This window comes from Arachis ipaensis, chromosome B6 (assembly GCF_059453495.1).
Source record: "Arachis ipaensis isolate K30076 ecotype BB chromosome B6, ASM5945349v1, whole genome shotgun sequence".
NCBI lineage: Eukaryota > Viridiplantae > Streptophyta > Magnoliopsida > Fabales > Fabaceae > Arachis > Arachis ipaensis.
The window spans coordinates 30,608,551-30,680,639 of record NC_142441.1 but is presented as its reverse complement, the minus strand read 5'-3'; the positions used below and the strand labels follow the sequence as shown (position 1 = coordinate 30,680,639).

The window sequence follows — 72,089 nt, the reverse complement described above, 5'->3', positions numbered from 1 at the left end:
GGTGCCTATGGTACAAGGTATGAAGAACTTTCCGGGATCCGCTTTCTTCTGAGGCAATGTCTGCCTTATCAATGCACTGAGTTCATTGGTGAACAAGGGGGGTTCATCCTCCCAAGTATCATTACCAAATAAACTGGCATTCAACTTCATGATGGCTCCTAGATATTTAGCAACCTGCTCTTCACTGATGTCTTCATCCTCTTCAGAGGAAGAATAGTCATCAGAGCTCATGAATGATAAAAGGAGGTTCAATGAAATCTCTATGATCTCTAGATGACCCTCAGATTCCTTTGGTTACTCAAAGGGAAACTCCTTATTGGTCAGTGAACGTCCCAGGAGGTCTTACTCACTAGGATTCACGTCCTTTTCCTCCTTTCTGGGTTCGGCCACACCAAGTAAGGTAATGGCCTTGCACTCTTTTTTTGGATTCTCTTCTGTATTGCTTGGGAGAGTACTAGGAGGAGTTTCAATGACTCTTTTACTCAGCTGGCCCACTTGGGCCTCCAAATTTCTAATGGAGGACCTTGTTTCATTCATGAAACTTAGAGTGGCCTTAGATAGATCAGAGACTGTATTTGCTAAGCTAGATGGATTCTGCCCAGAATTCTCTGTCTGTTGCTGAGTGTATGATGGAAAAGGCTTGCTATTGCTAAACCTGTTTCTTCCACCATTATTAAAGCCTTGTTGAGGCTTTTGTTGATCCTTCCATGAGAAATTTGGATGATTTCTCTATGAGGGATTATATGTGTTTCCATAGGCTTCACCCATGTAATTCACCTCTGCTATTGCAGGGTTCTCAGGATCATAAGCTTCTTCTTCAGAAGATGCTTCTTTAGTACTGTTGGATGCAGCTTGCAATCCATTCAGACTCTGAAAAATCATATTGACTTGCTGAGTCAATATTTTATTCTGAGCCAATATGGCATTCAGAGTATCAATTTCAAGAACTCCCTTCCTCTGAGGCGTCTCATTACTCACAGGATTCCTTTCAGAAGTGTACATGAACTGGTTATTTACAACAATGTCAATGAGTTTCTGAGCTTCTGCAGGCGTTTTCTTTAGGTGAATGGATCCACCTGCAGAATGGTCCAATAACATCTTAGATAATTCAGACAGACCATCATAGAATATATCCAGGATGGTCCATTCTGAAAGCATGTCAGAAGGACACTTTTTGGTCAGTTGCTTGTATCTCTCCCAAGCTTCATAGAGGGATTCACCTTCTTTCTATTTGAAGGTTTGAACATCCACTCTAAGCTTGCTAAGCTTTTGAGGAGGAAAGAACTTGGCTAAGAAAGCCGTGACCAGCTTATCCCAAGAGTTTAGGCTATCTTTAGGTTGAGAGTCCAACCATATTCTAGCTCTGTCTCTTACAGCAAATGGAAAAAGCATAAGCCTGTAGACCTGGGGATCGACCCCATTGGTCTTAACAGTATCACAGATCTGCAAGAATTCAGTTAAAAACTGAAAAGGATCTTCTGATGGAAGTCCATGAAACTTGTAATTCTGTTGCATCAGAGAAACTAATTGAGGCTTTAGCTCAAAATTGTTTGCTCCAATGGCAGGGATTGAGATGCTTCTTCCATGCAAGTTGGAATTTGGTGCAGTAAAGTCACCAAGCATCTTCCTTGCATCTCCACCATTGTTATTATTTTCGGCCATGTCTCCTTCTTTTTCGAAAATTTTTGTCAGATTTTCTCCAGAGAGTTGTGCTTTAGCTTCCCTTAGCTTCCTCTTTAGAGTCCTTTCAGGTTCAGGATCAGCTTCAACAAGAATATTCTTATCCTTGTTCCTGCTCATATAAAAAAGAAGAGAACAGAAAAGAAAATATGGAATCCTCTATGTCACAGTATAGAGATTCCTTATATGAGTATAAGAAGAGAAGGATGGAAGAAAGAAAAGATAAGAATTCGAACACAGAGGAGAAGAGTTGGTTCGAATTTTTGAGTAGAAGAGAAGTGTTAGTAAATAAATAAATAATTAGAAGGAGATGAGAGATGGAAGAATTCGAAAATAAAATAAAAGAAAAATATTTTTGTTTTTAATTTAAAATTAAAGTTAAAATTCGAAAATTTTAAAAAGACAAATGAAATTAAAAAAATTAAAATAATTAGTTAATTAAAAAAGAATTTTGAAAAAGAGGTTAGTTATTTTCGAAAATTAGAGAGAGAGAATTAGTTAGGTAGTTTTGAAAAAAATAAGAATCAAACAAGATAAGATTAATTGAAGAAGATTTGAAAATCAATTTTGAAAAGATAAGAAGTTGGAAAAGATTTTGAAATTGCTTTTGAAAAAGATGTGATTGAAATTTATTTTGAAAAAAATTTGAAAAAGAAATTTAAAAAGATTTGATTTTGAAAATTAAAGTTGATTACTTGACTAACAAGAAACAAAAAGATATGATTTTAAAATTTTAAAGATTGAACCTTTCTTACTAGGCAAGTAACAAACTTAAAATTTTTGAATCAATCACATTAATTGTTAGCATTAATTTTGGAAATATGAAATAAAAATAAGAAAAAGATTTTGAAATTCAATTTTTTTAAAAAAAATTCGAAAATATGTAAAAATAAATGAAAAAGATTTGATTTTTGAAAAAGATTTGAAAAAGATAGAATTTTTAAATTGAAAATTTGACTTGACTCATAAGAAACAATTAAATTTAAAAACTTTTTGACTAAATCAAACCAAATTTTTGAAAATTTATGAGAGAATAAGGGAAAGATATTTTTTATTTTTAAATTTTTAATGAAGAAAGAGAAAAACACAAAAATGACACAAAACATGAAAATTATGAATCAAAACAACTAATGCGTGCAAGAACACTTTGAATGTCAAGATGAACACCAAGAACACTTTGAATGTCAAGATGAACATCAAGAACATATTTTTGAAAAGTTTTAAGAAAAGAAAAACATGCAAGATACCAAACTTAAAAAAATTTTATTCTCTAGACACTAATAATTCAAGAATGCATATGAAAAACAAGATAAGACACAAAACATGAAAATGTAAAGATCAAACAAGGAAAATCATCAAGAACAACTTGAAGATTATGAAGAACAAATGCATGAGTTTTCGAAAATTTTAATGAAATTAAAAAGATGGAATTGACACCAAACTTAAAAATTGACACAAGATTCAAACAAGAAACATCAAATTTTTTTGGTTTTTATGATTTTATTAAAAATTTTTTGTAATTTTTCAAAAATTAATTGGAAAAAGAAAAATAAGGATTTCAAAATTTCTAATGAGAATTCCAAGAATCATGCAATGTTAGTCTAAAGCTCCAGTCCAGGAATTAGACATGGCTTACTAGCCAGCCAAGCTTTTAGTGAAAGCTCCGGTCCAAAACACTAGACATGGCCAATGGCCAGCCAAGCTTCAGCATATATAGTTCAAGCATGTGAAGAGGAAGCCTCAGTCCAAAAGAATTTAGACATGACTTTACAGCCAGCCAGGCTTCAACATGTTACCTTGAAACTCTAGAATTCATTCTTAAAAATTCTAAAGCCATAGAATAATTTATTTTATATATATATTTTTTTTTGAAAATTTTTTTTCGAAAATAAAAATAAAAATAATAAAAATAAAAAGCTTAAAATTAAAATAAAATTTACCTAATCTGAGTAACAAGATGAACCGTCAGTTGTCCCAACTCGAACAATCCCTGGCAACGGCGCCAAAAACTTGGTGCACGAAATCGTGATTGTTCATTCCTTGGTAATGGTGGCAAAAACTTAATACGCACATTCATATTCTTAGTTCTTTTTCACAACTTCGCACAACTAACCAGCAAGTGCACTGGGTCGTCCAAGTAATAAACCTTACGTGAGTAAGGGTCGATCCCACGGAGATTGTCGGCTTGAAGCAAGCTATGGTCACCTTGTAAATCTCAGCCAGGCGGATTCAATTGGTTATGAAGATTTGATAATTAAAATATAATTAAAATATAAAATAGGATAGAAATACTTATGTAATTCATTGGTGAGAATTTCATATAAGCGTATGGAGATGCTTTTATTCCTTCTGAACCTCTGCTTTCCTACTGCTTTCATCCAATCATTCATACTCCTTTTCATGGCAAGCTGTATGTTGGGCATCACCGTTGTCAATGGCTACATCCCGTCCTCTCAGTGAAAATGGTCCAAATGCGCTGTCACCGCACGGCTAATCATCTGTCGATTCTCGATCATGCTAGAATAGGATTCAGTAATCCTTTTGCGTCTGTCACTACGCCCAGCACTCGCGAGTTTGAAGCTCGTCACAGCCATCTCTTCCCAGATCCTACTCGGAATACCACAGACAAGGTTTAGACTTTCCGGATCTCAAGAATAGCCGCCAATAATTCTAGCCTATACCACGAAGACTCTTATCGTAGATCAAGAGGCTAAGAGATATGCATTCAAGCTTGTTTGCATGTAGAACGGAAGTGTTCATCAGGCACGCGTTCATAAGTGAGAATGATGATGAGCATCACATAATCATCACATTCATCATGTTCTTGTGTGTGAATGAATATCTTAGAGAAGAAATAGGCTTGAGTTGAATAGAAAAACAATAGTATTTTGTATTAATTCATGAGGAACAGCAGAGCTCCACACCTTAATCTATGGGGTGTAGAAACTCCACCGTTGAAAATACATAAGAACAAGGTCTAGGCATGGCTGAATGGCCAGCCTCCCCAAATGCATATGAATTCAAAAATTAGGGAAAAAGACCCCTAGTACAATAGTAGAAAGTTCTATTTATACTAAACTAGTTACTAGGGTTACAGAATTAAGTAAATGATGCAGAAATCTACTTCCGGGCCCACTTGGTGTGTGCTTGGGCTGAGCATTGAAGCTTTCACGTGTAGAGGTCTTTCTTGGAGTTGAACACCAGTTTGTAACTTGTTTCTGACGTTTAACTCTGCTTTGCAACTTGTTTCTGGCGTTTAACGTCAGAATATGGCATAAAGTTAGCGTTAAACGCCAGTTTGCGTCATCTAAACTTGGGCAAAGTATGGACTATTATATATTTCTGGAAAGCCCTGGATGTCTAGTTTCCAACGCAATTGAGAGCGCGCCATTTATGTTTCTGTAGCTCCAGAAAATCCACTTTGAGTGCAGGGAGGTCAGAATCCAACAACATCTGCAGTCCTTCTTCAGCCTCTGAATCAGATTTTTGCTCAAGTCCCCATATTTCAGCCAGAAATTACTTGAAATCACAGAAAAACACACAAACTCATAGTAAAGTCCAGAAATGTAATTTTTATTTAAAAACTAATAAAATTATATCAAAAACTAACTAAATCATACTAAAAACTATGTAAAAACAATGCCAAAAAGCGTATAAATTATCCGCTCATCAGTACGCATGACAAGCATTACAGGAGCCACGTCAGAGTTTTTCGTTGGGTCTGACGGAGGCATTTGGACGAAGGGACTGATACGTCCAAGTTTTGTGAAAGTCAAGGACTTAAAAATATTTTTCAATGGTTAGGGATGAAAATGTGACCTATTTGTCCTTTTCTAAAACTTATAACTTTTTTAACAAGAACAAACAACACATATTTACATACTTAATATTAATAATACATTGTAGTATTACATACAAAAGCAATTACAGAACCTATCCCTCTGAATGAAACTTTAACTAACGAGGCGAAGGGAAAACAAATACTAACAACTCAACTCGTAAACATATTCCTCTGTGCTCTCACCGCTTCGCAATAAGCCTTCACACCTGTAGCTAAAAGGGGTGGAAATAGGGGGTAAGAACTGGAGAGTTCTTAGTAAGGTCGGGGTTAGAAGTTTAGTTCATTTTATATTGGTCAGCAATAACAGTCAACAAGGTACCATGTAATTCAATAATTAAAGAACACAGAATTCAAACAGTCATTTAGCACACCCACAACCACAATTACAAAAAATTACACTCACAAACAAATTTACGCAAAAAAGTATCATGCATGTCTATCCCTAGTGCAGGTAATGAGCTCATCTGTCGGTTTCGACCCGCTCCCGATGTAACTCAGCAACCTTTGTCTGAGTTTGGTTTCCAGTGTCATAACCTCTGTAAGCAACTTCTGTCTTACAAGTGCGACTCTCTTGAGCCGATGTATGCAAACATAATCTCTGTAAGCAACCTCTGTCTTACAGGTGAGGCTCTCTCTAGCCAATGCATGTAGCGATAACCTCTGTAAGCAACCTTTGTCTTACAGGTGCGACCATCCCCTGGATTGGCTGATGTATCTCTGGAAAGCAAATATCGGTGGACTCACCGCCATATCTCTGCTCGTTTTCAGCAGGTAAAACAATCATCTCTACTTATCTCCTTTTCTTTTCGTTCTTTCTTTCATTTCTTTTCTATTCTCTGCTCTCCTGTGGCAGAGGTTCTTTAGATTCTTTTAATCTTTTGCTCTCTGCTCTCCTGTGGCAGAGATCCCTTTAACTAATATATTCTTTTCTTTTCTTTTCTTTTATCATCATTCTTTTAATTCCTTACTTTTAACATAAAAAACATTCTTCAAACTCTTCCCTCATCTTTCTCTAAATGTTTTATGAAAAGGGGATCATGAGATCCTAACTTAGATTTGTCTTTCTAAAGCCTTTAGAAAAACTTGTTTGTTTACCCCTTCTCTGTTTTATTTTTCATAATACATACAATAATATTCTTGATAAATAATAATTTGTAATAATAATATACTCTAATATAAATGAGTAATTTTGAACAAATATTTAAAATAATATTTATAATACTCTTAAAACTTATTTTATAAAACCTTATTTTCAAATTTTTATTAATTACTTTCTAAACCACGAATTCTTTAATATTTTATTTTTGACTTCAATATTTTATAAAATTATATTTAAACCTTCATTTCGTTTCATATTTATATAAATAACCCTGAACTTTTATAAAATATCCATTTTACCCCTAAACTTTATTTATTACCCAAAATACCCGAAACACTTATATAATTATAATATTAAACTCAATCTTTTCATAAAAATACAAGTATATTTCCTCAAAAATAATTCTTCTTGGCTGATTCTTTTCTTCACCAAGAACCAAAACCCTCCTTATTTTCTTCTTAAAATATACATTTAAATCTTAATCCGTTTTTGAGTTTTACGGTTACCAATTTTTCACAGCTTTTAATTTAATTCCTCGGCCATTAAACCTCACCCATTTTATTCAAAAATTAACACAATGACAGCCCCAAATAAGCCTCATTATCATAGTTTGGGCAGCACAAACATGACCAAATCACAAGCTTAATCACATATAACAATATATTAATAAAATTCAATATAAAGTCAATCAAACTCCATCAATAATCAATCACAACAACCATTCACTTATCCAACACAAATTTAATTGGTGAGAATTTACCGAAACCCTACCTCCGTACAAAATCAAAATACTCGAGGCAACGGAGAAGTTTTCTGACTGAGCTGCCAAAGAAGAAAATGTTAGAAATTGTCTGTGCCTCCTAGAACTCCAGTTGGCTGAACTCAAGGGGTAGGGGAGCCACTACAAAAAAATATGATTAAAATGGCAATAATATTACGGCAATGTTACTTAACTGCCGTATTGTTGGTTCATTTTAACATTTCTCTCTTATGCCATAATATCCTTGCTAAAAGCGCTACATTTTGGCGTTTATACCCGCCACTGTAATTGTTTTAATGGTTCTTTTTTTGTATTTTTTATAAAACTAAAAGAGAATATGAGAGTGAAAGAAAGTGATGCTTTTCAACATATGAGTGAGAGTATACGAAACCCTAACAATTGCCGTTGTTCATCTCCACACGACGAAGCTATTGTTGTTGATCTAGTTTTCTAGTTCTGATCTGAAGGTTTGTAGTCACGATTCATCTTCACACTGCTGCAAGTGACGTTGTTATTGCTGCCTACAATTGAGCTTCTGTGATCTGGTTCTTCAACTTCGATCTGAAGTTTGCCACCACCACAAGCGGCGTCGTTGTTGCTGGCCTTCAATTGTGCTTCTGCGATTTGGTTTTGCTATTTTGTGAATTATTAATTACTAATTTAATCTACTTTATCTTTTGATTTTTCTTTCTTCTTCATACTTTTAGATCTAGTTCATGCTCTAATAGGAAGAAACAGAGAATACCTGTTCTTTTTTCTTGTTGTGTATTTTTATTTTGATTGATCTTCTGCGTTGTTGTTCGTGTTGACGAGGGTGCCAAATGTGGTGGAATTTTACCACACGTTTATGAGGAGAGAATTGTCTCAACGCGAATGCAGCTCCAACGGAATCATGGAGGCAGTGCCACCTCTAGCAAATGCGCGTGACATGATCGATGAGATCGAGAACCGCTCATCTCACTTGCTCGCGGTAAGTGCTCTCTGTTTTTTTTCCGCTAAATTTACAGTTAAGCCCCATGATACTGTGGAAATCAACTAGTTACGTCAAGTTTTGATTTCGCAGTAAGGTATTAGGGTTTTGATTCTTTGGTGCGTGAGTATGAGGCTGATGGATGAGGTTGAGAAGGAGTGTTATGTTATATTAAAACTTATATGTTATGTTAGAGTTGAATCTGGAAATAAAATACGAAAGAAGTTTGTTCTGTGAATTAAGTTTCTAGTTTCAACTTAGTTCTTCTTGCTGTTTTCTGTAATCAAGACAAGATGTTCAAGTCATCCAATTAACCTAGAGATACAAATCTTAGTGTTTTTTTGTAGTTTGTGATAAATTAAGTGTGAAATCAAAGTCTTCCACTACATATTAAACTCTTTATGATTGATTATGCAGGTCTTAAAATCTGACCAGCTAAGTCTAGGTGGAATAATGGTGGTTCAAACTGCCGTAATAATAACCTTAAAAAATCGTCGTAATTACCAGTTTTTTTATAGTGAGCTACATCACTGTCAATTTCTACTGGATAAAAATAACGCCAACGTGTAAAAGAGAAGGATACGAACACTTTTATCGAATTAGACTTTTTATTAGAGTTACGAATCACAAAAAATCAAAGCCGAAATATCAAAAGGAGTCACGGTTTCTTCCTCACCCACGATCTTTCTTTCTTATTTCCTTTCTTCTAGGTTCCATGGTGGTAAGAAAAGGAAATGAAGCATAATGATAAGGGATTAAATGAATAAAGGGGCGATAGGTGTCATATATATATAGTAAGCCACGTTACCAATTTCTTTCTTTTCTTTTTCTTAATGGCTTCGGCCATTCTTTCTTTCTTTTTCTTTTTTTTTTTAAATTTTATTAATAACAAGTATAATTACTCGTGCCATGCACACAAGTGATAAAATTGAAATTATAATTTTAAATTTTTTTAAAATTAATTTGAATTATAATAATTTGATTAAAACAGTAACATGTTAATTATGTATTTTTTTAAAATTTAGTGTTAATTGAATTAACTCTAAAATAGTTATTAATCAATTTTAATAATTTACTTTTTTCAATAAATCAGACATATATACTGAATGTGATCATAAATAATATAGTAATAGTTAAATCTACCAATAAAATATTAGTTATTATAAATCTATAAAATCGCACTGTCTTTGTTTGCGTGCAAATGTTTACTTATCAAATAAACTTAAAATATGAACCAAAAATATTTATAAATTAGACCTAGCATCACTTGAAAGAATAATGGAAAATAATCAACTTACCTTATCATCCATGAGAACCATTTCTATGTAAGTCATCTTGTTCTTGTCAAATTTGGATGAGACTTTCTATAACCTTATATATTAATTTTGTTATATATATATATATATATATATTATGGTAGTTTTTCTTAATATATATACGTATACATAATACATAAATAATTCTATACATATACATAAATAAAAAAATATATGAATTATATTTTATTAAACTCTATATTACCAGTTATTAAAAATATTAAAATATATGAACCAAAAATATTTATAAAATGGACCTAACATCACTTGAAAGAATCATGAAAAATAATCAACTTACCTTACTATCCATGAGAACCATTTCTATGTAAGTCGTTTTATTCTTGTCAAACTTGGATAGAACTTTCCATAACCTTATATATTAATTTTGTTAAATAATATATATATATATATATATATATATATATATATATATATATATATATATATATACACACACGGCAGTTTTTCTTAATATATATACATATACATAAATAATTCTATACATATACATAAATAAAAAAATATGTGAATTATATTTTGTTAAACTCTATATTACCGGTTATTAAAAATATGTAAATCACATATATTAATTATTTTTTTGTTATAATTATTTTGTTATATATATATATATGATTATTTTTTATTCTATAATCGTGCAATAATTTTTTATTTTTTATATCTATATATATTTCTCAATTCCGACTCCATTCATACGCATATTAACATTTTTTTCTAATAGTGATGTTTTAATTTTTTGGTTTCCTTTTTTCACGTATCTTTTTTTTTTTAAATAGTGATGTTTTAATATTTTTTTAAATACATTTTTCTTAATAATTACATTATTAATCTGAAATATAAAATGACAAAGAAAATAAACTTAAAAATCAGAAAAAAAAATGAAATTTTATATTAAAAAATATAAAAATAATATATTCAAAAAGAATAGTCGTAATATATAAATTGAGTCAACAATTTAAATATCTCTAAAACTAATTTAATCAAATACCAATATTAGAAATAAATTACTTAAATAATATTTAATCTATTCTAATCCTTAGACACGTATAGATTAGAGTCATTCTCGTAACAACAACGAACTGAAACAACGTCGTAAGTTCGAACATTTAGAATTCGTGCAAATTCAGACCATTCCTTTATTCTTTGAAAACCTTCTGTATCCCTGATAGAGTTGAATCGAAATTTCTTTTATGGAAAAAGAGTTACGGAGATGGCTTTGATGTGTTGGAGATCAAAATCTGGAAGTCATTATTTATATTTGAGTGTCACACCCATTAAATCCGAAAGACCAAATAAAATAGTATCTCTGGTTTTATTCTCATTTAATTCAGCATTTATGATAATAAATGAGATGACCATTATATAAGTCATTTAATGTAAAATAGCTTAATTTACGATTATAATTAATATATGTATTGCTTATAAATAAATTAGGAAATAATAATTTCGTAACAAAATAATGATTCAATTTGAATTACAATTAATTGATTGATAGAAATTATAATAAATTGTATGATATTTAAAAAATTAACCAAATCAATTAGTTGATATAATTAATTTATTAAAATAAAATGAATTTAATGAGTTAAAAGAAATAAATCAAAAAACACCATCAGAAATATGTTACGACAGTTTTATCATTAAGTGCAGAAATTTAATTTTTACGTAATAGAATAGATATTTACAAATTATTATATTAAACACAAACTAAAAAAATACACTAAACAAAATAAAAGCATCAATAGTAAAATATAACCTAAAAATCATTTAAACTAAAAAAGAACCTGTGATGAATTATAATAAATCTATATATGAGAAGTAAAAGTAAAATAAATAATTAAAAAAAGTAAAAGATAGAAAAGATAATGTGTGGAGTAGATAAAAAATGTATTACAATAGAAGATTAATATAATTAATTAATACAAAGGATGAAGGAGAAAAATCAAAATACGATCTTATTAAAAATATTTCAAAAAATATTTTAAAAAAGAACCTATTAATCAACTTTTATAAAAAATATTACAAAAAATTTAAATTATCTTTAAATAAAATAATAATACCCTTAAGAATTATTAATCAAAATAAATAAAAAATTAATATAAAACAAAATCATAGAAAAATATTAGTAAAATTAAGATAAAAAAATAAAAATAAAAAATTACAAATATTTTACCTGAAGTACAAAATAGAAAAGGAGAAAAGAGATATATAAAATAATAAGATAATAATTTGAATTAATTAAGTTCATTTATTTCATTGTTTTATATATTATTTATTAAATAATTTAATATTTATCTCGATCATATTAAATAATAAATTAGTTATAATTAATTTGGTTTAATGAATCAAAAAAAATTTAAAATAATTTAATATTTACTCTAATTAAATTAAATATTTGAAGTTATGATTAATGTAATTTAATGAATCAAATAAAATATTAAATAATGAAATATTTATCCTAATCAAATAAAATTACATAATTGATTAGTTATAATTAATACATTTAAATGAATCAAACACATTAAATTGAAAAATAATTTAGTTAATTTGTGTCTTAAGGACATATTTTAAAAATATTTATTTTGCAATAACTTTTATAAAATATTTTTATAATATTTTTAATTTATGGTTTAAAGGCACAGTTATAATATATAACCATTAAAAAGTACTTAATTAGTTAATATAAATAATTAATATAATTGATTTAGTTCAATAAATTAAAAGAAATAAATGTGAAATGAAGAGATAAAGAGAAAGTAAAATTATAAAAATGTATATAAATTAAAAAAAATAAAAAAGTACTTTTTATTTTTTTATTTATTAATTATTAATTTATTATAATTAATTTCACAATATTTATTACACATTATTCATCTTATAAATTAATACAATTAATTTATTGATATTAATTATCGATAATTATTATAATTGATATAACTCATTTCGCTATACTTTCTAAATAAATAATTAAAAATGCACGTCTCAATTTTTTGTTAAAGTAAAATAAAATAAAATATATAAATTGAGTAGATATAAATCTAAAAATTATAAATTTTATTAACAACTCAAATAAATTAGTACCATAAAATTAAATTTAATATCTATTTTAAAAATAATTACTGACCTTTTATTATTTTAATTATTAATAATTTAAATAAAATAATACTCTATAACTTATTTTGTTATTTATTTTAAGTAATTACTAACATAGTTGTTAGTAATACCCAAGTGTATATTATCAACATAATTTTATCACGGGTATTTCAATCTTATCGTCATTGCAATTTTGTACCGTCTTACTTTTTTTAATTGTTATTATTAGAATTGTTAGATAATATTAAAAAAAAAACTTTAAAAATAAAAATAGCGATGACACCTTGAATAATTAATTCAATAGAATTAAATTTAAACAAATTGGATGATTCAATCAATTATGCAAATAATAGCATATTTAAAAATAATAATATTGAAAATAGTTTCACTAATGTAAATGATCAATACAATAATTATATAAAAAAATAACTAATTACATAATTGCATAATTTTTAAGATCCTATATAGTTAAATCTAACGGACAAATAAAAAAATATTTATATGATAATGTCCTAATATTTTAGCATACTATAAATCATATTATAAATTTATATATCATATTATAATTTTAAGTCAACTCCTTAAACACATTATAACATAAACCATCTAAAAATATATACCAAATTAACGAATATCACATGGGTCACAACATATAATCTAAATTGTCACAATATTTCAAATAAAAAGAGCATCAATACAGAAAAATCAATGAATATATATAACTAAAATAAAAAGCAACAAAGAGACACACAAAAAAATAAAATAAAATAAAGAGAATTAAAAAAACATTAACATATAAACCACATACACGAACAATGTATATATTAATTGTGAATCACAAAAAAAAGACAATATATATATATATATATATGAATTGAAGTACACATGAGAAAATAGAATATGACAAAACAAAATTATAGTAAGATTATTTAAAAACAATATAAAAATCACACATTTTTTTTGTTAATCAGAAGCTAAAATAAAAAAAAGTGTGCGCCTAATAATAAGCAATTAAAATAAACAAAAATTTTAAAAAATATAAAAAAATAAAATGTATAAATAATTATAAAAATTGTACCTAAACACGAGAGAGGGGGAGGGAGGGAGGGAGAGAGAAAAAAGAAAGTGAATGAGTAAAAAATATTTGATCTTGTATAAATAGAGGTATTGAGAAAAATAAACTATTTAAATTAATTCATATATTTCGTTATCATATTTATTATTTATTAAATAATTTGATATTTACTCCAATCAAATCAAATAATTAATATAATTAACTAAATTAATTAATTGATATAATTAATTATAATAAATGATAAAATTTGAATGTCTAATCAAATTAATTAATTGATATAATTAATTATAATTGATTTGCTTTAACGAATTGAATGAAATAAATTAGGAAACAACTTAAGAGCATGTCGCATCAGTTTTGTTATTAAGTGCAAAAATCTGATTTTTATATAATAGAATAGATAGATAATAAAGATATTTTATTAAATTAGTATATATAATTGTTCATTATTCATTAAATATTAATTATAATATTGTAATACAATTATAATAAAGATGATTAAAAGTATTATTATTATTATTATTATTATTATTATTATTATTATTATTATTATTATTATTATTAAAAATGATTAAAAATATTTTTAATTGACAATTGATAAGTAGTTTAATAATGCATTAAATATTGATTTGATATAATTATAATGAAGATATGTTCCTAAATTAGTATAATTATGTATTATTTATTAAATATTAATTATAATATAATTATAATAAAGATATTTTATATAAAATAATTTAGAATAGAGAAATGTGTATTCATTTTGGAGAGAAAACGAAGTCACGAGGGATCGACACCTCACCTTCATTAATTGAAAAAAAACCCAGTTTTAATATAATAATAATAATAATAATAATAATAATAATAATAATAATAATAATAATAATAATAAACATTAATTTAAATTTGTGTCTATCAAAATAATTTTTAATAAATAATTCGAATTAATAGAATAAATTATAATTAAATTAAATTTTATTAATCATAATTTTTTATTTAATTATTTTTAATAAAATAATTTTATTAAAAATAAAATTTCAATAAACATAATAATTCATAATAATTAATTATTTAATTTTTAAAAATTTAAGATCTTACAGAAATAATACGTGAGTATAAGAAAAATATTTTTAGATGATAAATTCTCAATAATCGACATGGAAGTTTATATATATACACATGTAATTTTTGAATTAGAATATTAGATGACAAGTTATGTAAATTCCTTTATAATACATATACACATGCCAAATAAATATTTTTTTATGTGAGATGTTTGGTTAATTTATAAATATAAAAGAGTTTGTTATTAAAATAAACATACAAATATGTGAATTTTGTTTCATCTCAGTTTAGCTAGCGACACGCCACATGGTAGTTTAATTTCACGTCATTTTTTTATAGACAGATTAACTGATAAAACTAGACTGAATTGACTGAAAGTATAAAATGAGAGAATCATCGCGTAAAAATTCAAAAACTAGTTTGATTGTTATCTCAATAAAATTTGTGCAAAGCTCAAATCGTATTGGCGGATGCCAAATAGAAAACAACTCAATCAACACATTTAATCAGTATTGCGTATTTATTTACATATATTTATAATTATTATTTTATAAAATTTTTTAACAAAATCGATCATCAATTAAACAAAATTTTCATATTAAAATACTTAATGTTTTTATGAACATATAAATTAGTTACTACTATTTTTTATTTTTAATTATATTTTTATTATAAAAATAAATTATGTATGATTATATTATCTATAGAATTTATTACTTTAATTATAAATATGAATAGAACAAGAAGAGAAAAATCTTGATTCAAGGAGCATGTCCTGTTTTAGAATTTTGATGTTCTGCTAGCTTGAGTTTGGATGCTCTATTTAGAATTCGAGTGGTTGTTAGAGATTTTTTTCTCCAAATCTAAATATTGTCTTGTATTCATTACCTTGGTCTTTTTTTTTTTTTTTTTTACTGCATTGTGTCATCAATATGCTGTCTAGACGAGATAATTGGTACTAAGAGAACACAGATAGTTGAGAAAAGAATGAGAGACCGACCTGTTTGGAAGAATGAGATATTTCTAAAGGAGTCAATGTCTATTCTAAGAGTTTTGTTAGAAGGTTTTTCATCGACAAAAATTTTTCAATAGGCACATTAGACAGTGCCCTTAGAGTCATATGGGGAGCTAGATTTCGGGTGGCTGATATAGGAAATCATTAATTCCAATTCTTCTTTGACCATGAAGGAGAAGTAGCAAGAATTAAAAGGGGATTTTCATGGTTATTTAAGGATTATATTCTGCACCTGAAAAAATTGGATTGATTGGGAGAGTGATAAAGAGAGTAGAATTAGCCTCATTCTGTTGTGGGTATAATTTTGGAGATTGTCAGAAAAATATAAAACATTAGAAGTAGGCAAACATTTAAGAAAAAAGATTAAAAAGATCCTAGATAAAGCCAGGGGAAAAGAATCAAGAATCGTCAAGGCCAAGGTAGAAGTTAATGGCGACAAAAAATTCAATGACAGCTTACAAATAATGGGTCCAGATAAAAAAAATAGTAGAAATTGATTATGCACTTATTGCGCTCATATAGGCCATGAGGCAAAAACCTATAGCAAGTTGTTTGGAGACTCAACAGTTGAATGTGTGCAACAGGATCATATTGGGTAGTGGTTGAGGGCAGACCAGATCGAAAGAAGGGTAGAACTGATTGAAACTTATGAAGGTGATATCCCTACTAATCCAGATCGAAAGCAGTGGTTGACAAGAAGAAACCAACCCCCACATAGCTAATTAATAGCTTTTTCAGCCTTAGCATGAAAGACAAAGGTGGGAAAAGAAAAAATAAAAGAGAAGATGGGAGAAAGAGGATAAAAGATACTGGCAACAAATCATACTTAAAGAGGTGTGAAAATTTATGGAGTATGATGGTTCCTCTGTTGTTCTAGGAGATTTGAACACTCACATAAATTATTGACAGTCAGGAAATGCAGATGCAGGATTGGTAAAGACCTTCATGAGAGGGTCATGGCTAAAGAGCATGGCTAGGAAGGGGAGTGAGAGTTAAACTCCAGTCAGTGAAATTAAGAGAAGGTTTGAAGGAAAGGAGAATGAAAAAAGTCAAAAGAAAATATGTCCAGCTCAGATGCAAAACTAAGTTGCTGAGGTGGAGGGTGCCGGCTGTCAATTAGCACCTAAAAGCCCATGAAAATTCTTATATAGAGTCAATTTGGGGACTTTAATGCCATCACTAACCAATCTGAAAAAGTTGATGGTGGACTTAAATCTGCCCAATCAATTTCAACTTTCAATTGTTTTATTGGTGATAATGGTTTAACAGATTTGGGCATGCAAGGCAGACAGTTTACATGGAGTAATAAAAGAAGGGTCGAAGAGTTGGTGATGGAGTGATTAGACAGATTTATTGGCAACGAACAGTGGCTAACCATGTTCTCGCATGCAATTACTTTGAGATTATCAAAAACAGGATCAAACCATGCACCCATCATTCTTAAAACTAACCTTCATAAAGAACAATTGAAAAGAAGATTTAAATTTCAAGAAAGATGGCGTGCAGTGAAAGATGTCCGGAAGATAGTACATGAAGCTTGGAGGATTGAAGTTGAAGGTTCTCCCATGTACAAACTAGTCTAGAAAATTAAAAAATGTAGACATGAAATTGTGGCATGGCAAAAATTAAGTAAATCAAATTCCAAAAAAAATGGAAGAAATTAAAGGTCAACTGGAGGACGGCGGGGAGGAGATCTCCAAACTAGAGAATCGATTAAAAGAGGCTTATCTGCAAGAAGAACGCTATTAGAAGGAGAAATCTAAAGTTGGTGGTTGAAGGAGGGTGATAAGAGAACTCATTTTTTCCATCAAAAATTCAAAACAAGAATCTAGAGAAATAAGATTTAAAGGCTAGCTAGAAGAAACGTTGAGATGGAAATGACTAATTCGACTATAGCATTAGTGGCTGAGGAGTACTACAGATAGATTTTCTCCTCTTCCTTTCAAGCGGATCTGAAATACTTCATAACTGATTTTGAACTAAAGGTTACAGCTTCCATAAATTGGAGGCTTAAAAAATCAAATTCTATGAAAAAAGTTAAGAGAGCGACTTTTAACATCTACCCCTAGAGCACTCTAGGGGAGGATGGAATGACAGTAAAATTTTACTAATTTTTCTGGAGAACAATAGGAGGGGATGTGTTCAGAGCAGTTAACAACTTCTTTGGTAGAGGGCGCATATTGAAAGGTTTCAGCCACATAGATATATGTTTCATCCCTAAAAAACCATATGCGAACAACATGACTCAGGTTAGGCCTATTCAAAGCACCTTTCTAATTAGTCTAACTCAAAGCGCCTTTCTAAAAGGAAGGCTTATTTTTTATAATATTTTAATTACACATGAATGCATGCACTATCTAAAAAATAAAAAGACAGCCCCCAAACTGAAATGGCAATCAAATTAGACATGAATAAGACTTATGATCGAGTAAAGAGCAATTTTTTGTGGTTCATTTTAGAGAAGGTTGGTTTGGGACTAGATGGATAAACTAGATCTGAAAACTAGTCATAAATATTTTTTATTACGTTGTTGTGGAAGGTCAACTCTATGATTTCTTTAAGTCAACTAGAGTTATTCAACAAGGAGCCCTTCTATTCTTATATCTATTCTTTTTTCATGCAGAAGGTCTTTTCTTCTTGCTATACAAGGTAGAACAAAATAGGGATATTTAAAGATTATAAATTAGCAGATGATGCTTGGTGCACGAAATTGTGATGTCAATATTCACATTACTCTCTTACAATTTCGCACAACTAACCAGCAAGTGCACTGAGTCGTCCAAGTAATACCTTACGTGAGTAAGGGTCGATCCCACGGAGATTGTTGGCTTGAAGCAAGCTATGGCTATCTCGTAACTCTTAGTCAGGATATAATATCAATAATAATTCTTAATTTGAATTGTGAAAAGTAAGAAGGGCAGAACACAAATTATACTTGTATGCAATGATGGAGAATATATTGGAGTTTTGGAGATGTTTTGTCTTCTGAAATTCTGCTTTCCTCTGTTTCTGATTCACGCACGCACGTCCTCCTATGGTAAGTTGTGTGTTGGTGGATCACCGTTGTCAATGGCTACCATCCATCCTTCCAGTGAAAAGGGTCCAAGTGCGCTGTCACCGCACGGCTAATCATCTGCAGGTTCTCGATCGTACCGGAATAGGATTTACTATCCTTTTGCGTCTGTCACTACGCCCAACACTCGCGAGTTTGAAGCTTGTCACAGTCATTCAATCCCTGAATCCTACTCGGAATACCACAGACAAGGTTTAGACTTTCTGGATTCTCTTGAATGCTGCCATTAATCTAGCTTATACCACGAAGATTCTGATTAAGAGATCCAAGAGATATTCATTCATTCTACGGTGAACGGAAGTGGTTGTCAGGCACGCGTTCGTGGGGGGAATGATGATGATTGTCACGTTCATCACATTCATGTTGAAGTGCGAATGGATATCTTAGAGAGGAACACACATGTTTAAATAGAAAACAGAAATACTTGCATTAATTCATCAGGACACAGCAGAGCTCCTCACCCCCAACAATGGAGTTTAGAGACTCATGCCGTCAGAAATTACAAAGTTCAGATCTAAAATGTCATGAGATACAAAATAAATCTCTAAAAGTTGTTTAAATACTAAACTAGTAACCTAGGTTTACAGAAAATGAGTAAACTATGATAGATAGTGCAGAAATCCACTTCTGGGGCCCACTTGGTGTGTGCTGGGGCTGAGACTAAAGCTTCTCACGTGCCTGGGCTGTTTTGGGCGTTCAACGCCAGGTTGTAACGTAATTCTAGCGTTGAACTCCAACTTGTAACGTGTTTCTGGCGCTGGACGCCAGACAGCAACATGGAACTGGCGTTTTAAATACTTAAATATAAATAGAAAAGAAATAGTTATTGCCATTATATGACTCCTAAGGTGAAACTCAAATAATAGAAAATAAAGTTATCACAGGGTTAAGGTTAAGATCAGAACTCAACAACCTTGACTTTGGGAAGCGGATGCCTCTTTAGTCTGTGGGGTGCTTGGCCCTTCAAGAGATAGTTTCTGACGCTTTAGTTCTCTTAATTCACGCCCTTGCACCTCTTGTTCTCTGAGCAGTTTGCAAAGCATGCTATTTTGATTTTGCTGTTCTTCCTTCAATTGATCCATGGTTTCTTGCAACTTAGTGACAGATGCCTCAAGATGCTCCCAGTATTCAAATTGAGGGAGTTCTGGTAGGAATTCTTGCGCCCTCCTCTTGATGGGGTCATCCTGCATTTGTTGTTTTTCCATTGTGATTTTTGTGATTGGTTGCTCCACTGAGATATACTCTGTTATTCCCATCTTTATTCCAGCATCTTTGCAGAGCATAGAGATTAGGCTTGGATAAGCCAACCTGGCATCCTTGGAGTTCTTGTTGGCAAGTATGTAGAATTCAGATGGGATCAGTTGATGAACTTCTACTTCTTTTCCCAACATAATGCAATGGATCATCACTGCTCTTCTTATATTGACTTCAGAACGGTTGCTGGTGGGCAATATAGAACGCCCAATGAAGTCCAGCCATCCTCTGGCAACTGGTTTGAGATCTTCTCTCTTGAGTTGACTTGGGGCACCCTTCGTGGTGGTGGTCCACCTGGCTCCAGGGATGCATGTATCCTCTAGAATCTTATCCAGGCCCTTGTTTGTTCTCATCATTCTCTTATTGAAGGAGTATGGGTCATCTTTCAGCTGAGGTAGCTTAAAGATCTCCCTGATTTTGTCAGGGTGGATGTGAACAATCTTTCCTCTGACCACAGTCCTGTAGTCATAGAGGGCAGCTCCAGATATTCTCTGCATGTCTGTTTGCCACATATTAGCATAGAATTCTTGAACCATATTCCTTCCCACTTTCGTTTCAGGATTAGCTAGGACTTCCCAGTTCCTGTTTCGAATCTACTCTTGGATCTCCGGATATTCATCTTCTTTCAGATCGAACTTGACTTCTGGGATCATAGATCTTAGACCCATTATTTTGTAGTAATGGTCTGAATGTTCTTTGGTTAAGAACCTCCCTTGATTCCAAAGTGGTTTTGGAATACTCTCTTTCTTGCCTCTTGGAGTGGGTTGTTTTCCTTTAGGAGCCATGATCTTTAGTGGGTATAGTTTAGTGATCACGGATAAACATACCAAACTTAGAGGTTTGCTTGTCCTCAAGCAAAAGAAAAGAAAGGAGAGGGATAGAAGGAGAGCTAGTGTAGAATGGTGGATGAGAAGAAGGAGGCCGAATGGATTTTTAAAAGGGAGGGGGTTTTCGAAAATAGGGAGAAAGATAAGATAGAAGATATGATTTAAAAAGATAAGTATGATAAGAAGAGATATGATTTAAAATTGAAAAGATATGAAAGATATTTGAAAAAGATAAAATTGGATTTTTGAAAAAGATAATATGGAGATTTGAAAAAGATATTGATTAGTTGAAAAGATTTTTGAATGAAAAGAGATAGATTTGTTTTGAAAAATTTGAAAAAGAGTTGAATTGGATTGAAAAAAGGATTTGTGCTTATGGATTAAGATACATTTAATATTTTTAAAGAAGGGTTTTTAGAAATTAGGGATTTTAGAAATCAGGGTTTGTAACATGTTTATGCAAGAAATCATGAATTGAAACATGAAAATTAAGATTAAAATGAAAAATATGAAGAGAAAACGATTTTACCTCCTCCCCACCATCCTGGCGTTTGAACGCCCAAACGCTGCATGTTTTAGGCGTTCAACGCCCAACTGCTGCTTCTCCTGGGCGTTCAACGCCCAGCTGTTGCTTCTTTCTGGCGTTGAACGCCAGGAACTCCTTTGTCACTGGGCGTTTCTCTGAACGCCCAGGACGCTGTAAATCTGGCGTTAAACGCCCAGAAGGAGCTTCTTTCTGGCGTTCAACGCCCAGATGGCTATCCTTACTGGCGTTTTCTTGCCAGTGAGCTCTTTTTCTCTGTTTTGTGTGCAGAATCCTTCTGTAACCCTGTAAACTTATACAATTGACTCTTTACCTTAGTATCAATGAACTTTGTATAAACAAATAAAATCAAGAATAGCGCAAAATGCTTAGAGGAAGTGATGCCCCATGGCTGGGTTGCCTCCCAGCAAGCGCTTCTTTATTGTCTTTAGCTGGACCTTGCTGAGTTCTTAATCTAGCCTCAGCCTTGAGCACTCTTGCTCAACATTGCCTTCAAGATAGTGCTTGATTCTCTGTCCATTAACAATGAACTTCTTATCAGAATCAATATCTTGAAGCTCCACATAACCATATGGTGATACACTTGTAATCACATATGGTCCTCTCCACCGGGACTTCAGTTTCCCGGGAAATAGCCTGAGCCTAGAGTTAAACAACAGAACCTTTTGTCCTGGTTCAAAGATTCTAGATGACAGCTTTCTGTCATGCCACCTTTTGGATTTCTCTTTGTAAAGCTTGGCATTTTCGAAAGCAGTGAATCTGAATTCCTCTAGCTCATTCAGCTGGAGCAATCTTTTCTCTCCAGCTAATTTGGCATCAAAGTTAAGGAATCTGGTTGCCCAGTAGGCCTTATGTTCCAGTTCCACGGGCAGGTGACAAGCCTTACCATACACAAGTTGGTATGGAGAGGTCCCAATAGGAGTCTTGAATGCTGTTCTGTAAGCCCACAGAGCATCATCCAAGCTTTGTGCCCAATCTTTTCTACGGGTATTCACAGTCCGTTCCAGGATTCTTTTTAGTTCTCTGTTAGAGACTTCAGCTTGTCCATTTGTCTGCGGATGATATGGAGTTGCCACCTTATGGCGAATCCCATACCAGACCATGGCAGAGTAAAGCTGTTTGTTGCAGAAGTGAGTGCCCCCATCACTGATTAGTACCCTAGGGACACCAAACCTGCTGAATATATGTTTCTGGAGGAACTTTAGTACTGTTTTAGTATCATTGGTGGGTGTGGCAATGGCTTCTACCCATTTTGATACATAGTCAACTGCCACCAGAATATAAGTGTTTGATTATGATGGTGGGAAAGGCCCCATGAAATCAATTCTCCATACATCAAACAACTCAATCTCCAAGATTCCTTGTTGAGGCATGGCATAACTATGAGGCAAATTACCAGCTCTCTGGCAACTGTCACAGTTACGTACAAACTCTCGGGAATCTCTATAGAGTGTAGGCCAGTAGAATCCACATTGGAGGACTTTGGTGGCTGTTCGCTCACCTCCGAAATGGCCTCCATATTGTGATCCATGGCAATGCCATAGGATCCTCTGCGCTTCTTCTCTAGGCACACACCTACGGATTATTCCGTCTGCACATCTCTTAAAGAGATAGGGTTCATCCCACAAGTAGTACTTTGCATCAGTAATTAATTTTTTCTTTTGTTGCCTGCTGTACTCCTTGGGAATGAACCTTGCAGCTTTGTAGTTTGCAATGTCTGCAAACCATGGTAATTCCTGAATGGCGAACAAATGCTCATCTGGAAAGGTTTCAGATATCTCAATAGAGGGGGGACGCCCCTTCCACTGGTTCTATCCGGGACAGATGGTCAGCCACTTGGTTTTCTGTCCCTTTTCTGTCTCTTATTTCTATATCAAACTCTTGCAGAAGTAACACCCATCTTATGAGTCTGGGTTTTGAATCCTGCTTTGTGAGTAGATATTTAAGAGCAGCATGATCTGTGTACACACTCACTTTTGATCCTACTAAGTATGATCTAAACTTGTCAATGGCATAAACCACTGCAAGCAATTCTTTTTCTGTGGTTGTATAATTTTTCTGGGTATCATTTAAAATACGACTAGCATAATAAATGACATACAGAAGCTTGTCATGCCTCTGCCCCAGTACTGCACCAATGGCGTGATCACTGGCATCACACATTAATTCGAACGGTAATGTCCAGTCTGGTGCAGAGTTAATTGGTGCTGTGACCAGCTTAGCTTTCAGAGTTTCAAACGCCTGCAGACACTTTGTATCAAACACAAATGGCGTGTCAGCAGCTAGCAGGTTGCTTAGAGATTTTGCAATTTTTAAAAAATCTTTTATAAACCTCCTATAGAATCCTGCATGCCCCAGAAAGCTTCTGATTGCCTTAACATTGGCAGGTGGTGGTAATTTTTCAATTACCTCTATTTTAGCTTGATCCACCTCTATTCCCTTGTTTGAAATTTTATGCCCAAGGACAATCCCTTCAGTCACCATAAAGTGACATTTTTCCCAGTTTAAAACCAGGTTGGTCTCTTGGCATCTTTTCAAAACCAGTGTCAAGTGATCAAGACAGGAGCTGAATGAGTCTCCATATACTGAGAAGTCATCCATGAAGACTTCTAGAAAATTTTCTACCATATCAGAGAAAATAGAGAGCATGCATCTCTGAAAGGTTGCAGGCGCATTACACAGCCCAAAAGGCATCCTTCTGTAAGCAAATACTCCAGATGGACATGTGAATGCTATTTTCTCTTGATCATGGAGATCTACTGCAATTTGGTTGTAGCCTGAATAGCAATCCAAAAAGTAGTAATAATTATGACCTGCTAGTCTTTCTAGCATCTGGTCTATGAATGGTAAAGGAAAATGATCCTTTCTGGTGGCTGTATTGAGCCTTCTATAGTCAATACACATGTGCCACCCTGTAACTGTTCTGGTAGGAACCAGTTCATTTTTTTCATTATGAACCACTGTCATGCCTCCCTTTTTAGGGACAACTTGAACAGGACTCACCCAGGGGCTATCTGAAATAGGATAAATAATCCCAGCCTCCAGTAATTTAGTGACCTCTTTCTGCACCACTTCTTTCATGGTTGGATTTAGCCGCCTCTGTGGTTGAACCACTGGCTTAGCATTGTCCTCCAATAAGATCTTGTGCATGCATCTAGCTGGGCTTATGCCCTTAAGGTCACTTATGGACCACCCAAGAGCTGTCTTGTGTGTCCTTAGCACTTGAATTAGTGCTTCCTCTTCCTGTGGATTTAAAGCAGAGCTTATGATCACTGAAAAAGTATCACCTTCTCCCATAAATGCATATTTTAGGGATGGTGGTAATGGTTTGAGCTCGGGTTTAGGAGGTTTTTCCTCTTCCTGAGGAATTTTTAGAGACTCTTTCAATTCCTCTGAATCCTCTAGATCAGGTGGAATATCTTTAAAGATGTTTTCCAACTCTGATTTGAGACTCTCAACCATGTTGATCTCTTCTACCAAAGAGTCAATAAGATTAACTTTCATGCAGTCTTTTGGTGTGTCTGGATGCTGCATGGCTTTGACAGCATTCAACTTAAACTCATCTTCATTGACTCTCAGGGTGACTTCCCCCTTTTGGACATCTATGAGAGTCCGTCCAGTTGCCAGGAAAGGTCTTCCTAGAATGAGAGTAGCACTCTTGTGCTCCTCCATCTCCAGCACTACGAAGTCAGTGGGAAAGGCGAATGGCCCAACCCTGACAATCATGTCCTCAATCACGCCTGATGGGTATTTAATAGAGCCATCAGCAAGTTGGAGACATATCCGGGTTGGTTTAACTTCTTCAGTTAAGCCAAGCTTTCTTATAGTGGATGCAGGTATTAGATTGATGCTTGCTCTAAGATCGCATAAAGCTGTCCTGGTGCAATTTCCCTCTAATGTGCATGGTATTAGAAAGCTTCCGGGATCTTTAAGCTTTTCAAAATGACTGCACTGCATTCTTCAGTGAGGAAAACTCTTTCAGTTTCTCTCCAATCCTTCTTATGACTCAAAATCTCTTTCATGAACTTGGCATAAGAAGGTATTTGCTCAAGTGCCTCTGCAAACGGAATCTTAATTTCAAGAGTCCTGAGATAATCTGCAAAGCGAGCGAATTGCTTATCCTGCTCCTCTTGGCGGAGTTTTTGAGGATAAGGTATCTTGGCTTTATATTCCTCAACCTTGGTTGCTGTAGGTTTATTTCCTATAGAAATAGTTGAAGAAGCCTTTTTAGAGGGGTTGTCATCAACACTTGTGTGTGTCTGATCCCTCTCTGGCATTTGAGTGCCAGAGTTAGAAGCTGGAGTGACGTTAGACGCCAATTCCTCATCTGTTCCTGGCGTCTGAACGCCAGAACTGTGCTTCCTTTGGGCATTCAACGCCAGTTCCTTGCTTGTTTCTGGCGTTGAACGCCAGTTCTGAGCGTGGTCTGGGCGTTCAGCGCCAGCCTTCCACCCAATTTCTGGCGTTTTAACGCCAGACTTATTTTTTCCTGGGCTCTTACTGTCCTCAGATGGATTTTGGGTGGTTTTCTCATTCCTTGGCTTCCTGCTGCCTTGAGGTGGGGTATTTAATGTTTTCCCACTTCTTAATTGAACTGCTTGGCATTCTTCTGTTATTTGTTTTGACAGCTGTTGTTTTGTCTGCTTCAATTGTTCTTCCATATTTATATTAGCCATCCTTGTCTCTTGTAGTCTATCTTTGAATTTGGCTAACTGTTGTGTTAGAAAGTCCAATTGCTGATTGAATTTAGCAGCTTGTTCTACAGGACTGAGTTCAACAGTTACTGTTTTAACCTCTTCTTTCATGGAAGGGTCACTGCTTAGGTACAGATGTTGATTTCTGGCAACTGTATCAATGAGCTCTTGAGCCTCTTCAATTTTTTTTCTCATGTGGATAGATCCACCAGCTGAGTAATCTAGAGAGATCTGAGCTCTTTCTGTAAGCCCATAATAGAAGATGTCTAACTGAACCCACTCTGAAAACATTTCAGAGGGGCTTTTTCGTAGCATCTCTCTGTATCTCTCCCAGGCATCATAAAGAGATTCATCATCTCCTTGTTTAAAGCCTTGGATGTCCAGCCTTAGCTGTGTCATCCGTTTTGGAGGAAAGTATTGATTCAGGAATTTTTCTGTCAGCTGTTTCCATGTCCTTATGCTACCCTTAGGTTGGTTATTTAACCACCTCTTGCCTTGGTCTTTTACAGCAAATGGAAACAGTAATAATCTGTAGACATCCTGATCTACTTCCTTATCATGTACTATGTCAGCAATTTGTAAAAACTGTGCCAGAAACTCTGTAGGTTCTTCCTGTGGAAGACCGGAATACTGGCAGCTTTGCTGCAACATGAAAATGAGCTGAGGATTCAACTCAAAGCTACTGACTCCAATGGAGGGTATGCAGATACTACTCCCATATGAAGCAGTAGAGGGGTTAGCATATTGGTGCACGAAATTGTGTTCCATGTTCTTTGTACTTGTGTGAGATTAACAATATATAATTGTATTGAATCCTCATTGTGGCTCTATGTGTGGACACAACTCCGTACAACTAACCAGCAAGTGCACTGGGTCGTCCAAGTAATACCTTACGTGAGTAAGGGTCGAATCCCACGGAGATTGTTGGTATGAAGCAAGCTATGGTCACCTTGTAAATCTCAGTCAGGCAGATATAAAATAGTTATGTGGTTTTCGAATATTAATTAATAAAATAGGGATAGAGATACTTATGCAGATTCATTGGCAGGGATTTCAGATAAGCGAATGGAGATGCTTTTCGTTCCTCTAAACCTCTGCTTTCCTGCTATCTTCATCCAATCAGTCTTACTCCTTTCCATGGCTGGCTGTATGTGATACATCACCACTGTCAATGGCTACTTTCGGTCATCTCTCGGGAAAATGATCCAATGCCCTGTCACGGCACGGCTAATCGTCTGGAGGCATCACCCTTGCCAATGGCTTCATCTTATCCTCTCAGTGAATAATATGCTCACGCACCCTGTCACGGCACGGCTATTCATCTGTCGGTTCTCGATCATGCTGGAATAGGATTTACTATCCTTTTACGTCTGTCACTAACGCCCTGCAATCGCGAGTTAGGAGCTCGTCACAGTCATTCAATCATTGAATCCTACTCGGAATACCACGGACAAGGTTTAGACTTTCCGGATTCTCTTGAATGCCGCCATCATTCTAGCTTACGCCACGAAGATTCTGGTTAGGAGATCTAAGAGAAACTCATTCTAGCTTTATTTCATGTAGAACGGAAGTGTTTGTCAGGCACGCATTCATAAAGGAGAAGGATGATGAGCGTCACACATAATCATCACCTTCATCACGTTCTTGGGTGCGAATGGATATCTTAGAAGAGAAATAAGAAGAATTGAATAGAAAACAGTAGTACTTTGCATTAATCTTTGAGGAACAGCAGAGCTCCACACCTTAATCTATGGAGTGTAGAAACTCTACCGTTGAAAATACATAAGTGAAGGTCCAGGCATGGCCGAGATGGCCAGCCCCCTAAACGAGATCAATAGTCTCCTAAGATGAATAATGGAATAAAACTGAGACCAAAGATGCCTAATACAATAGTAAAAGGTCCTATTTATAATAAACTAGTCACTAGGGTTTACATGAGTAAGTAATTGATGCATAAATCCCCTTCCGGGGCCCACTTGGTGTGTGCTTGGGCTTGGGCTTGAGTGTTACACGTGCAGAGGCCATTTGTGGAGTTGAACGCCAGTTTCTGTGCCAGTTTGGGCGTTCAACTCTGGTTTTGGATCCTTTTCTGGCGCTGGACGCCAGATTTGGGCAGAAGGCTGGCGTTGAACGCCAGTTTACGTCGTCAATTCTTGGCCAAAGTATGGACTATTATATATTGCTGGAAAGCCCTGGATGTCTACTTTCCAACACAATTAGAAGCGCGCCATTTCCAGTTCTGTAGCTCCAGAAAATCCACTTTGAGTGCAGGGAGGTCAGAATCCAACAGCATCAGCAGTCCTTTTTCAACCTCTGAATCTGATTTCTGCTCAAGTCCTTCAATTTCAGCCAGAAAATACCTGAAATCACAGAAAAACACACAAACTCATAGTAAAGTCCAGAAATGTGAATTTATCATAAAAACTAATGAAAACATCCCCAAAAGTAACTAGATCCTACTAAAAACATACTAAAAACAATGCCAAAAAGCGTATAAATTATCCGCTCATCACATATGACCCCAGAGTCCTTCTGGACTGTTCATTTCCACTTAGATCCATGATGGAGAAAGGGAGATGATGTAAAAAAAAATATTTTTATTTATTTATTTTAATTTATTTTATTTTTGAAATAAATAAATTAAAATAAAATAAATAAAAATGGATGAAGATTTTCAAAAAAATGAGGAGAGAGAAAGTGGTTAGGATGTTTTGAAAAGGATATGATGATTTTTGAAAAAGGTTTTAAATTTTGAAATAAAAATTTGAATTTTAAAGGTAAATTTCGAAAATTTGCTTTAAAATAAAGAGAAAAGATATTTTTGAATTTAAAGAGGAGAGAGAAAAACAATAAGATAGCACAAGATTTAAAATTTTTAGATCTAATGCTCCTTGTTTTTTAAAATTTTGGAGGAAAAACACCAAGGAACACCAAACTTAAAAATTTTAAGATCAAGACATAAGGAAAACTCAAGAACACTTTGAAGATTCACAAGAACACAAGAACATGAAGAAAGAACACCAAACTTAAAGTTTTTAGAGAACCAAAATAAGATTTTCGAAAACCAAAGAAAAATCAACAAGAAAACACCAAACTTAAAGTTTGGCACAAGATTTAATGTAAAAATTATTTTTGAAAAAGAATTTAAAAAAAAAGGTACCCAATTACCAAGAACACAGACCAACGCTCTAGCCAAATGGGCAGTAAATGTAACACTTGTTTTGAAAAATATTTTTAATAACTAAAAAAAATTATTTTTATTTATTTTTTTTTTGAAAAGAATATAAAAGACTCTGACCCAAAAGACAAAATTTCCTAATCTAAGCAACAGGATTCACCGTTAGTTGTTCAAACTCAAATAATCCCCGGCAACGGCGCCAAAAACTTGGTGCACGAAATTGTGATGTCAATGTTCACATTACTCTCTTACAATTTCGCACAACTAACCAGCAAGTGCACTGGGTCGTCCAAGTAATACCTTACGTGAGTAAGGGTCGATCCCACGGAGATTGTTGGCTTGAAGCAAGCTATGGCTATCTCGTAACTCTTAGTCAAGATATAATATCAATAATAATTCTTAATTTGAATTGTGAAAAGTAAGAAGAGCAGAACACAAATTATACTTGTATGCAATGATGGAGAATATGTTGGAGTTTTGGAGATGCTTTGTCTTCTGAAATTCTGCTTTCCTCTGTTTCTGATTCACGCACGCACGTCCTCCTATGGCAAGCTGTGTGTTGGTGGATCACCGTTGTCAATGGCTACCATCTATCCTTCCAGTGAAAAGGGTCCAGGTGCGCTGTCACCGCATGGCTAATCATCTGCAGGTTCTCGATCGTACCGGAATAGGATTTACTATCCTTTTGCGTCTGTCACTACGCCCAGCACTCGCGAGTTTGAAGCTTGTCACAGTCATTCAATCCCTGAATCCTACTCGGAATACCACAGACAAGGTTTAGACTTTCTGGATTCTCTTGAATGCTGCCATCAATCTAGCTTATACCATGAAGATTCTGATTAAGAGATCCAAGAGATATTCATTCATTCTACGGTGAACGAAAGTGGTTGTCAGGCACGCGTTCGTGGGGGAATGATGATGATTGTCACGTTCATCACATTCATGTTGAAGTGCGAATGGATATCTTAGAGAGGAACACACATGTTTGAATAGAAAATAGAAATACTTGCATTAATTCATCAGGACACAGCAGAGTTCCTCACCCCCAACAATGGAGTTTAGAGACTCATGCCGTCAGAGATTACAAAGTTCAGATCTAAAATGTCATGAGATACAAAATAAATCTCTAAAAGTTGTTTAAATACTAAACTAGTAACCTAGGTTTACAGAAAATGAGTAAACTATGATAGATAGTGCAGAAATCCACTTCTGGGGCCCACTTGGTGTGTGCTGGGGCTGAGACTAAAGCTTCTCACGTGCCTGGGCTGTTTTGGGCGTTCAACGCCAGGTTGTAACGTAATTCTGGCGTTGAACTCCAACTTGTAACGTGTTTCTGGCGCTGGACGCCAGACAGCAACATGGAACTGGCGTTGAACGCCAGTTTACGTCATCTATCTTTGAGTAAAGTATGGACTATTATATATTGCGGGAAAGCCCTGGATGTCTACTTTCCAACGCATTTGGAAGCGCATCAATTGGACTCTTGTAGCTCCAGAAATTCCATTCCGAGTGCAGAGAGGTTAGGATCCAACAGCATCAACAGTCCTTTTTCAGCCTGAATCAGATTTTTGCTCAGCTCCCTCAATTTCAGCCAGAAAATACCTGAAATTACAGAAAAACACAAAAACTCATAGTAAAGTCCAGAAATATCAATTTTTCCTAGAAACTAATGAAAATAAACTAAAAACTAACTAAAACATACTAAAAACTATATGAAATTAACCCCAAAAAGCGTATAAAATATCCGCTCATCAATGCCCTACTATCAACCACCTCCTATTTGTTGATGACTATACTTTTTTGCAAGGGCTCTGAAGAGAATAGCTATAGAATTCTCGATCTTTTGACTGAATATGAAAGCTTTAGCAGGTAAAAGGTCAATATGGATAAATTATCAATTTTTTCGACAACAACACTCCTAAAACAGTTAGAAATCAATTGGTGGTTCAGCTAAATATAACACATATTGGTGCACAAGATAAGTACTTGGGTCTACATTCTAATGTCAATAAATTCAAAAAAGCCACTTTCAACTCAATCAAGAAAAAGGTACAAAAGAATCTTATGGGTTGAAAATGTAATGTGGTATCTAATACAGGAAAATATATTTTTATTAAAGCAATAGATGAAGCTGTTCCTATCTATACCATGTCCTGTTTTAGATTTCAAGACAATCTCCTATTTGAAATCCATCATATGTTCACACGATTTTGGTAAGGCCAGAAAAAAATAGAGAGAGGCATGGTCTGGGTGAGTTGGAATAAAATGACCTAGAGCAAAAAAGTGGGGGGGTCCTGGGCTAAAGGATTTACGCACTCAGAATCTTGCTCTATTAGGAAAGCAATTTTAGAGACTAGCTATGCAATCAAATTCTCTACTGAGCAGAATCTTAAAGGGCAAATATTTCAGGTATGGAAATGCGCTAACTAATGAAATTGGAAGCTTACCTTCTTGGGGCTGGCATAGTATTCTAAAAGGGCGCAGAATGGTAGAAAAGGGCTTGAACTGGAAAGTAGGCTTTGGCAGTGACATTAAAGTATTTGGTGATCCATGGTTGCCACAACCGTTCTCTTTTTACATTAACTAAAATCAATATGTCCAGACACAAGAGATCTCAATTTTCCGAGTGAGGGACCTCATGCTCAGCCCACAGAACGAGAACCAGAGTCTGATCTGCAATGTTCCCCCCCCCCCCCCCCCCAAAACAGCAAGCAAAATTCTTGCTATCAAACCTGAAGATGAAGAAGATAAATTGCAGTGGTATCTTAACAAGTCAAAAAGATATGATGTAGCTTCAGGATATAACATTTCTTACCACTTCTACCTTGTTGCAGTCGATCATTCCCCTGTTATAATGAAAAACTCCCAACTATGGACTCATCTTTGAAAACTTGCAAACCCTCCCTCTCCCTCCGCCCTCCCCCAAAAATTCAGCTACTTTTATGGAAGGCGTGCCATGAAGCTCTACCAATAATACATAAGCTTAGCGCACGATTTGCCTCTTGCGATATTGAATTCTCTCACTGCCACAACAACCAAGAATCGATCAACCACTATCTAATCTCTTACACAGAGGCAAAAATAATTTGGGAGAAAAGTTCTCTGGTTAGATTCCTTTCAAATCAGCCATGCGCCCACTTTCATCAATGATGGTTGAGGTTGAGGAAAAATGTTGCACAACAAAGTGACAAAGTAGACAAGCTCAACTTCGCAACTCTTATTTGTTAGCAAATTTGGATTTCTAGGAATCTTTAAGTGTTTGATCAAAAGAAGGTGACACCGTATCGGAAGAGAACTTTGTGGTAGCATTGTCACTTTTCCTTTTATAAATTACCATATCGGCCCTTATCCATATACTCTCACTACAAGAAAAAGGCATATTTGTAACAAAAAATATTGTTACAAAACGTCAAAATTTTGAAACAAAAATTTTTTGTAACAAAAAAAGGGTCCATTGCAGTAAGTCCCGTTACAAAAAGTTTTTGTAATAAAAAATGGAACTATTACAATTCAGTACCATATTTTGTAACAATTTTTTCTGATACAAAAAACTAGAAACAGTTACAAATGTGATAACAAATTTTGATTTTGAAGGTATTTTTCGTGACAATCAATTTTTTTCCTATCAAAAAATTTTGTTACAAAATGTAACATGATTTTGTAACATTTTTTTTCTTTAGTTACGAAAGCAAATTAATTATTTTGTAACTTTTTTTATTACAAATTACATGCATAATTTACTAAATTATTTTTTAAATTAACTAATATATTAACGATTTTAATAAACAAGTTTACATGTATATAAAATGCAAAAACATACATAAGTCAAACAAGATCCTTTTAGCTAAAATTGTCTTGAAACAAAATAACATTAGCTAGTGAGTACATTGATTAGTTCAACCAAAACATAAAAGTTCTAACATAAAAGTTCAACCAAAACATAAAAGTTCAACCAAAACATAAAAGTTCTAACATAGATTAGTGTCTCTATGCATCAAAACATTCTTGAGCCCTCAAGGTAGCATATGGTCACTGATAAACCCATATTTTATGATATATTTTGTGCTTAAATTGAGTGATTTATTCAATCCTTCACCCACTTATTCATATTAATTGCATGATTTTACTTCTCCTTCCTTATTATGTGATGTATGTGAAAAATATGTTTCCTATGCTTAAAAAAATTAATTATTTTAATTACCCTTATTATCATTCGATGCCGTGATTAGTGTGTTGAGTAGTTTCAGATCTTCTAAGGCAGGAATGACTCAAAGGATGGAAAGGAAACATACGAAAAATGGAAGGAAAGCACAAAACGGAGTTTTTGGAGAAACTGGCATCCACGCGATCGCATGGGCAACGCGGACGCATGCCAAACGCGAATCAACAGCGACGCGGCCGCATGACTGACGCGACCGCGTGCCTTAAGCAAAACACATATGATGCAGCCGCATGACTGACGCGACCGCGTGACAAGAAAAGTTCCGAATGACGCGACCGCGTGACCCACGCGGACGCTTGACAGAGGCCACGCATCAGAAATTATAAAAAATGCTTCCAGCGATTTCTGAAGCCCTTTTTGGCCCAAATCCAAGTCCAGAAGGCATAGACCAGAGGTTATGAAGTGGGGGAATGCATCCATTCAAAGAGAGCTGGCCAATTTAGTTACTTCTCATGATTTAGATTTAGTTTTGAGAGAGGTTCTCTCCTCTCTCTCTTAGGATTTAGGATTTCTCTTAGTTTTAGGAGTGACTCTCGATCCCAGGTTTAATGTTCCTTTACTTTAAGCTTCCCTTTCACTTTTATTCATTCCATTACTTTAGTTGATTATTTACTTTTGCCATTTAATTTATGAATTCTTCTATGTTCCAGATTATTTGAATTAATGTTATTTGAGGTATTTCAGTTTATTATTGCTTTCTTTCATTTATGTCACCATTGCTTTCAATTTGAAGACATTTTTATTCCAGCAAATTTACTTTTTTCCCTTTTGGTCTTGGTTAAGAAATCAGTAACTCAGGAGTTATCTTTGCTCAACATAATTGATAACTGTTATCTTTGCTAATTGAATTGACTTTCAATAATCCCAATCTTTTCTTAGGAAATAAATAGGATTCGAAGGTCAAACTAATTAATCCCTTGACTTTCCTTTGCTTTAGCAAAGGTTAACTAAGTGGAATTAAGATTCAATCTTCTTTATTATTGAGAAGGGTAACTAATTTGGACTTCCAATTTCTCATCCCTTGCCAAAAGTTTGCTTTACAGTATTTATTTATTTTAATTTCTATTTAAATTATTTGTCATATTTGTTCCTCATTCTTGAAACCCCGAATTTACAATCTCCATAACCAATAATAAGAACATACTTCCCTGCAGTTCCTTGAGAAGACAACCCGAGGTTTGAGTACTTCGGTTAACAATTTATTTAGGGGTTTGTTACTTGTGACAACTAAAACGTTTGTATGAAAGGACTTTTGAAGGTTTACAAACTATATTTGCAACGAGGATTTATCCGCAAATTTCTAGACCACGCAAAAGTTCTCTCGTCAAAATGGCACCGTTGCCGGGGAACTGCTAACGTGTGCCTTATTATTGGTTATTGTAAATATTTTTCTTTTACTTGTTTATTTATTTCTGTTTTTTCCTTTTTAATTTTATTTGCTACTATGAACTCTCACCCCTCTCGCTTTGAGTTTGGTTCTAACTTTGTTGAAGGAAATAGAAGCCACAGCAGGAATATGCATCAAGGTCAGACCAATCAAGGATGGATAGAGCCAAGAGGATCTAATCAACCCTTTAGGCAACAACACCCTCCAAGATATCATGGACAACGACCATTCTACAATGCATACCCAGCTGATAGATATGGTGGACAACCTTGTAACTACCAACAAGCCCCACCCCGTGCCTATAGACCATCTGATGAGCGGATAATTTATACGCTTTTTGGCATTGTTTTTAGTATATTTTTAGTAGAATCTAGTTACTTTTAAGGATGTTTTCATTAGTTTTTATGTTAAATTCACATTTCTGGACTTTACTATGAGTTTGTGTGTTTTTCTGTGATTTCAGATATTTTCTGGCTGAAATTGAGGGACTTGAGCAAAAATCAGATTCAGAGGTTGAAGAAGGACTGCTGATGCTGTTGGATTCTGACCTCCCTGCACTCAAAGTGAATTTTCCGGAGCTACAGAACTCAACATGGTGCGCTTTCAATTGCGTTGGAAAGTAGACATCCCGGGCTTTCCAGCAATATATAATAGTCCATACTTTGACCAAGTTTAGACGATGTAAAAGGGCATTGAACGCCAGTTCTACGCTGCTGTCTGGAGTTAAACGCCAGAAACACGTCACAAACCAGAGTTGAACGCCAGAAACACGTTACAACCTGGCGTTCAACTCCAGAAAGAGCCTCTGCACGTGTAACATTCAAGCTCAACCCAAGCACACACCAAGTGGGCCCCGGAAGTGGATTTATGCATCAATTACTTACTTCTGTAAACCCTAGTAGCTAGTTTATTATAAATAGGACTTTTTACTATTGTATTAGACATCTTGGGACGCCTGGTTCTTAGATCAGAGGGGCTGGCCATTCAGCCATGCCTGAACCTTTCACTTATGTAATTTTAACGGTAGAGTTTCTACACTCCATAGATTAAGGTGTGGAGCTCTGTTGTTCCTCATAAATTAATGCAAAGTACTACTGTTTTTCTATTCAATTAAACTTATTCCCTTCTAAGATATTCATTCGCACTTCAACCTGAATGTGATGAACGTGACAATCATCATCATTCCCTATGAACGCATGTCTGACAACCACTTCCGTTCTACCTTAGATTGAATGATTATCTCTTGGATCTCTTAATCGGAATCTTCGTGGTATAAGCTAGATTGATGGCGGCATTCATGAGAGTCCGGAAAATCTAAACCTTGTCTGTGGTATTCCGAGTAGGACTCTGGGATTGAATGACTGTGACGAACTTCAAACTCGCGAGTGCTGGGCGTAGTGACAGACGCAAAAGGAGGGTGAATCCTATTCCAGTATGATCGAGAACCTCAGATGATTAGCTGTGCTGTGACAGAGCATTTGGACCATTTTCACAAGAGGATGGGATGCAGCCATTGACAAGGGTGATGCCTCCAGACGATTAGCCATGCAGTGACAGCGCATCGAACCATTTTCCAGAGAGGATAAAAATTAGCCATTGACAACGGTGATGTCCTTACATAGCCAACCATGGAAAGGAGTAGGATTGATTGGATGAAGACAGCAGGAAAGCAGAGTTTCAGAGGAACGAAAGCATCTCTATGCGCTTATCTGAAATTCTCACCAATGATTTACATAAGTATTTCTATCCTTATTTTATTATATATTTTCGAAAATTCCATAACTATTTTATATCCGCCTGACTGAGATTTACAAGGTGACCATAGCTTGCTTCAAGCCGACAATCTCCGTGGGATCGACCCTTACTCACGTAAGGTTTATTACTTGGACGACCCAGTGCACTTGCTGGTGAGTTGTATCGAAGTTGTGAATGAAAAACAATTTATTAAGACATGCGTACAGAGTTTTTGGCGTCGTTGCCTGTGATCACAATTTCGTGCACCAAGTTTTTGGCGCCGTTGCCGGGGATTGTTCGAGTTTGGACAACTGACGGTTCATCATGTTGCTCAAATTGGGTAATTTTCTTCTTATTTTATTTTCAAAAACTTTTTCAAAAATTTTTCTTTGCTTTCGTTTTTCTTCAAATAATTTTTCAAAAAAAAAATTTAAAATATAAATGTTTTCAAAAATATATTTTTCTTCAGAATTTTTAAGAATGAATTATAGTGTTTCATGATGATTTGTTGAATCCTGGCTGGCTGTAAGCCATGTCTAATCTTTTGGACTGGGGTTTCAACTTATCATCACAAGAGTTTGTTGATTCTCACACACTTAGTTGCTCTATACATGGAAAGTATCAATATCTTCTAAAGCTTGGCTAGCTATTAAGCCATGTCTAACCCTCAGATTGGAGCTTTAGACTAAGATTGCAAGATTCCTGGAATTCATATTAAAAATTTTGGAATCCTTATTTTTCTTTTTCAAATAATTTTCGAAAAATCCAAAAAAATCATAAAATCATAAAAATCAAAAATATTTTGTGTTTCTTGTTTGAGTCTTGAGTCAATTTTAAGTTTGGTGTCAATTGCATGTTTTAAAGTTTGCATAAAATTTTCGAAAAATTCATGCATTCATAGTGTTCTTCATGATCTTCAAGTTGTTCTTGGTAAGTCTTCTTGTTTGATCTTGATGTTTTCTTGTTTTGTGTCTTTTCTTATTTTTCATATGCATTTTTGCATTCATAGTGTCTAAACATGAAAGATTTCTAAGTTTGGTGTCTTGCATGTTTTCTTTGCATTAAAAATTTTTCAAAAATGTGTTCTTGATGTTCATCATGATCTTCATAATGTTCTTGGTGTTCATCTTGACATTCATAGCATTCTTGCATGCATTCATTGTTTTGATCCAAAATTTTTATGCATTGCATTATTTTCATGTTTTTCTCTCTCATCATTAAAAATTCAAAAAAATCAAAAAAAATATCTTCCCCTTTTTCTCTCATAAATTTTCGAAAATTAGATTTGACTTTTTCAAAAATTTTTAAAATCTAGTTGTTTCTTATGAGTCAAATCAAATTTTCAATTTAAAAATCTTATCTTTTTCAAAAATCTTTTTCAAAAATCATATCTTTTTCACTTTTCTTATTTATTTTCGAAAATTTTTAAAATATTTTTCAAAAATCTTTTTCTTAATTTTATCTCATAATTTTCGAAAACATCATCATCAATTAATGTTTTGATTCAAAAATTTCAAGTTTGTTACTTACTTGTTAAGAAAGATTCAAACTTTAAGTTCTAGAATCATATCTTGTGATTTCTTGTGAATCAAGTCATTAATTGTGATTTTAAAAATCAAATCTTTTTCAAAACTAATTTCAATCGTATCTTTTCAAAAATATCTCTTTATCTTATTTTTTTCAAAATTTGATTTTAAAATATCTTCTCTAACTTCTTATCTTCTTATCTTTTCAAAATTGATTTTCAAATTTATTTCAACTAACTAACTAACTTTTTGTTTGTTTTTTATCTTTTTCAAAACTACCTAACTAACTAACTCTCTCTCTCTCTCTCTCTAATTTTCGAAAATATCTTCCCTCTTTTTCAAAATTTCTTTTTAATTAACTAATTATTTTAATTTTTGATTTTAATTTTCGAAAATTACTAACCTTTTTCAAAAACTATTTTCGAAAATCACTAACTCTTTTTCAAAAATTATTTTCGAAAATCCTCTTTCTCTCTCATCTCCTTCTATTTATTTATTCATCTACTAACACTTCATCTCACCAAAAATCTGAACCCTCTCTCTCTGAGTTCAGATTTCCTATTCTTTTTTTCTTCTTCTACTCACACAGGGACCTCTATACTGTGGTAAAAAGGATCCCTATTATTATTGTTTTTCTGTCCCTCTTTTTCATATGAGCAAGAGCAAGGACAAGAATATTCTTGTTGAAGCAGATCCAGAACCTGAAAGGACTCTGAAAAGGAAACTAAGAGAAGCTAAATTACAACAATCCAGCAAGCACCTTTCAGAAATTTTCGAACAGGAAGAGGAGATGGCAGCCGAAAATAATAATAATAATGCAAGGAGGATGCTTGGTGACTTTACTGCACCTAATTCCAATTTACATGGAAGAAGCATCTCAATCCCTACCATTGGAGCAAACAATTTTGAGCTGAAACCTCAATTAGTTTCTCTGATGCAGCAGAACTGCAAGTTTCATGGACTTCCATCTGAAGATCCTTTTCAGTTCTTAACTGAATTCTTGCAGATCTATGATACTATTAAGACTAATGGAGTAGATCCTGAAGTTTACAGGCTCATGCTTTTCTCCTTTGCTGTAAGAGACAGAGCTAGAGTGTGGTTGGACTCTCAACCCAAAGATAGCCTGAAATCTTTGGGATAAGCTGGTCACGGCTTTCTTAGCCAAGTTCTTTCCTCCTCAAAAGCTTAGTAAGCTTAGAGTGGATGTTCAAATCTTCAGACAGAAAGAAGGTGAATCCCTCTATGAAGCTTGGGAGAGATACAAGCAACTGACCAAAAAGTGTCCTTCTGACATGCTTTCAGAATGGACCATCCTGGATATATTCTATGATGGTCTATCTGAATTGGCTAAGATGTCATTGGATACTTCTGCAGGTGGATCCATTCACCTAAAGAAAACGCCTGCAGAAGCTCAAGAACTCATTGACATGGTTGCCAATAACCAGTTCATGTACACTTCTGAGAGGAATCCTGTGAGTAATGGGACGCCTCAGAAGAAGGGAGTTCTTGAAATTGATACTCTGAATGCCATATTGGCTCAGAATAAAATATTGACTCAGCAAGTCAATATGATTTCTCAGAGTCTGAATGGAATGCAAGTTGCATCCAACAGTACTCAAGAGGCATCTTCTGAAGAAGAAGCTTATGATCCTGAGAACCCTGCAATAGCAGAGGTGAATTACATGGGTGAACCATATGGAAACACCTATAATCCCTCATGGAGAAATCACCCAAATCTCTCATGGAAGGATCAACAAAATCCTCAACAAGGCTTTAACAATGGTGGAAGAAACAGGTTTAGCAATAGCAAACCTTTTCCATCATCCACTCAGCAACAGACAGAGAACTCTGAACAAAATATCTCTAATTTAGCAAACTTAGTCTCTAATCTATCTAAGGCTACTGTAAGTTTCATGAATGAAACAAGGTCCTCCATTAGAAATTTGGAAGCACAAGTGGGCCAGCTGAGTAAAAGAGTCACTGAAATCCCTCCTAGTACTCTCCCAAGCAATACAGAAGAAAATTCAAAAGGAGAGTGCAAGGCCATTGAAATGACCATCATGGCCGAAACCACAAAAGAGGAGGAGGACGTGAATCCCAAGGAGGAAGACCTCCTGGGACGTCCAGTGATCAATAAGGAGTTTCCCTTTGAGGAACCAAAGGAATCTGAGGCTCATCTAGAGACCATAGAGATTCCATTAAACCTCCTTATGCCATTCATGAGCTCTGATGAGTATTCCTCTTCTGAAGAGAATGAGGATGTTACTGAGGAGCAAGTTACCAAGTACCTTGGTGCAATCATGAAGCTGAATGCCAAACTATTTGGTATTGAGACTTGGGAAGATGAACCTCCCTTGTTCACCAATGAAATAAGTGATCTGGATCAACTGACATTGCCTCAGAAGAAACAGGATCCTGGAAAGTTTCTAATACCTTATACCATAGGCACCATGATCTTTGAAAAAGCTCTGTGTGATCTTGGTTCAGGGATAAACCTCATGCCCCTCTCTGTAATAGAGAAACTGGGAATCTTTGGGGTGCAAGCTGCTAAAATCTCATTAGAGATAGCAGACAATTCAAGAAAACAGGCTTATGGACAAGTAGAGGACGTGTTAGTAAAGGTTGAAGGCCTTTACATCCCTGTTGATTTCATAGTCCTAGATACTGGGAAGGATGAGGATGAATCCATCATCCTTGGAAGACCCTTCCTAGCCACAGCAAGAGCTGTGATTGATGTTGACAGAGGTGAACTAGTCCTTCAATTGAATGAGGAATCCCTTGTGTTTAAAACTCGAGGTCATCCTTCTGTAAACATGGAGAGGAAGCATAAAAAGCTTCTCTCAAAACAGAGTCAACCAGAGCCCCCACAGTCAAATTCTAAGTTTGGTGTTGGGAGGCCACAACCAAACTCTAAGTTTGGTGTTGAACTCCCATATCCAAACTCTAAGTTTGGTGTTGGGAAGTCTCAACAATGCTCTGAACATCTGTGAGGCTCCATGAGAGCCCACTGTCAAGCTATTGACATTAAAGAAGCGCTTGTTGGGAGGCAACCCAATTTTTATTTATCTAATTTTATTTTTCTTGTTCTTTCATGTTTTATCAGGTTCATGATCATGTGGAGTCACAAAATAAATATAAAAATTATAAACAGAATCAAAAACAGCAGAAGAAAAATCACACCCTGGAGGAGGATCTCACTGGCGTTTAAATGCCAGTAAGAAGCATCTGGCTGGCGTTCAATGCCAGAACAGAGCATGGTTCTGGTGCTGAACGCCCAAAATGGGCAGCATCTGGGCATTTGAACGCCAGAATTGCACCCTGGAGAAGAGTTGGCACTGAACGTACAAAACAAGCATGGTTCTGGCGTTCAACGCCAAAAATGGGCAACAAATGGGCGTTCAACGCCCAGAACAAGCACCAATCTGGCGCTGAACGCCCAGAGTTGTGTGTAAGGGCATTTTGCATGCCCAATTTGGTGCAAGGTTGTAAATCCCTGAACACCTCAGGATCTGTGGACCCCACAGGATCCCCACCTACCTCCACTCACTTCTTCTCACCCCTCTTTCACACAATCCCATAAACACTCTTCCCCAAAACTCTTCACCAATCACCTCAATCTCTCTTCCCTATCACCACTTTACCACTCACATCCATACACCCACCCACCTTCAAAATTTAACATCTCTTTCCCACCTAATCCCACCCATATGGCCGAATACACACATCCCTCCATCTCCTCCATATCTTCTTCTTCTTCTTCTATTCTTTCTTCTTTTGCTCGAGGGCGAGCAACATTCTAAGTTTGGTGTGGTAAAAGCATAACTTTTTTGTTTTTCCATAACCATTAATGGCACCTAAGGCCAGAAAAACCTCAAAAAAGGGAAAGGAAAGACAAAAGCTTCCACCTCCGAGTCATGGGAGATGAAAAGATTCATCTCCAAAGCTCATCAAGACCACTTCTATGATGTTGTGGCCAAGAAGAAGGTGATCCCCAAGGTCCCTTTCAAGCTCAAGAGAAATGAGTATCCGGAGATCCGACATGAAATCCAAAGAAGAGGTTGGGAAGTTCTGACAAACCCCATCCAACAAGTCGGCATCCTAATGGTTCAAGAGTTCTATGCCAATGCATGGATCACTAGGAACCATGGTCAAAGTAAGAACCCAAACCCAAAGAATTATATTACAATGGTTCGGGGGAAATACTTAGATTTTAGTCTGGAAAATGTGAGGTTGGCGTTTAACTTGCCTATGATGCAAGGAGATGCACGCCCCTACACTAGAAGGGTCAACTTTAATCAAAGGTTGGACCAAGTCCTCATGGACATATGTGTGGAAGGAGATCAATGGAAGATTGACTCCAAAGGCAAGCCGGTTCAATTAAGAAGACTGGACCTCAAGCCTGTGGCTAGAGGATGGTTGGAGTTCATCCAACGCTCCATCATCCCCACTAGCAACCGATCTGAAGTTACTGTGGATCGGGCCATCATGATCCATAGCATCATGATTGGAGAGGAAGTAGAAGTTCATGAAGTCATCTCCCTTGAACTCTACAAAATAGCCGAAAAGCCCTCTCCTTGGGCAAGGCTAGCTTTTCCTCATCTTATTTGCCATCTATGTTACTCAGCTGGAGCTTTCATAGAAAGAGACATTCCCATTGAGGAAGAGAAGCCCATCACTAAGAAAAGGATGGAGCAAGCAAGAGAGCCCATTCATGGATCTCAAGAGACGCATGAAGCTCATCACCATGAGATTCCGGAGATGCCTCACATGCATTTTCCTCCACAAAACTATTGGGAGCAAATCAACACCTCCCTAGGAGAATTAAGTTCCAACATGGGACAATTAAGGGTGGAACATGAAGAGCACTCCATCATCCTTCATGAAATAAGAGAAGATCAAAAAGCAATGAGGGAGGAGCAACAAAGACAAGAAAAAGACATAGAAGAGCTCAAGGATATCATTGGTTCCTCAAGAAGGAAACGCCACCATCACTAAGGTGGACTCATTCTTTGTTCTTACCTTCTCTGTTTTTCGTTTTAAGTGCTTATCTACGTTTGTGTTTTATTACATGATCATTAGTATTTAGTAACTTTGTCTTAAAGTTATGAATGTCCTATGAATCCATCACCTCTCTTAAATGAAAAATGTTTTAATTCAAAAGAACAAGAAGTACATGAGTTTTGAATTTATCCTTGAACTTAGTTTAATTATATTGATGTGGTGACAATGTTTCTTGTTTTCTGAATGAATGCCTGAACAGTGCATATGTCTTTTGAAGTTGTTGTTTTAGAATGTTAAATATGTTGGCTCTTGAAAGAATGATGATAAGGAGACATGTTATTTGATAATCTGAAAAATCATAAAAATGATTCTTGAAGCAAGAAAAAGCAGCAAAGAACAAAGCTTGCAGAAAAAAAAAAGAGCGAAAAAAAAATAGAAAGAAAAAGAAAAAGCAAGCAGAAAAAACCAAAAGCTCTTAAAACCAAGAGGCAAGAGCAAAAAGCCAGTAACCCTTAAAACCAAAAGGCAAGGGTAATAAAAAGGATCCCAAGGCTTTGAGCATCAGTGGATAGGAGGGCCTAAAGGAATAAAATCCTGGCCTAAGCGGCTAAACCAAGTTGTCCCTAACCATGTGCTTGTGGCGTGAAGGTGTCAAGTGAAAACTTGAGACTGAGCGGTTAAAGTCAAGGTCCAAAGCAAAAGAAGAGTGTGCTTAAGAACCCTGGACACTTCTAATTGGGGACTTTAGCAAAGCTGAGTCACAATCTGAAAAGGTTCACCCCATTTTGTGTCTGTGGCATTTATGTATCCGGTGGTAATACTGGAAAACAAAGTGCTTAGGGCCACGGCCAAGACTCATAAAGTAGCTGTGTTCAAGAATCATCATACTGAACTAGGAGATTCAATAACACTATCTGAACTCTGAGTTCCTATAGATGCCAATCATTCTGAACCTCAATGGATAAAGTGAGATGCCAAAACTATTCAAGAGGCAAAAAGCTACAAGTCCCGCTCATCTGATTGGAGCTATGTTTCATTGATAGTTTGGAATTTATAGTATATTCTCTTTTTTTATCCTACTTGATTTTCAGTTGCTTGGGGACAAGCAACAATTTAAGTTTGGTGTTGTGATGAGTGGATAATTTATACGCTTTTTGGCATTGTTTTTAGTATGTTTTTAGTAGAATCTAGTTACTTTTAGGGATGTTTTCATTAGTTTTTATGTTAAATTCACATTTCTGGACTTTACTATGAGTTTTTGTATTTTTCTATGATTTCAGGTATTTTCTGACTGAAATTGAGGGACTTGAGCAAAAATCAGATTCAGAGGTTGAAGAAGGACTGCTGATGCTGTTGGATTCTGACCTCCCTACACTCAAAGTGGATTTTCTGGAGCTACAGAACTCAAAATGCTGAGTTTTCAATTGCGTTGAAAAGTAGACATCCAGGGCTTTCCAGCAATATATAATAGTCCATACTTTGGCCAAGTTTAGATGACGTAAAAGGGCATTGAACGCCAGTTCTACGCTACGGTCTGGAGTTAAACGCCAGAAACACGTCACAAACCAGAGTTGAACGCCAGAAACACGTTACAACCTGGCGTTCAACTCCAGAAAGAGCCTCTGCACGTGTAACATTCAAGCTCAGCCCAAGCACACACCAAGTGGGCCCCAGAAGTGGATTTATGCATCAATTACTTACTTCTGTAAACCCTAGTAGCTAGTTTATTATAAATAGGACTTTTTACTATTGTATTAGACATCTTGGGACGCCTGGTTCTTAGATCAGAGGGGCTGGCCATTCGGCCATGCCTGAACCTTTCACTTATGTAATTTTAACGGTAGAGTTTCTACACTCCATAGATTAAGGTGTGGAGCTCTGCTGTTCCTCATGAATTAATGCAAAGTACTACTGTTTTTCTATTCAATTCAACTTATTCCGCTTCTAAGATATTCATTCGCACTTCAACCTGAATGTGATGAACGTGACAATCATCATCATTCCCTATGAACGTGTGCCTGACAACCACTTCCGTTCTACCTTAGATTGAATGATTATCTCTTGGATCTCTTAATCAGAATCTTCGTGGTATAAGCTAGATTGATGGCGGCATTCATGAGAGTCCGGAAAGTCTAAACCTTGTCTGTGGTATTTCGAGTAGGACTCTGGGATTGAATGACTGTGACGAACTTCAAACTCGCGAGTGCTGGGCGTAGTGACAGACGCAAAAGGAGGGTGAATCCTATTCTAGTATGATCAAGAACCTCAGATGATTAGCCGTGCTGTGACAGAGCATTTGGACCATTTTCACAAGAGGATGGGATGCAGCCATTGACAAGGGTGATGCCTCCAGACGATTAGCCATGCAGTGACAGCGCATCGAACCATTTTCCAGAGAGGATAAAAAGTATCCATTGACAACGGTGATGTCCTTACATAAAGCCAGCCATGGAAAGGAGTAGGATTGATTGGATGAAGACAGCAGGAAAGCAGAGGTTCAGAGGAACGAAAGCATCTCTATGCACTTATCTGAAATTCTCACCAATGATTTACATAAGTATTTCTATCCTTATTTTATTATATATTTTCGAAAACTCCATAACTATTTTATATCCGCCTGACTGAGATTTACAAGGTGACCATAGCTTGCTTCAAGCCGACAATCTCCGTGGGATCGACCCTTACTCACGTAAGGTTTATTACTTGGATGACCCAGTGCACTTGCTGGTTAGTTGTATCGAAGTTGTGAATGAAAAACAATTTATTAAGACGTGCGTACAGAGTTTTTGGCACCGTTGCCTGTGATCACAATTTCGTGCACCACCATCCTCTTAACATAACCTCGAACCACCACACTCACAAGCTTCTCTTCACCATTCGCCACCACATGATCCCTATTTACCCCAGTTCCAATCCAATCACTCCCAAGCACCACCACTTTCCTATGTATCATGTCCAAATTCATCACCCCGAGAATCAGAGGTTCGCCTCAAGGAAATAGTAAATAAACTTCAAACAACCATTCGACAACTGGAGCAAGCAGTAATTCAATTAGCTTCTAGACGTTCGAACATCCAAGGACCAACCACAGCCCCATGTGGAAAATCTAACGAAGAGCGTAGCATGAAGGAAATACTAGAAACTCCAGTGGACAAGACAGAGAATGAATTCGTACTAGAACAAGTAGAATAAGCTGTCATTACGCAAGAAGAAGAGTTGGTTAAAGATCTAGGAGACTCTGAACCTCCATGGGAATTCAGAGCTAAGGAGAACTCCGTCAAGGACATTACAGTTGATGCTAAGGAGGACAGTGCACAATCCCCAAGGCAAGTCGTTTATGAAGAACTAGACGGAATAACCCAGGACACAAATTCCCTTGATGATGATAGTCACAAGTCAAGCTCTCTTAGTAATGAACTTGCATCCGCAAGTGAATTCTCTAAGATCGAAGAATCTTCCCCAAATGAATACGAAGATGATGCAGAGGTAGATTTCTCTCAACCTCCAATCTATGACTCGAGTGATGAGGAAGACACAGAAGACTTTGACCAGGACACAGATGCATTTGAAGAACCTTGCAAAGAAGTGGAGGAATTCACAGAAGAGCACAAGGGAGTAGAACTTACAGAACCACTGGAAACACCTACCCCAAGGCCATTACCACCCAATACAAGCTTCAAGTGGGTACAATCCTTAACCTTTAACTTTTCTTTTTTACTTGAATATGGTTTGCTTGAAACAGATGGCCAGCTTAGAGCTCTCTGCGGCTTTAAGAGTAAGAGGGAAATGGCTCGTGCTCAGAGCTGGTGCACAGGGTTCAATAAGGTTCCACGCTTCAACTTGAAGTGCATGGATTGGTATCATGTTCAATTGAATAGATCTCGGAAAATGTTTGGTCACCATGGTGAGAATCTACTTTCTAAACCGCCCGGATGAAAAAATATAGATCAAGACAGAGGCGGATTTAAAAGCAAAGTTTGCGATCCTGGAATCTATTCCGACATTCGTCATTCCGGGAGCCTAAAAATTTGTTTGAAGCTGCTCAGGAGCTTTACATGCCTAGTTTGGGACCCCGGAGGCTATTGGCATTCCAAGCATTGGTGGAAATTTTTGGATGAATTTAAACATAAACCGCCATAACAGGAAGCCCCTCCAATGTCCAACTTAAGGACTTTAACTAAAAGTGCTAGGTGGGAGACAACCCACCATGGTATGATCGTTCATTTTTCAATTTTTATTTCGTTTTGTTTGTTTTCAAGTTTTATTTTATTTTATAATATTGAACCTGGAATTTTACATCGCATTCATATTAATCATTGCATTCTGCATACATAAAAAAAAAAGAGTGCGCGACCCGACCGCATCACTCATGCGATCGCGCCATATTGCGAAAAACACTACCCACGCGACCGCGTCATCCATGCGATCGCATGATATGGAAATCGGCGTAAAGATCCAATGTCCAGAAAGTTAGGCTGGAATCGTGCGACCATTGTGTGTTTTGCACAAGATGCCCACGCGATCGCGTGCCCCATGCGATCGCGTCACTTGCACACAACTAATCTCACGCGACCGCGTGAGCGACGCGATCGCGTCGCATGGATTGCACAACACCCGAAAAGGAGAAAGAGAGTTGCGCTAAAACGATGCTGGAATCGTACATTTAGCACAACTTCCAGCGACGCGATCGCATGCCCCAGGCGATCGCGTCATTCCCTCTTTTTACCCCCTCCATGCGATCGCGCGACCCACGCGATTGCATCACACCCTTTTTTCGCTCCAGTCACGTGACCGCGTCCCCACGCGGCCGCGTGGATTCAAATATACTAACCCCCTCAGCCACGCGAACCCTATCCATCACGCCCCCCAAACCCTTCTCCTCCCACTCTTCTCTCCAACATCTGAACCACCCCCCAGCCTCCACCACCAACCACCGCCAGCCACCGTCCCGCCGCCGACCACCCAGAAGCCACCACCATGCCCCCCTTCCTTCTTCCCCCTCTTTCTTCTTCTTCTTTTCTCTTCTCTCTCCACCCCCACTGTCCCACCTCCGCGCCCACCACTCACCGTGCCGCCATCAACCGCCGCGCCCCCACCACCACCCACAACCCCCAACCCTTCCCCTCCTACCCCCATTCCCCTTCCCAAACTCCCCTGCCTTCGAACAGCCGCCATTACTGCCACGCCAACCACCTCCGCCATGCCATCCGCCACTGCCACCACCCCCCAGACACCTCTCTGCCCCAATCTCCTTCATTAGCCTTCCAGGTTCCGCAAAACGTCACCCTTCTATCCATTTGTAGTTAGTTCATATTTTTCTGTTATGTTCATATTTTGGCTAGTTAGATATACATGCTGTAGTGGATCTTAGGATGTTAGGTAGCCTAGGATGTGGTTAGTGGATTTAGGTTTGTTTAATTGTGCTGTTCATGTTTCTTGTTTCATTATTTTTGCAATTCTGCTGTTGCTGTGATGATTATAATGTTCATATGCTGTACTTTCTTGTTTCTTGCTGCTCTTTACACTGAATTTTCATGTTTATGTTCCTTCTATGTAATTGCAGCCTTATTTTTTATTCATTTGAACTATTTGACTGCTGTTTATTTTTCGGGACAATCCAATTTTAGCCGGAATGCTGCCCAATTTTCTGTAAAATATTTTCATTCATGTTTTGGTTTTGGCATTTTGAAATCTGCTTTCCTCTACTTTACCCAAACCCATTCATGAATGCCAGGCACGCATTCTTATTCTCTTTGATTTCCTGGTTCATATATTGCATTTTTGATGTTTGATTCCAATTTTTGCTATTTCTATATCTATTTGAATCATCATCAACCTATTTTCCTTGTTTGATTATGAGTTACCTATCGCTTCTAATTATGAATGCTTGTTACTTAGAAACTTATCCTTATGCCACTTACCTTAACCCATTTTTCATTAACTCACTAATTCTAATTTCCTGAACTCTTTTTTTAATTCTAACCAAACTAACCTTTTAAAATCTTTTTTCTGGTTTTTCACTTTCTTTTAACCCTCTAACCATGGCATACTGATAATTTTTCCTACTTAACATGCCTTCTATTACATTTTGGATTGTGAATTTTTTCTTTCGAACTTTTAACTCCTATACAATCCTTAATACACATTTACTTAACTCATTTACCTTATTCTAATTCTTCTTTGCCACTTTGTGTTTCTTTTGACTATTTGCCTAATTATTTTCCTATTTTTATTATATCCTGGTTTTCTGTTTTTCAGGATGTCAGATTCCCAGAGAAAGGAAAAAGGAAAGGCTACCACTGGCAAATGTAAAATAGGAGAATCATCTATGTCTATCATAGATCTCATGCATGATGCCTCCTGGCGGGAGAAAAACTTCACCCCGCAGGAGAAGGCCGACCAGCTGCTCCCTGCTAATGACCCAGTGAAGTTTGCAAACTGATACTGTGAGCTGAAGTATCCAGTGTTTGCAAACTCCAGGAACCTATACCTGGAGAGGACTCTGAAGATCCTAGGAGAACTCCAGCAATACACCTCTGATCAGATCAAACAAAGAGGCTGGTTCTTTCTGGAGAGAAACCTGTCTGAGGTCAATGCATCTTGGGTAAGAAAATTCTACTGCAATTACTTCAAGACTTCCCTAGATGCAGTGAACCTTAGGGGGAAGCAGATTCTGGTCACTGAAGAGGCAATTGAAGATGTTCTGAAGCTTCTGCCTAAATTTGATCAGCCGGATGGTTATCAGAAAGCTTAGGAAGACATGCGCTTTATGAAGTTTGATTGGGATGCAGTCAAGGCGAGGATTGCCCTTGACCCGACCGTTCCTTGGATCATGGGTCAGAACACCACGATGCCCAAGGGAATCAAGCAGGCGTACTTGAATGATGAGGCTTGGCTATGGCATCAGATACTTAGCAACTTCATTATGGCGAGTACTCATGAGACGGATATACCAGCCGCTATGATCACCCTCCTCTAGTGTGTGATGGAGGGTAAGGACCTGTACCTGCCACGCTTTATCCGGTTCTACATGGCCAGGGTCCACGTCCGAGGCACTCTTCCCTTTCCCTATTTGGTTACACAGCTGGGCCGTCGAGCTGACGTGCCTTGGGAGGATGCCGATGAGAGGCCACCTGCTGCAGAATGCAAGAAGATTATCCCGCACAACAGGAACTTTCTAGCCTTGGGCTACAGACCTCCAGTCCTCACTGCTCCTGGTGACACTGCCACACCATCTGCCGGCCCCTCTTCCTCCACAGCTACACCTGCTACCACCACTGCACCTCCACCTGCCCCAGAGCCCATCTATCATCTAGTGCACCGCCTGTTTCGACGGCTTGACCAGATGGAGCATCGCAACAAGCGATGCTATGAGCTCCTGAAGCTGATGATACGATCTGGCGACATTTCCTCCGAGCCTGACACACCATCCGAGGCATCTGAGGAGGAGGCGGATGCGCCCGAGGCTGCGCCTCATCCACAGCAGGAAGCAGCGCAGGCAGGCACCCAACAGGCAGCACACCAGCAGGAGATCCCACATCAGATCCAGGCTACAGACTCCGAGATCCCTATCCAGTCAGCACCTACTCTACAGCAGCCAGATGCTCAGACCGCCACCACAGAGACTCCGGCCACACATCCTTCCGGTGATGACACCCCTTCACACCCTGCTTGAGTGAGCATCAGGGATGATGCTTCATTTTAAGTGTGGGGAGGTCGCCATCTCTGGCGTATTTTTTTTTTTTTGGTGAACCCCTACAGACCCTTTTTCCTTTATTTTGACTATTTTCTTGTATTTTTCTGGCATTTTCTACTAAAACTGAAACACGATATCGAACTAAAGGCTCAATATTAAGTAGTTAATAAGGAAAACAGGTCGGTAACACCTTACTTTTGGTACGATCATGACGTATTGGAAGTTGGGTCGTTACAATTTTTGAGCTAGAGAACACACAGCCTGTGAGTTTAGAGCTTAATTGTATGGTTACATTCAAACCATATTTTTTTCCTGTGTGTTCCACCCTTCTTGTTTATTCTGGTGTTCTTTACTTTGTTTTAATCTATATGTCCGATTATAGAATAGAAATACATACCAAGAGAGTGATTGAGGCCATTATTTGATTTTAGCTCACTTATCCCAAAATAGCCTACCCTTTACATCACCCTTGTTAGCCCCTTGAGCCTGTAAATCCCCTTTTATTCTATCAGCCACATTACTAGCCTTAAGCAGAAAGACAAAATAAAAATCCCAAGTTGAATCCTTGGTTAGCTTAAGATAGGAAGTATGTATGGTTTAAATGTGGGAAAACCTATTGGGAACATGGATGATAAAAATAAAAGGTAGAAAAGTTGAAAAGAATAAAATAACTCAAATAAAAAGTTTTGGGAAGCATGCTCATGTAAAATCAAAATAATTGAATTACCATGTGCATTAAAAAAAAGTGTTATGAATAAAGGGGACACAAAAAGAATTCCCCAATTATGAAATAAACCAATGCACATGGGATAAAAATAAATATTGAGATATGAGTATGTAATATCAAAAGTGAGAAAATATGGAAAATAGGTAAAGAAGCTTTGATTTAGAAAGTATGTATGTTAGAGGAGATCTTAGTCTAATTAAGGATTCACTTATTAGCTCACTTAGCCTTATACATATACCCTTACCTTTACCTTGGCCCCATTACAACCTTACTTAAGACCTCATGATTTTTGGTATGACTATATTCTATGATTGTTGATTGGTTAGACGAAGAACAAAGTTATGGAAAGTAAGAATAAAAAGAAGAATAGAGTGATTAACCCAATAAACACTGAGTGATTAGAGAGTAAACACAAAATCCAGTGAGGGTTCAATAGCTCATTAACATATATCTCTACTTAAATTATTAATTGTCTTGCAAGTTTTTTTTTTAAAATATTTTTCTCTCCCATCTCAATTGTAAAGGCACTTTATCACTATCTAAGGCTTGGCTATATATATATATATATATATATACATGACTCCTTGAGAATGTGAATTAATTTAACTGCATGCAAGCTTTATATTCAAGTGAATAAAAAAATTAGAATTGCATGATGCATCATTCATCTAGGTAGTTGCATTCAGATTAAATTGCATTGCATGACATTCCACCACTTTAACCTTACTTTTTACCTTGGATTTAGCATGAGGACATGCTATTGTTTAAGTGTGGAAAGGTTGATAAACCTATATTTTATGATATATTTTGTGCTTAAATTGAGTGATTTATTCAATCCTTCACCCACTTATTCATATTAATTGCATGATTTTACTTCTCCTTCCTTATTATGTGATGTATGTGAAAAACATGTTTCCTATGCTTAAAAAAATTAATTATTTTAATTACCCTTATTATCATTCGATGCCGTGATTAGTGTGTTGAGTAGTTTCAGATCTTCTAAGGCAGGAATGACTCAAAGGATGGAAAGGAAACATACGAAAAATGGAAGGAAAGCATAAAACGGAGTTTTTGGAGAAACTGGCATCCACGCGATCTCATGGGCGACGCAGACGCATGCCAAGCGCGAATCAACAGCGACGCGGCCGCATGACTGACGCGACCGCGTGACAAGAAAAGTTCCGAATGACGCGACCGCGTGACCCACGCGGACGCGTGACAGACGCCACGCACCAGAAATTGCAGAAAACGCTCCCAGCGAATTTTGAAGCCCTTTTTGGCCCAAATCCAAGTCCAGAAGGCATAGACCAGAGGTTATGAAGTGAGGGAATACATCCATTCAAAGAGAGCTGGCCAATTTAGTTACTTCTCATGATTTAGATTTAGTTTTGAGAGAGGTTCTCTCCTCTCTCTCTTAGGATTTAGGATTTCTCTTAGTTTTAGGAGTGACTCTCGATCCCAGGTTTAATGTTCCTTTACTTTAAGCTTCCCTTTCACTTTTATTCATTCCATTACTTTAGTTGATTATTTACTTTTGCCATTTAATTTATGAATTCTTCTATGTTCCAGATTATTTGAATTAATGTTATTTGAGGTATTTCAGTTTATTATTGCTTTCTTTTATTTATGTCACCATTGCTTTCAATCTGAAGACATTTTTATTCCAGCAAAATTACTTTTTTCCCTTTTGGTCTTGGTTAAGAAATCAGTAACTCAGGAGTTATCTTAGCTCAACATAATTGATAACTGTTATCTTTTCTAATTGAATTGACTTTCAATAATCCCAATCTTTTCTTAGGAATAAATAGGATTCGAAGGTCAAACTAATTAATCCCTTGACTTTTCTTTGCTTTAGCAAAGGTTAACTAAGTGGAATTAAGATTCAATCTTCTTTATTATTGAGAAGGGTAACTAATTTGGACTTCCAATTTCTCATCCCTTGCCAAAAGTTTGCTTTACAGTATTTATTTATTTTAATTTCTATTTAAATTATTTGTCATATTTATTCCTCATTCTTGAAACCCCGAATTTACAATCTCCATAACCAATAATAAGAACATACTTCCCTGCAGTTCCTTGAGAAGACGACCCGAGGTTTGAATACTTCGGTTAACAATTTATTTAGGGGTTTGTTATTTATGACAACCAAAACGTTTGTATGAAAGGACTTTTGAAGGTTTACAAACTATACTTGCAACGAGGATTTATCCGTAAATTTCTAGACTATGCAAAAGTTCTCTCGTCAGTCACCATTTCAGCACTCCTGTAAATAAGAAAAATCGAAACAAAAAAGTTAGAAACAAGATATAACATTAATTATAATTTTTCCACTAAGTTTTTTCCACTAACTTACAGGAATGGTGATTAATTTTCCTTCAGGGCTCCACACAGCCTGCAAGTTTTTCCTTTCCTTTTGCAAAGAATGCAAATCTCTCTTGTACTTTCCCAATCTCAATCTATGCTGCACCAACAGAAAATTCAATATAGTATCAAGCTTATATTCTATCCTTTAACTCCCCTCCCTATAAACTCCCATATACCGCATATTGCAGTAATTTATCCCTCAAGAAATCCAGTCCAACATTTTTTTCCCAAAAAAACTAGATAAACCCAATCATAACATTACAAAAACTCTGCTCCATGACACCATGAACACAAGATCAAACATGCAAAATAACATAATGTAAACTCTAATAATACTTTTCATGCTTTTACACTCACAAAGTTCCATACAAAGAAAGTGAGATTCATGTCAAAACACCAAATTATAGCATAAAAGACAAAGCACCATATCTCTTTTACTTTATTTGGCATTTTTAGTTCTAGCCATGTTTCAAAACATGACAAAGCATTCCCTAACCATAGCCACACCAGACTTTTTCTCCTTCAACGCTACTCCCAAAATACTCTATGAAATCTTGCATCTGAAAAAAGAGACAGTGGACAGTTTTTATGACCTCTCCACACAAAACACAATTTGAGAACTCTTTCAAAATAATGTCAAGTCTAGCCAACTTTTCTCTTGTACTGAGTTTTTCATGCAAAATAAAATATATATACTAGACTTTATTCAAAGTTAAAAATATGTAGATAAATTAGGGACAAGATATGAAAGATAATATTACAAACTATCAAAAGAAAAATAACATGTTATTCTCAGTAACAATTATTTATCATAAAGCATCATAATATAGGAACAAGATGCAAAGCTTCATAGTGCACACTTAATAAAGGAAAAGAAAGCTAAGAAACACACAAGTCAACATGTTTGCAATATCAAAGTCCTTTCAGGTAAACAAATAATGTAAATCATCCCCCTCCCTCAAACAAAAGCTCTTTATCACTTGGTGCAAAGCAGCCAAAGTGGGATGGTTGACAGAAACATAAATGAGAATGGAAATAAGAATAAGATGAACCACAAAATTTGATTCTTCTCATATTTTTACAGAATCATACTATAAAGTTTCATAAGACAGATTTGACATGCGATGATAACAAAATCGATCATCTCACAATTATAAGAATCATACTATAAAGTTTCATAAGACAGATTTGACATGTGATGACAACAAAATCGATCATCTCATAATTATAACAATATATAATATATGCTGATTACTTATCCAGTAACTTAATAATAAATTTGAAATTCAAGATCATCTTTAGAGTTAGGACAAAAGAAAAAGAAAAACTCTGACAACAAGATAATAGCTCACTTTCTACACGCACAGATGCACTAGGCCAAATCTGATCAAGCTAAACACAACACTGAATAATTAAATAAACACAATACTGAATAAACACAACAAGAACAATTTCATAATTAAATAAAAAAATACAACATGTGAACAACAAGAACAGTTCCATAATTACTGTACAACAAAATAATCTAAATTACTCATAACAGAAAAACCTAAAAAAATCATTACTCATAATAATAAAAGTTCAATAATCTTCAATAATGTTCATTATTCATCATCAGTAATAAACTCATTCTTCAGAATGGCATGAATTAGAGCTTGCAGCCAAAAAATTCAAAAGAAATCAAAGTTATGGTCTTTAAATCATAAAAGAAATTTCATCCCCAAAAATTAAAAATAATAAGAAACTTGATATTAAAATGGAAAAGGAAGGGTTATTGGGGTTTACACACTCAAAGGCTGCTTCTCCCTGCTGGCGCAGAGCCGGCATCACGGCTTCGGCGACGGCGGTTGGGCGGTGGCAGAACCTCGGTGACAACGGTCTCATCCTTCGCGGCACGGTTTCTCTATCACGGTGTCTCCTCTCTCAACGGCGCTCTCTCCCCTGGCTCGGCAAGACAGCGGCAAAACGGGAAGCTCCTTGCATGCGGCAGTCTGGCGGCTTGAACAGCGACGATGGTGGTTGGGCGCGACGACGACTCCTCTAACAGCAGGCTCGCGACAGGCATGACGCGCTCTCTCTCTCTCTCTCTCTCTCTCTCTCTCTCCTTGGCACTTGCCCGACGGCGCCTTCTCTCCTCTGGGTGTGACACGACGGCGCGGCGACAGTGATGTCCGCCGACGTCGTCCTCCCCTCCTTCCCCCTCTCCTTCTCTTCTTTCTCTTTCCCAGTTTCTCCTATTTCTGTTTTCCTTTCTCTTACTTTTCTTTTCGCTGGGCAAATGTGTTTTGGGAAGGGGGGCTGGCGGCTAGGTTTAGGGGGTGGAGTGAGAGAGAGTTGTATTAGGGTTAATGTTTAGATAATTTAAGTATTTTTAATAAAAATAGGGGTAGTATAGTAATTAAAAATTAATTTTAATTTAATAATAATTATATAAAAATATTATTTAACTATAAAATTTCAAAGTATTTTTAAATAAATACACTAATTTTAAGAATTAGAGAAAATTAAATTAATTATTTTTAAACTATTATTTTGTTATTAATTTATAAATTTTTTTAAATAAATATTAATTAAGATAAAATTAGAGATAATCAAATTAAATTTTTTTATTTATAAAAATTAAAGTATTGAATTCAAAAATTTTAAATATTTAAATTAAATTATATAAAATTTTTATATTTTTTAAAATATTAACATTTTAAATTATAAATAAAAAATATCCCGTTTAATATAAAAATATCTAAAAATTCATTTTGAATAAATATAATAAATCATAAATGATTTATTATTTAATTTTTAAAATATTTTTAAACTCAAAGTATCATTAATTTGACTTAAATATTTTTAGTAAAATAAATTTTTAAATATAAAATCTTAAATAAATATAATAAATAATGAATAACTCATTATGTTAATTTTAAAAATTTGAAATCTTACTTTTAATATGTTGAAACAAAAATTTTATTAATTATAAAATCTTTGAATTTTGTGACAAATAAATAACTTGTTACAAAAATATTGTATTTTGTGATAAATTAATTTCTTGTTACAAAACATTATAACAATTTGCAACAAAACAACGATTCGATATGAAAGCCAACATAATTTGTAACAAAAAGAATCACGTTGTTACAAAATATTGAAATGTTTTGTAACAATTTTTTTTGTTGTTACAAAATATTCTTATTTTTGTAACAATAACTAATTATTGTTACAAAAAAATCATAATTTGTAACAATTTTTAAATTTGATACAAATTTTTTGTTACAAATATTTTATTTTCTTATAGTGTCTGTGATACCAATTAGCCCTTGAGTTGCTTTCTCCGTTCAAAGTCGACGGAAAACGGTGAGGTGTAACGGCCAGCCTGTGACGTGGCGTTGGATCATCAAACGTGGAATGCTCTGTGGGCATATGGACAAATAAGCCCCTGCACACTCAGCAAAGCGACGTCATTTTAAAAAGAAGGCCTTTGGCTCGTTTAGGGTGAAATCTCATTCTCTTCATTTCTGAATCCTAACACTAGTGCCTGAAGCATGAGCGATCCAGAGCAATCTTTAACCTCTAACACACGCCGTGTCTGGAGGAAGAATATGGTGGGTTCCAGTAGCAATGCAAGTGAGGGTAAGAAGGCCAAGTTCCAACACCCTAAATGCAAGTGTGGCACCTATGCAGTCATGCAACAGTCTGGGACAGCCAAGAACCCAGACAGAATCTTCCTGGGTTGTTCATACTATGGCGTAAGTGTGCATCCATCTTCAGTTTATGTAATCAACTTCCTATGTTGTTTAACAAGTTGTATTCACTATAATGGCGATTGTAGATTGAGCAACGTCACTGCAACTTTTTTGTTTGGCTGGACGAACTGATTGCTAAATGTTTTGGGCAGGAAGATGAAAATGATGTTCAAGGAAGAATGATGATGCTGGAGAATAGATTGGAGCAACTGGAATTCAAGATTGAGGATGAATATGAAGGAAAATAAAAAAAATGTAGTAATACCCATGGTGTATTTGTTATGCTGGCAATGTTAATTCTGTTAACAGCAATTGTGTTTGTAGTGTTTTAGGGTATATTGTGTTGCTGTAAGTGATGCATGGACAAGGTTAAAAGTTGGGTTACTTTGCTCTATAATTATAGATTCTAAATGAATTGAATGTGAATTTTTTTTTTTTTTGTAATAATGTAAAGGCTGAACCCATGATAACTCTGCACAATGTTGTATAAGCTAAAAGCATAATGTTTATATTCATACTGCTAAGCACAAAGGCTATTACATATTGAGCCAAAATCATCAGCACATGTCTGAATTCACAAAACAAAAAACATGTTCTAGTAGTGTTAAGTGTATTGCTTCTTATAACTTGACAATCAAAAAACTTCACACCAAAATATTCATAACTATAACTACGATTATGTCATTTCTGATTTCCTGGTGGCCTAAAACCATATGTTAGCTTGAATCTCTGGGGTGCATTTAGGCCTGGTGTGGGGATAAACGTGAAGGGAATTGTGGCAGTCCCTGAGCCTGTTGCTCCTTCTTTTGGAAGTTGCTGCTGACTTGGTGGTTGTGTGGTTTGGGTTGGTGCTTGCTATAGAGGGGGCTGAGTTGTTGGGTGGTGCACGAAAATTACTTCACACTATGTAATTCCGTACAACTAACCAGCAAGTGCACTGGGTCGTCCAAGTAATACCTTACGTGAGTAAGGATCGAATCCCACGGAGATTGTTGGCTTGAAGCAAGCTATGGTTATCTTGTAACTCTTAGTCAGGATATAATATCAATAATAATTCTTAGTTTTAATTGTAAAAGTCAAGGGGCATAAAATAAATACTTGTTACTCAATAATGGAGAATATATTGGGGTTTTGGAGATGCTTTGTCCTCTTTATTTCAGCTTTTCTCTTGTACTCCTCTCCACACACGCAAGGCTCCTTCCATGGCAAGCTGTATGTAAGGTGTCACCGTTGTCAATGGCTACTTTCCGTCCTCTCAGTGAAAATGGTCCAAATGCTCTGTCACAGCACGGTTAATCATCTGTTGGTTCTCAATCATGTCGGAATAGAATCCCTTGATTCTTTTGCGTCTGTCACTACGCCCAACAATTGCGAGTTTGAAGCTCGTCACAGCCATTCAATCCTTGAATCCTACTCGGAATACCATAGACAAGGTTTAGACTTTCCGGATTCTCATGAATGCCGCCATCAATTCTAGTTTATACCACGAAGATTCTGATTAAGAAATCTAAGAGATACTCATTCAATCTGATGTAGAACGGAGGTGGTTGTCAGGCACACGTTCATGGATTGAGGAAGGTGATGAATGTCATGGATCATCACCTTCTTCATAGTGAAGCGCGAATGAACATCTTAGATAGGAACAAGCGTGTTTGAATGGAAAACACAGATAATTGCATTAATTCATCAAGACGCTGCAGAGCTCCTCACCCCCAACAATGGAGTTTAGAGACTCATGCCATCAAAAGGTATAAAGTTCAGATCTAAAATGTCATGAGGTACAAAATAAATCTCTAAAAGTTGTTTAAATACTAAACTAGTAACCTAGGTTTACAGAAAATGAATAAACTAAGATAGATGGTGCAGAAATCCACTTCTGGGGCCTACTTGGTGTGTGCTGGGGCTGAGACTTAAGCTTTACACGTGCTTGGGCTGTTTCTGGAGTTAAACGCCAGGTTGTAACCTATTTTGGGCGTTCAACTCCAACTTGTAACCTGTTTCTGGCGTTTAACGCCAGACTGCAACATGGAACTGACGTTGAACACCAGTTTACATCGTTTATCCTTGAACAAAGTATAGACTATTATATATTGCTGGAAAGCCCTGGATGTCTACTTTCCAACGCAATTAAGAGCTTGCCGATTGGACTTCTGTAGCTCCAGAAAATCCATTCCGAGTGCAGGGAGGTCAGAATCCAACAACATCAGCAGTCCTTTTTCAGCCTGAATCAGATTTTTGCTCAGCTCCCTCAATTTCAGCCAGAAATTACCTGAAATCATAGAAAAACACACAAAATCATAGTAAAGTCCAGAAATGTGATTTTTATTTAAAAACTAATAAAAATATAATAAAAAGTGACTAAAACACATTAAAAACTACCTAAAAATAATGCCAAAAAGCGTATAAATTATCCGCTCATCACAACACCAAACTTAAATTGTTGCTTGTCCCCAAGCAACTAAAAATAAAGTAGGATAAAAAGAAGAGAATATACAATGAATTCCAAAAACATCTATGAAGATCAGTCTTAATTAGATGAGCGGGGCTATTAGCTTTTTGCTTCTGAACAGTTTTGGCATCTCACTTTATCCTTTGAAGTTCAGAATGATTGGTATCTATAGAAACTCAGAATTCAGATAGTGTTATTGATTCTCCTAGTTCAGTATGTTGATTCTTGAACACAGCTACTTTATGAGTCTTGGCCGTGGCCCTAAGCACTCTGTTTTCCAGTATTACCACCGGATACATACATGCCACAGACACATAACTGGGTGAACCTTTTCAGATTGTGACTCAGCTTTGCTAAAGTCCCTAATTAGAGGTGTCCAGGGTTCTTAAGCACACTCTGTTTTTTGCTTTGGACCTCGACTTTAACTGCTCAGTCTCAAGTTTTCACTTGACACCTTCACGCCACAAGCACATGGTTAGAGACAGCTTGGTTTAGCCGCTAAGGCTAGGATTTTATTCCTTTAGGCCCTCCTATCCACTGATGCTCAAAGCCTTAGATCCTTTTTATTACCCTTGCCTTTTGGTTTTAAAGGCTATTGGCTTTTTGCTCTTGCCTTTTGGTTTAAAGAGCTTTTGGCTTTTTCTGCTTGCCTTTTCTTTTTCTTGCTCTCTTTTTTTTCGCATTTTTTTCTGCAAGCTTTGTTCTTCACCGCTTTTTCTTGCTTCAAGAATCATTTTTATGATTTTTCAGATTATCAAATAACATTTCTCCTTTTTCATCATTCTTTCAAGAGCCAACAATTTTAACATTCATAAACAACAAATTCAAAAGACATATGTACTGTTCAAGCATTCATTCAGAAAACAAAAAGTATTGCCACCACATCAAAATAATTAAACTATTTTAAAATTCGAAATTCATGTACTTCTTTTTCTTTTTCAGAAAATAATTTTCATTTAAGAAAGGCGATGGATTCATAGGACATTCATATCTTTAAGACATAGACACTTAGATACTGGTGATCATATAGTAAAGACACAAACATAATTAAACATGAAGCATAGTAAACGAAAAACAGGAAAATAAGAACAAGGAGATTAAGGAATGGGTCCACCTTAATGAGGGTGGCATCTTCCTCTTCTTGAAGAACTAATGGTGCTCTTGAGCTCCTCTATGTCTCTTCCTTGCCTTTGTTGCTCTTTCCTCATAGCTCTTTGATCTGCAGTCAATTGCTCTACCACTGAATTATGGAAAAACAAAAGCAATGCTTTTACCACACCAAACTTAAAAGGTTTGCTCGTCCTTGAGCAAAAGAAGAAAGAAGTGGAGAAGATGGAGGAGATGGAAGTGTGTGAATGGGTGGGTTTGGGAGGGAAATGGTTTGAATTTGAATGGTGAGGTAGGTGGGGATCCTGTGGGGTCAAGGATTTAGCATCCCTACTCCAATTAGGCGTACAAAATGCCCTTACTGTGCAATCCTGGCATTTAACGCCAGACTGCTGCCTATTTCTGGCGTTAAACACCCAAATGTAGCCTGTTTCTGGCGTTTAACGCCAGACTGATGCTTGTTTCTGGCGTTAAACGCCAGACAGATGCTTGTTTCTGGCGTTTAAACGCTAGAATGATCTTCCTCCAGGGTGTGCTATTTTTCATGCTGTTTTTCATTCTGTTTTTGATTTTCCATTTGTTTTTGTGACTTCACATGATCATCAACCTAAAGAAAACATAAAATAGCAATGAAAAATTAATAGATATAATTAAATAACATTGGGTTGCCTCCCAACAAGCGCTTCTTTAATGTCAATAGCTTGACAGTGAGCTCTCATGGAGCTTCACAGATAATCAGAGCAAGGTTGGGACCTCCCAACACCAAACTTAGAGTTTGAATGTGGGGGTTCAACACCAAACTTAGAGTTTGGTTGTGGCCTCCCAACACCAAACTTAGAGTTTGACTGTGGGGGCTTTGGTTGACTCTGCAGTGAGAGAAGCTTTTCATGCTTCCTCTCCATGGTTACAGAAGGAGAACCTTGTGTCTTATAGTTTGCAATGTCTGCAAACCACAGAGCTTCCTGAATAGCAAATAATTGCTCATCCGGAAAGGTTTCAGAGATCTCAGTAGGAGGGAGGGATGCTCCTGCTACTGGTTCTATCCGGGACAGGTGATCAGCTACTTGATTCTCTGTCCCTTTTCTGTCTCTTATTTCTATATCAAACTCTTGCAGAAGCAACACCCATCTTATGAGCCTGGGCTTTGAATCCTGCTTTGTGAGTAGATATTTAAGAGCAGCATGGTCAGTGTACACAATCACTTTTGATCCTACTAAGTAGGATCTAAACTTGTCAATGGCATAAACCACTGCAAGTAATTCTTTTTCTGTGGTTGTGTAATTTTTCTGGGCATCATTTTAAACAATGCTAGCATAATAAATGACATGCAGAAGCTTGTTATGCCTCTGTCCCAATACTGCACCAATGGTATGGTCACTGGCATCACACATTAGTTCGAATGGTAATGTCCAGTCTGGTGCAGAAATAACTGGTGCTGTGACCAGCTTAGCTTTCAGGGTCTCAAACGCCTGCAGACACTTTGTGTCAAACACAAATGGCGTGTCAGCAGCTAGCAGATTGCTCAGAGATTTTGCAATTTTTGAAAAATCCTTTATAAACCTCCTATAGAATCCTGCATGCCCCAGAAAGCTTCTGATTGCCTTAACATTTGCAGGTGGTGGTAATTTTTCAATTACTTCAACTTTAGCTTGATCCACCTATATTCCCTTGTTTGAAATTTTATGCCCAAGGACAATCCCTTCAGTAACTATAAAGTGACATTTTTCCCAGTTTAAAACTAGGTTAGTCTCTTGGCATCTTTTCAGAACAAGTGCTAAATGGTTAAGGCAGGAGCTGAATGAGTCTCCAAATACTGAAAAGTCATCCATGAAGACTTCCAGAAACTTCTCTACCATATCAAAGAAGATAGAGAGCATGCACCTCTGAAAGGTTGCAAGTGCATTACACAGACCAAAAGGCATCCTTCTGTAGGCAAACACTCCAAAAAGACATGTGAATGCTGTTTTCTCTTGGTCCTGAGGATCTACTGCAATTTGATTGTAACCTGAATAGCCATCCAAAAAGTAGTAATATTCACGACCTGCTAGTCTCTCTAGCATCTGGTCTATGAATGGTAAAGGAAAATGATCCTTCCTGGTGGCTGTATTGAGCCTTCTGTAGTCAATACACATACGCCACCATGTAACTGTTCTTGTAGGAACCAGTTCATTCTTTTCATTATGAACCACTGTCATTCCTCCCTTCTTAGGGACAACATGGACAGGGCTCACCCAGGGGCTATCAGAAATAGGATAGATAATCCCAGCCTCTAGTAACTTAGTGACCTCTTTCTGCACCACCTCCTTCATGGCGGGATTTAGCCGCCTCTGTCGTTGAACCACTGGCTTAGCATCATCCTCCAATAGGATCTTGTGCATGCATCTAACTGGGCTAATGCCCTTAAGATCACTTATGGACCACCCAAGAGCTGTTTTGTGTGTCCTTAGCACCTGAATTAGTGCTTTCTCTTCCTGTGGCCCTAAAGCAGAGCTTATGATTACAGGAAAAGTGTCACCTTCTCCCAGAAATGCATATTTCAGGGATGGTGGTAGTGGTTTGAGCTCGGGTTTAGGAGGTTTCTCCTCTTCCTGAGGAGTTTTCAGAAGTTCTTTTATTTCCTCTGGTTCCTCCAGATCAGGCTGAACATCTTTAAAAATGTCCTCTAGCTCTGATTCGAGACTCTCAGTCATATTGACCTCTTCCACCAGGGAGTCAATAATATCAATGCCCAGGTAGTCGTCTGATGTGTCTGGATGTTGCATAGCTTTGACAACATTCAACTTAAACTCATCCTCATTGACTCTCAGGGTTATCTCCCCTTTTTGGACGTCAATGAGGGTTCGTCCAGTTGTTAGGAATGGTCTTCCTAGAATGAGAGTTGCACTCTTGTGCTCCTCCATTTCCAGCACTACAAAGTCAGTAGAGAAGGCAAATGGCCCAACCTTGACAATCATGTCCTCAATTATGCATGATGGGTATTTAATGGAGCCATCAGCAAGTTGAAGACAGATCTGGGTTGGTTTGACCTCTTCAGTCAAGCCAAGCTTTCTGATAGTGGATGTAGGGATTAGGTTGATGCTTGCCCCAAGATCACATAAAGCTGTCTTGGTGCAGTTACCCTCTAATATGCATGGTATCATAAAGCTCCCGGGATCTTTAAGCTTTTCTGGGAAGCTTTTCAGAATGACTGCACTGCATCCTTCAGTGAGGAGAACTCTTTCAGTTTCTCTCCAATCCTTCTTATGACTCAAGATATCTTTCATGAACTTGGCATAAGAGGGTATTTGCTCAAGTGCCTCTACAAATGGAATCTTTATTTCAAGAATCCTGAGATAGTCTGCAAAGCAGGCAAATTACTTATCCTGCTCCTCTTTGCGGAGTTTTTGAGGATAAGGCATCTTGGCTTTGTATTCCTCAACCTTAGTTGCTGCAGGTTTATTTCCTACAGAGTTAGGTTGAGAAGCCTTCTTGAGGGATTTATTATCAGCACTTGTAGGTGTCTGATCCCTCACTGGCATTTGAAAGCCAGGGTTGGAAGCTGGAGTGGCATTGGACGCCAACTCCTTACTTGTTCCTGGCGTTTGAACGCCAGAACTGAGCTTTCATTGGGCATTTTACGCCAACTCCTTGCCTGTTTCTGGCGTTTGAACGCCAGAGTTATTCCTCTCTGGGCTCTTACTGTCCTCAGAGGGATTTTGGATAGCCGGTTGTTCATTTCTTGGCTTCCTGCTGCCTTGAAGTGAGGTATTTAATGTTTTCCCACTTCTTAATTGAACTGCTTGGCACTCTTCTGTTATTTGTTTTGATAACTGCTGTTCTGTTTGCTTCAACTGTACTTCCATATTCAGATTAGCCATTCTTGTGTCTTGTAGTATCTCCTTGAATTCGGCCAGCTGTTTTGTTAGAAAGTCTAATTGCTGATTGAATTCTGTAATTTGTTCTGCAGGACTGAGTTCAGCAGTTACTGTTTTAGCCTCTTCTTTCATGGAAGATTCACTGCTTAGGTACAGATGCTGATTTCTGGCAACTGTATCAATGAGCTCTTGAGCTTCTTCAATTGTTTTTCTCATATGTATAGATCCACCAGCTGAGTGGTCTAGAGAAATCTGAGCTTTTTCTATAAGCCCATAATAGAAGATGTCTAACTGCACCCATTCTGAAAATATTTCAGAGGGGCATTTTCTTAGCATCTCTCTGTATCTCTCCCAGGCATCATAAAGAGATTCAGTATCTCCTTGTTTAAAGCCTTGGATGTCCAGCCTTAGCTGTGTCATCCGTTTTGGAGGGAAGTATTGATTCAGGAATTTTTCTGTCAGCTGTTTCCATGTCCTTATGCTAGCTTTAGGTTGGTTATTTAACCACCTCTTAGCTTGATCTTTTACAGCAAATGGAAACAGTAATAATCTGTAGACATCCTGATCTACTTCCTTATCATGTACTGTGTCAGCAATTTGTAAAAACTGTGCCAGAAACTCTGTAGGTTCTTCCTGTGTAAGACCGGAATACTGACAACTCTGCTGCACCATGATAATGAGCTGAGGATTCAACTCAAAGCTACTGACTCCGATGGAGGGTATACAGATACTACTCCCATATGAAGCAGTAGTGGGGTTAGCATATGACCCCAGAGTCCTTCTGGACTGTTCATTTCCACTTTTGTCCATGATGGAGAAAGGGAGATGATGTGGATTGTAAAATTTTTTTTTTAAAACCGAAATTAAAATAAAATAAAATAAAATTAATTAAGAATTGACTAAAATTTCGAAAATTGAAGAAAAAGAAATAAAAGAAACTTGAAAACTAAATTAATTAATTAAAAAGGTTTGAAAAAGATGTGGGTGAGGATTTTCGAAAAAAATGAAGAGAGAGAAATTGGTTAGGAAGTTTTGAAAAAGATACGTCTTAAAATTAAAGATACTTGTAAGAAAATAAAATAAAAAAAGAAAAGATATGAAAAAGATTTGATTTTAGGATTTGAGATTAGAGAGGATAAGATAAGCTAGGTAAGAGAAGATAAGGAATTTAAATTAAAAAGTTTTGAAATTTAAATTTTAAATTTGAAAATTAAATTTTGAAATTTGAAATTTGAAATTTGAAATTTGAAATTTGAAATTTTGAATTTTGAATTTTGGTAGTTGAAATTTGAAATTGAAATAAAATAAGATAAGATTTTGTTGAAAAAGATTTAAATTTTGAAATTTTAAAACTAAGATAAAATAAAATTTTTAAAATGAAATCTGAATTTAAAAAAAAAATCGAAAAATCACTTAAAATAAAGGAAAAAGATATTTTTGAATTCAATGAGGAAAGAGAAAAACAATAAAAAGACACAAAACTTAAAATTTTTAGATCTAATGCTCCTTATTTTCGAAAATTTTGGAGGGAAACACCAAGGAACACCAAACTTAAAAATTTTAAGATCAAAATACAAGGAAGACTCAAGAACACTTTGAAGACTCACAAGAACAACAAGAACATGAAGATAGAACACCAAACTTTAAAATTTTTAGAAAACCAAAACAAAATTTTTGAAAACTAAAGAAAAATCAACAAGAAAACACCAAACTTAAAGTTTGGCACAAGATTTATTCAAAGAAAAGTTAATTTTGAAGAAGTTTTTTTTTAAAAAAGAAGATAGCCAATTACCAAGAACATAAGCACCACGCTCTAGCCAATTGAGCTATAAATTTAAAGTGTTTTAACAAGGTATAAATAAATTTTTTTTAGATGCTAATAATTCGAAAATGCATAAGAAAAACAAGAAAAATCACAAAACAAGAAAAACTAAAGATCAAACAAGGAAAATAAATAAGAACAACTTGAAGATTAAGAAAGAACAAAGAACATGCAATTCGAAAATTTAAAGGGAAATAAAAACATGCAGTTGACACCAAACTTAAAACATGACACTAAACTCAAACAGAAAAACTCAATTACTAGTTAAAAAAAAATTTCAAAAAATTTAAAAAGGGAAAATAAGGATTTAAAAAAATAATTTCAACCAAAAACAATAATAGAAGACTCTAAACCAAAAAGAAAAATTTTTCCTAATCTAAGCAACAAAATAAACCGTCAGTTGTCCAAACTCGAACAATCCCCTGCAACGGCGCCAAAAACTTGGTGCACGAAAATTACTTCACACTATGTAATTCCGCACAACTAACCAGCAAGTGCACTGGGTTGTCCAAGTAATACCTTACGTGAGTAAGGGTCGAATCCCACGGAGATTGCTGGCTTGAAGCAAGCTATGGTTATTGGTGCACGAATTGTGAATCACACTTTTCACAACTCGTACCACTGACCAGCAAGTGCACTGGGTCGTCCAAGTAATACCTCACGTGAGTAAGGGTCGAATCCCACGGAGATTGTTGGTTTGAAGCAATCTCTGGTTATTTTGTAAATCTTAGTCAGGAAGTCAATTATGTTTATCAGTTGAATTGCAAATAAACAAGAGAGCATGGATTAAAGGTTACTTGTTATGCAGTAATGGAGAATAGGTTGGAGTTTTGGAGATGCTTTATCTTCTGAATCTCTGCTTTCCTCTGTCTTCTTGTTCACGCACGCACGTCCTCCTATGGCAAGCTGTGTGTTGGTGGATCACCATTGTCAATGGCTACCTTCCATCCTTCCAGTGAAAACTACGCTCACGCGCTCTGTCACAGCACGGCTAATCACCGGTTGGTTCTCGATCCGGTTGGAATAGGATTTACTATCCTTTTGCGTCTGTCACTAACGCCCAGCCTTCAAGAGTTTGAAGCTCATCACAGTCATTCAATCCTTGAATCCTACTCAGAATACCACAGACAAGGTTTAGACTTTCCGGATTCTCATGAATGCCGCCATCAGTTCTAGCTTATACCACGGAGATTCTGATTAAGGAATCTAAGAGATACTCATTTAATCGTGTATAGAACGGAGGTGGTTGTCAGGCACACGTTCATGGTTTGAGGAAGGTGATGAGTGTCACAGATCATCACCTCCATCACAGTTAAGCGCGAATGAACATCTTAGATAGGAGCAAGCGTGTTTGAATGGAAAACAGAAATACTTGCATTAATTCATCGAGACACAGCAGAGCTCCTCACCCCCAACAATGGGGTTTAGAGACTCATGCCATCAGAGAATACAAAGTTTTGATCTAAAAATGTCATGAGATACAAAATAAGTCTCTAAAAGTTGTTTAAATACTAAACTAGTAGCCTAGGTTTACAAAAAATGAGTAAACTATGATGGATGATGCAGAGATCCACTTCTGGGGCCCACTTGGTGTGTGCTGGGCTGAGACTTAAGTAATTCACGTGCAGAGGCCATTTGTGGAGTTGAACGCCAGTTTTTATGCCAGTTTGGGCGTTCAACTCCAGCTTTTGATCCTTTTCTGGCGCTGGACGCCAGAATTGGGCAGAGAACTGGCGTTGAACGCCAGTTTACATCATCTATCCTTATGCAAAGTATGGACTATTATATATTGCTGGAAAGCCCTGGATGTCTACTTTCCAACGCAATTGGAAGCATGCCATTTCGAGTTCTGTAGCTTCCGAAAATCCACTTTGCGTGCAGGGAGGTCAGAATCCAACAGCATCAGCTGTCCTTTTTCAGCCTGAATCAGATTTTTGCTCAGCTCCTTCAATTTCAGTCAGAAAAGTACCTGAAATTACAGAAAAACACACAACTCATAGTAAAGTCCAGAAATATGAATTTTTCCTAAAAACCAATGAAAATAGACTAAAAACTAACTAAAACATACTCAAAACTATATGAAATTAACCCCAAAAAGCGTATAAAATATCCGCTCATCACAACACCAAACTTAAACTGTTGCTTGTCCTCAAGCAACTAGATAAATAAAATAGAAGACTAATAGGTTGAGAAGCAATAATATCTCAGAGTTTTTTATTGAAGCTCAGATTCTAATTAGATGAGCGGGACTAGTAGCTTTTTGCTTCTGAACAGTTTTGGCATCTCACTTTATCCATTGAAGCTCAGAGTGATTGGCATTTATAGGAACTTAGAATTCAGATAGTGTTATTGATTCTCTTAGTTCAGTGTGATGATTCTTGAACACAGCTTCTTTATGAGTCTTGGCCGTGGCCCTAAGCACTTTGTTTTCCAGTATTACCATCGGATACATAAATGCCACAAACACATAACTGGGTGAACCTTTTCAGATTGTGACTCAGCTTTGCTAAAGTCCCCAATTAGAGGTGTCCAGAGTTCTTAAGCACACTCTTCTTTTTGCTTTGGACCTTGACTTTAACCGCTCAGTCTCAAGTTTTCACTTGACACCTTCACGCCACAAGCATATGGTTAGGGACAGCTTGGTTTAGCCGCTTAGACCAGGATTTTAGTCCCTTAGGCCCTCCTATCCACTGATGCTCAAAGCCTTGGGATCCTTTTCATTTGCCCCTTGCTTTTTGGTTTTAAGGGTTATTGGCTTTTTCTGCTTGCTTTTTCTCTCTTCTTTTTTCTGCAAGCTTTGTTCTTTGCTGCTTTTTCTTGCTTCAAGAATCATTTTTATGATTTTTCAGATTATCAATAACATGTCTCATGTTCATCATTCTTTCAAGAGCCAACATATTTAACAGTCTTAAACAACAAATTCAAAAGACATATGCACTGTTCAAGCATTCATTCAGAAGACAGAAAGCATTGCCACCATATTTAACTAATTAGAATTTCTCTTATTAAAACTCAAAATTTTATTGCCTCTTATTCAAAAGATCTACTACTTTATTCATGTTTGCTGATGATGAGAAAAATAAACTATAGCTTAATTGGAGATAAAATCAAAATAGATACTAATTACTACTATATGACTCCTAAGGTAAACTTCTATAAGGACACTGTCACAGAGTTAAGGCAGAAATTGGAAATTAATAACCTTTATTCTGGGGGAACGGGGGTTTCTCTGATCCTTGGGGTGCTTGGTCCTACAAGAGAAGACTTTTGGCGCTTCAATTCCCTTAAGTCACGCCCTTGCTCCTCTTGTTCTTTAAACATATAGGTCAGCATTTGACTGTGTTCCTTCTGTTCTTTTATTATTTGCTCCATAGCTTCCCGTATCTTGGTAACAGACGTCTCAAGATACTCCCAGTATTCAGATTGAGGGATCTCTGGGAGGAATTCCTGTGCTCTCTTCTTGATGGGATCCTCCTGTGCTTGTTGTTTTTCCATTGATGCTTTGGTAATAGGCTTCTCAATTGGGATATACTCAGTTATTCCCATCCTTACTCCAGCGTCCTTGCAGAGCAGAGAAATCACGCTTGGATAAGCCAACCTGGCCTCTTTAGAATTTTTGTTAGCAATTTTGTATAGTTCAGTTGAAATCAGCTGATGAACCTCCACTTCCTTTCCCATCATGATGCAATGGATCATCACTGCTCTTTTAACTGTGACTTCAGAACGGTTGCTAGTGGGCAACAGAGAACGCCCAATGAAGTCCAGCCATCCTCTGGCGACTGGTTTGAGATCCTCTCTCTTGAGTTGATTTGGGACACCCTTTGTGTTGGTGGTCCACCTGGCTCCAGGGATACATATGTCCTCTAGAATCTTATCCAGGTCAATGTCTGCTCTCATCATTCTCCTGTTGAAGGAGTCTGGATCATCCTTTAGCTGAGGTAGCTTTAAGATCTCTCTGATCTTGTCAGGGGTGGTATGAACAATCTTTCCTCTGACCATGGTCCGAAATTCATAGAAGGCAGTTCCAGATAGTTTTTACTTGTCAGTCTGCCACATATTAGCATAGAACTCCTGGACCATGTTCCTTCCTACTTTCGTTTCAGGATTAGCTAGGACTTCCCAGTTCCTGATTCGAATTTGCTCCTGGATCTCCGGATATTCATCTTCTTTCAGATCGAATCTAACATCCGGGATCACTGATCTCAGACCCATTACTTTAAGATAATGGTCTGAATGTTCTTTAGATAAGAACTTCCCTTGATTCCAAAGTGGTTTTGGAACGCTCTCTTTCTTGCCTCTTGGAGTGGGTTGTTTTCCTTTAGGAGCCATGATCTTAGTGATCTCGGATAAACACACCAAACTTAGAGGTTTGCTTGTCCTCAAGCAAAAGAAAAGAAAGGAGAGGGATAGAAGGAGAGCTAGGTGCAATTGTTGATGGAGGAGGAGGGAGGCCGAACCCAAATTTAAAGGGATGGGGGGTGGGTTTTCGAAAAATTGAAAAAGATAAGATAAAAAGATTGAGTTGAAAAAGATAAGATAGAAGATATAGTTTAATTTTGAAAAGATATGATAGATTTTTGAAAAAGATAAATCTGAATTTTGAAAAAGATAATATGAAGATTTGAAAAAGATATGGATTAGTTGAAAAGATTTTAGAGTGAAAAAGATAGATTTGTTTTCAGAAAAGATTTGAAAAGAGTTGGATTGAATTTGGAAAAATGGATATTTAGAAATTAAGGATTTTAGAAATCAGGGTTCTTAACATGTTCATGTAAAAATCATGCATTGAAACATAAAATTTGAAATTAGAATGGAAATACGTGTGAAAAAATGGATTTGGCTCCTCCTTGCTATCCTGGCGTTTGAACGCCCAAACACTGCCTGTTTTGGGCGTTCAGCGCCCAAATGCTGCTCTCCTGGGCGTTCAACGCCCAACTGCTGCCATTACTGGCGTTCAACGC

The 72,089-nt window shown here is 36.2% G+C and overlaps 2 non-coding genes across 2 annotated transcripts; one reads left to right on the top strand and one right to left on the bottom strand.

Annotated features, from left to right (window-relative positions):
* Nucleotides 1-1,152: 1,152 nt before the first annotated feature.
* LOC148555033 (small nucleolar RNA R71) lies at nt 1,153-1,260 on the top strand. Its single transcript, XR_015887740.1, has one exon. It is a non-coding gene; the product is annotated as a small nucleolar RNA R71 (small nucleolar RNA).
* A 38,301-nt stretch (nt 1,261-39,561) lies between these two features.
* On the bottom strand, nt 39,562-39,669 carry LOC148555032 (small nucleolar RNA R71). Its single transcript, XR_015887010.1, has one exon. It is a non-coding gene; the product is annotated as a small nucleolar RNA R71 (small nucleolar RNA).
* Nucleotides 39,670-72,089: the final 32,420 nt, after the last annotated feature.